Consider the following 59,019-nt stretch of genomic DNA (forward strand, 5'->3'; position numbering starts at 1 on the left):
ATCTCATGATAACAACAAAATTTATTTATCAACGAAAACTTCTCCTTGATGATTTTAACCTACACACTAGAGTCACAGGGTTACTTGAAAAAGTTGCTATGTTGCAGACTGTTGTTAGAATTGATAGGTTTATCAAAACAGTGATATGTGAATTTTATACAAACCTAGTGCCGGAATTGGTTCAACAAGGGAAAGTTTTTCTACAATGACGGTTTTATGATTTTAATCCGATTGTGATTAATTCCCTATTCAGTTCACCAAATATAAATGATGACTACAAAGAGGATTTAGACATTGTTGCATATGAATTGACTGGTGGGATCAAGAATTTATGGACAACAAAAGATACTGTGCAATCAGCCATTCTCACTCCAACATATGCATTGTTGCATAAAGTTGCCTTGCACCAACAAAGCACAAATGCTATGTCAAGGAGTCATTAGCTGTGTTTTTGCACGAAATTGCAAATGGCGTAAAGATTAACTTAGGGAAGCTATTGTTTGATCAAGTGCTTGAAGCTCGGGATGGCAAACAAAGGAGAAAGGAACTCATTCTTCCTAACATGATTTTTAATTTGCTAGTTATGCAGGGATTCCAAATCGAAAAAGGTGATTGTTTTGAGACGGAGGCAGTACCCATTAAAGTATACTCACGCTTACTAGTCCACGATCATGCTGAGGACATTGGAGTCACGAAGTTTACACCATCGTTTCCCCGAAGTCATCGAATTATTAGTTTCCTTCACGAAAAACTGAAATGGATTGCTGATCTACAAGAAATGCTACAAGCTAGGAAAAAATATTACAAATGCTTTCTTGTCCTCACTATTATGGGACTTTGCTGCACCTGTCGGGCCCTCGCAACATACTGTTGACTCATCTGCATCCAACCCAGGTTATACACCACTAGCACCGGGTGACACAACTAAATCTCGAGTTGCTTGACTCCCCAAATGGTAACAATTGATCTATTTTGTTTGAAAGTTCAAATCTAGTTGGTATGTCAATAATTTCCTCTAGTTTCAATAAACTCTTCCAATGTGACTAGATATAGATGTTGATATTGCTATGGCTCCTTACATTTGCTCCGTATATTGAATTTGTATGCAATTTATGCCAAGCTGTCAACAGACTCCCACTCACACTCTTGAAATGAATATTATTGGTTTCAAAATACTCGAAAAAATGTGCCATCTCTATTTACAGCCATATATACTCATGAGAATTTCCACATATTGCTCTCACATGATACATAGCTATTACCTTTCTCGTTGTGACTGAGGATTAGTCGGGTGGACTTGGACCGTTAAACAGACAGAGAAAGACCCAGACACCTCATGGATAAAAAAAAATCGAAAAAAAAAACAAAAGTACAAAAATTGTTCTTCTGGCACATTGTGCTTCCTGTATGGCAAATCAAATTTTCTTTGCATGTTAAACATGCTACATGCGAATCCCACATACACATAAAATTTCCACACATACAAATTCAATTTTTTGAATACATTCATAGCCTTGCTCTATATTGACAGTACATCTGTCACCATCTCACAAACACCTATTCTCCTCGTTGGATGCAAATTCATTACGGGTTTTTGTTTGGTCGCTTCCTAATGATACTCTATCTAGTTACATTCGATGAATTTATTGTTCGTGATAGAAATTTATGGCTTACTAATTGATTTTACTATCTTCGAAAGTGTATTCTTTGGCACCTGTTCATGAAAAGGGGGAGTACGTTCCACTCAGGGGGAGTACAATTAATTTTGATCAACATATGTCAAAGGGTGAGTTTGTGATACTGTAACTAGCATATTGGCTAAATGTTGATAAATTAATTCTGCAACACATAGCTTCACTAGTCCATTACATGAATTATATGAAGATTAGTTTAATGCATGCAAATGAAGATTAGTGTAATGCATGCAAATGAAGATGAGTCTAATGCAGCAAATTGGCCTACACGTATGAATTATGTAAATTGGACCTACACCTACTATATTCAAGATTATTCATGCACGACATGAATTGAAAGTTTGGGATGACATATTCAAAGCAGTTGTTGGCTATTTTGGTTCCGTTCGAAATACAGTACGTGGAATAAAGAAATGCAGCTACAGACGTGGAAGAAAACAATAGAGCTACAACCACACGTTCGTATAGTTATGCTCCTAATTCTCAGGATTATTTTCCTATAAATTGGCATCTTGTAATAGCAATCAAAATGAAGTTTTCAGACACAATTGAGAAATATTCTACTTAGAAGAAAACTTCAAGAAGCTAAACGGAGAAAATTCGAAGTGGTACAACTTCAATGATTAAAATTGAAAAATCAGGTTTGTTACAATTTGTGTAATTTATAGAATTATCTCTGACGGTAAAAATGTTACCGGAGTAATATTAGATAAGTGAGTAGAATCGTAAGTGAGTACAATGGTGTTTTGTGTTAGGAATCAGAGCCCTCCTTTCCTCCTACAACATAGTTCTTTTTATACTTGTGGTACGACGAGTGTTCTGTGCTTGTAACGGTCGCTTAATATCTACATTAAGTGCAGGTAATGACTCCAAGGAACCGTTGGAGTAAGTCCTCTTCAATGTATCCTTCTTGTGTAACGGATGGTTGTTTAACTTCCAGAGCTTGCATGTCTTCTTGTGGTTCGGGTCGGGTGTTGCATGCCCAATTATCCTATCACCAGCTCCCCTACTCCCTAGTTTGCGAGCGTAGCCAAGTCAACTAGGGAGTAATAATAGCGCAGAAGTGAGATGAATAAGTTTTTTTTTGAAAGGTAAGTCGAGGCAAGGCCTCGGTCGATTTTGGCCGGGTAAAGCTATGGCCGAGGCATGATCTCGGCCAATCTTGTCCGAGGCACGGGGCCTCGACCGATTATTGGCTGAGGCATGGTCTAGACATGGCCTCGGCCATTTTTTTTTTTTTTTTTTTGCGTTTCGTGTGCGAGCTCACTTTGACCGGCCGTAGGCTCGTTCAAAGGTTAGCTCTTCCGTAGGGTAGTGATCGAGGTTAGGCCCCGTACTTCCCCTTAGAGGATCGGATAGCATTTTCATAATCAAGCTTTAAGCTTGACTAAGAAAACACCCTTCCGTCAGGTAGCTAGCAAGATCGGATCTGTGCCCGCCCTTAAGGGAATAGAGTGTGGTGTTTTCGTAACCAAGCCTTAAGCTTGACCCAGAAAACACCCTCCCGTCAAGAAGCTAGCGAGATCGGATCCCATGCCGGCCCTAAGGGAATAGAGTGTAAAAAAATTTTTATCCTTTATTATTATTATTATTATTATTATTATTATTATTATTATTATTATTATTATTATTATTATTTTTAACAGAATTAATCACAGTGGACCATAACCAATAGGTACATTGATAATCGCTGATCAGAGCGGACCATGACCAATAGGTATACCGACAATCGTGGATGCCACTTGAGGAGGCGGACACACTGGATGAGGCGGATGTCACTTGAGGAGTCGGACGCACTTGATGAGGCGGACGCCACTTGAGGAGGCGGACATGCTTGATGAAGCGACGCCGAAGCCGAACGCACTTGATGAAGCGGACGCCACTTGATGAGGCGCACGCCACTTGATGAGGTTGACGCCACTTGAGGAGGCGGATGCACTTGATGAGGCGACGCCGGAGGTAGACGCGCCACCATGGAAGGCACCGATGCGACCTACTACACCGCCTCAAGATCCCCCTCGCAGCCATGGTTGCCGTTGCAGTACAGGTAACAGGATCCATAGGAGCTGCTACCCCTTGATTGAGCCATCTCCAATGATAAGCTGATATTTTGTAATATGTAGAGCTTGCCTAAGATTTGATCTTGCCGAGGTCGCGCCTCGGCACTATGCCGAGGTCGCGCCTCGGCACTATGCCGAGGTCGCGCCTCGGCACTATGCCGAGGCCATATATCGCCTCGGCTCTGTGTCGAGGCCATACATCGCTTAAGTACAGAACCGAGGCGCCGACAAAGAGCTAAGGTGAGGTGGAGATCCTCCACCATCCCTTTGTTTGCTAGGGTTTGGAGAAAAAAAAAAAAGAAGAAGATTAGAGATGAAAGCATTCTAGGAGAAGTAGGGAAGCATAATTGAAGGACGGTAAAAAATAAAAGAAGAGGGGAAAGAGTTTTTATACAAAAAACCACCAGGTGTTTGCAAAAGGAAAGAGAGTTATAGGAGTTATGGTGGGGATTGGAAATTATTCTCAAAATCAAAAGGATTTCCTAATAAAATCCTGCCAAAAATTTATTATTAAAGTCATTATTCCCAAAGCTATGCATATTACTACTCCGGGTAATTGGGAGATTGACATACGGTCTGTCCTAATTAGATTCAGTGTCCTGATTAGATTGAAAAAAAAAAAATTAATGAAAGATAATATTTTTATTCCCATGAAAAAATTTGTGAAGCATACAATTGATATCTTTATTTTTAACGAGAAGTACATTCAGGGGATTCAGACTTTTGCAAAAGGAGAAACTGTGATAGGATCTTCAGATGCTAGAGGAAGCTCTTCCTCAACAGAAGGGACCATAGCCAAATTCTGTCCGGATCCAGAGAACACAGTGACCCCTTCCTCTTTGGCAGAAACAACCTCTTGTTTTGGCTCATAGAGCACAACGACCACTTCCTCTTCGTTAGACACAATTTCTTGTTTTGGTTTGTAGAGCACAACGACCCCTTCCTCTTCAGACACAATTTCTTGTTTTGGTTCGTAGAGCACAATAATCCCTTCTTCTCCGTCAGGAAGAATTGCTAATGGATCTTCAGCGGTATCTCCAACTTCGTGACCACCTAGCAGAGCCTTCCTATTCCTCAACATTTCAAGTCGGGCTTGCTCCATCTGGCGTCTTGAGCGTTGTCTCTTCATCTCCGTGCCAGTTTTCTTTGGATCCATGAATCCTACAAAAAAAAAAATCACACCAAGCCTCGACACCAGCGCAAGGCCTCGACTCAATGCCGAGGCGGAAAAAAAAATAATACAAAAATGTACCAGGTAAAAGTGCTGAGGCAGGAGTGAAGGAGCAGTGAAAAATAAACAACCTAGTACGGGAAAATTTTATACATAAAAGAGAGGCATAAAAGGAAGGAGAATCATGGAAACTACTTTGAAGATTAGGAAATATTTCACAAATCAAGGGGATTTCCTTGTGAAATCCCATGTAAAAAGATTTTTGCCTAGTACCAAATTGTTACTCCCAAGCTATCTCGGTCACTCTCGCTAGCTAGGGAGTGGGGGGGCTGGTGACATGGTAATTGGGTAAGTACCCAACCCGGAACCACAAGCAGGACCCGAAGGCAGACAAGCGGGCACATGAGGAAGTCAAAACAGTCGGCGACACATTAAAGAAGAGGACTTACTCCAACGGCTCCTCAGCATTATTATCCACACTTAGTACAAATTGAAGAGGAGGAGTTAAGCATCCGTTACAAATACGAAGAGTCGTTGCAATTAGGAGTATAAGAGAAGGGTCGCGTTCTAGGAGGAGGACACACAAAAACTAATACACAGAATACTATTGTACTGCTCAATATACTCAGATTAATAATACAAAATTAATACCGGCAACAATACTTACCGTTAATGTTATTAGCTATTCCTTCCTTACTAGTGGCACCCGGTTGCACCCCCATGTGAAAGGGGGTGGGTTCGAGCCTCAATGGAGGCGCTGCTGTCTCATTGTGGTTCAGTAGGTTGAGAAAGTAGTTATGAACAGATAGTACATTGTAACAGAGTTAATAATACTCAAGAAAGAAATGGCTAAATTTTTTATAATGTCAAAAGTAACTTTATGTGTATTATTTATTTATATTTATTGAGATAAATACATACCCGTAATATTTATTTATAAAATATAAATAAATATATAGACACACAAATAATCATCTATACATATGCATATATTCTTGTGAGTAGATAATTATGTGTATGTATATATTCAAATAAATAAATATTATATGTATATATGTGTGTGTATTGGATCATATGAGAACAAGTCCTTAGGAGAAAACTTAGAACCAATCTCAACTTCACATCTCAAGAAATTGGATAGACCATATCTAATTAAAAAAAAACGCGATGAGTGGCATTTTCGTAATTATCACCAACTTTAATATGCAAACTTGAACACAAAAATCTGCAATTTTTAGAATTTTCCAAGTTTGTAAATTTAGTACTAACATTTTGGACATTTAGTATTAACATTTTGTACATTTAGTATTCAAAGATTGCACTTGCGAAAATGCGAAAGTACATTGCAATTAGGGATTCGATTTTAGAGTTTATTACTGCGTTTTTTGTTTTATTTGGTTTAGAGTTTCACTTTTTACTACTTAGCATCTAGCATTTACTGTTTCGATTTAAAATTTAGTTTTTTCATTGATTTTATAAAATTTACCAAGTTTGCATATTTAGTTGTTAAAGATTGCATATTTAAGTGTTCAAGTTTGTACAGTGAAGTTGATAATAATTACAAAAATGCCACTGCATTTTAAAAAAATCTAATCAGAACCATCGAATTTTTATAGATGTAAGGCTGAAATTTGTTCTTAGTTTTCTCCTAAGGGTGTGTTCTGATGAGATCCAAAGCTTATATATATATACACACACACACACACACACATAGAGTACACGCACACGCTCTCTCTCTCTCTCTCTCTCTCTCTCTCTCTCTCTCTCTCTCTCTCTCTCTCTCTCTCTCTCTCTCTCTATTTATTTATTATTTTGAGTATACATGCATGTATCATTTGATTATGGCCCTGTTTGGTAAATAATCAGCCTATCAGTCAATTTTGGCTTATTTGACCACTATTAGTTGTTTGGTTAATAAGCTTTTTGTAACTCCAAAATGCTAAAATTCAAAAGGCTACTCAAAGCAGCATTTTCAATTAGCTTTTTGAGAAAAGAAATTATACCAAACAGCTATCAGCTAACAGATAATCTATCAAACAACTTTCTACAATCAGCTAATGTTATCAACAAATCATACTTTCTAACCCAAACAGCCAACCCAATCAGCTAACAGTCATTTACCAAACATGGCCTATATATTTCTTTTCTATTTCTTAACCAATCAAACATTTGAAATTTTGAATACAATTATTTATTTAATTTCGTAATTCAACCAAACAATATAATAGAATAACATTCATATTCTATTCATTCTCTATTTCATATACTCCTTCTAAAATTTTACTTATATTTCGTTCCGGCCCTTTATTTTCGTTCAATTAATCAAACACTATCTAATAATAAAATTTATATTATATTTATTTCTTATAGAATATAATTTTTATTCTTTCAAAATTTATTTGATGAACCAATCATGTTATGTTGTTAGGAAGTATTATATTCTTATCATGATAATATTTATCTATCGATTCATTATGTAATCAACTAATTTATGAATAATCAATTAATATGAAGAATTTTTTTTTAAAAAATTTCATAAATATTACATGTTTACATGGCAATGCGCAGAAAGTGAAGATTAGAATTAGAATGTAATTAAAACAATATTTTATAAATATTTTATTTGAATTTGGTCAAACCATTATAGTCGTGCAGGCCTGTCTGAATACCACCCTCCAAACGTGCATGCTCCAAATAGTATAACGTTTTGAATTTAATTTGAACATAATTCTATGTACGATATGATTACTTTAATTTTTAATAGTCCTATTCCAACCGAGAAAATTTCTAATTAATTATTAAGAAAAAAGTGAAATTTTACTTTTCATTCTTAAGTTATAAAGTAATGGTAGAATTTGTTACTGAGTGTTGATCATGCTTATTTTTCGTCCCTAAGTTATTATTGATGTTGTACTTTTCGTTCTTCTCACTTTTTGTCTCTGAGTTATACTAAAATTCTTAGGGACGAATTCTACAATTACCTTACAGCTTAGGGACGAAAATTACAATTTTTCTTTAAGAAAATTTCTAGTAATTCATTGTTAAGAAGGCAAAAACTTGTGTGAGACGGTCTCACCATGAGACGGGTCGGGTCAAGATGCAAATGTAACACTTATATGCACAAATGTCATACTTATATACTCAAAAGTAATACTAATCAGAAATAAAATTTTTGTTACTTATAAGGTAAATGTAATACTTTTAAGGGAAAATACAATACTTTTACATTTCGATTTAAAAGTATTACATTTGTCCTCAAAAGTATTATATTTGCCCTTATAAGTAAGGGGCACTTGTCAACATTACTTATTATGAAAAATGTATTACTTTTTCTCTTATAAGTAACAAAAATTGTATTCTTGATTAGTGTTATAGTGTTTTGACCCGACCCGTCTCATGAACAACGATCCGTGAGACGGTCTCACACAAGTGTGACCCTGTTAAGAAAAGTGCAATTTCGTCCCTAAGTTATTATTGATGTTGTACTTTTCGTATCTGAGTTATACTAACATTCTTAGGAACGAAAATTATAATTTTTCCCTCCACTGAGGTTCGAATCCACAACCTCTCATATGAGAGTGCAACCTTAATGCCATTAGACCACAAGATCTTGGCTCACACCACTTAATTTAACATCTAAAATAATTATACTCTTTATATGAAAAATCGATATATAAATAGTGATTATCATTGAATTCATTGTGTTTGTTTTTTTAGAATTTTCTGAATAAGATTTTCCATATAAGTTTGGTTATGATGAGATCATAGCTAGGCTTTGCTCCTTTCTAATAATCCAAATTAATGCACATCCACTTATTGCACGTTTTCAAGCCCTTCACTTCTAATTTAATCAAATATCATTATTAATATATTCTCTTTATTCTTTTAAGAGTCAAATTAAATATATCATTACCTTAGTGAACTCAATCTTTGACCTCATAATTAATTTTTAAAATAAAAATGAAATTATTAGTGCAATGACATGCTTAATTAATCCAAAATTTGAAACTCACATCTTCCTAGTCCAAGATTTTTGTTCCCCTATCAATGGACAAATAATAAAATTAAAGTTGAGATTGGTGTTTTATAAGAGAAGACCTTGAACGTGAAGGCCACTAGTAATAAGGTCAACGGCATCGTTAATTAGCAAAATTTTGGTGATTTAATTAGCTTGTTTTCGTGTGCCAAAATGAAAAGAAAAATGTTTGGTAGATCTTTGTACTTTCTTCTAAGGAAAATATATTACATGTATTATTGAAATTTGGGGGTTTATACTTTTGTAACATAGTTCATGTTTGGTAAAATAATTAGCTTATCAGCCAATTTTAGTTTATTTGACACTATTAATTATTTAACTTGGTTAAAAAATCAATATAAGTGTTTGATTAATCAGTTTTTTTGTAACTTTAAAATACTAAAATTCAAAAAGCTGCTCAAAACAACTTTTTCAATTAACTTTTTGAGAAAAGAAATTATACCAAACAGCTATCAGCTAACAGCTAATTTACCAAATATCTTTCTACAATCAACTAATGTTATCAACTAGTCATACACTCTAACCCAATCAGCTAACATGCATTTACCAAACAGGGTCATAGTCCGTATTCAGTAGGTAAGAAAAAATAATGAAATATGTAAATATTTAGTTTACCCATGTAGTAAATCAATGAAATTTATGATCATTTTTGTTGTAATTAGTTTAATTCGATAGTAAAGTTATGGTTATTTTAGTTTTTTTTGTAGTAATGAGTAAAATTCTTTTTTTGAGGGCTGGTATGTAGTGTTGTGTGATTGCGATTATGATTGTGATTGGATGGAAGTGTCAAATAGTTGGTAATTAAGACCACTACAAATTTCATCTCCTTATAAAAGTTTTCAAATTAGTAAGTTTAACATTTCTGGTCAAATACCAAAAAATTGTCAAATTAGTAAGTTTACAATTTCTTTTCAAAAAAAGAAGAAGTAAGTTTACAATTTCTTGAAATAAAAGTTAGGTGATAGATTGGTAATTAGTGCTAATTTAATTGAAGATTAGGGTAAAATTGTGGGTGAAAATGCACTAAATGATACTCCGTATTATTTGATTATATTTTGTGAATTAAAAAAATGACGCAAATGTGAAAAAAAAAAATGAATTGAAGTAGTAGGTGATTTTTGAAGAATTTATTAAACTGCCTTTGAATGAGAGAATGCCTATAACTAGAAGAGTACATGCTGTACCGAGTGGACATGCAAGATTATTATTTATAGCAATTTAATATTTTAATTTCAATTAGAATGTCTATAACTAGAAGAGTACATGTTGTACCGAGTGGACATGCAAGATTATTATTTATAGCAATTTAATATTTTAATTTCAATTACATTAGTGACAAATACCAAGGGTCTTCTTCTTCTTCCTCCTCCTCCTCCTTCTTCCTCTTCTTCCTCTTCTTCCTCTTACATTTCTTCTTCTTCTTCCTCCTCTTCCTCCTTTTCCTCCTCCTCTCTATCCCCCTCTTCCTCTTACATTTCTTCTTCTTCTTCTTTCTCCTCCTCCTCCTTTTCCTCATCCTCTTCTTCCTCCTCTTCTCCCCCCCCTGCCCCCCCTCTTTTTATTCTTATTCTTATTCTTCTTCCTCCTCCTTTTCCTCCTCCTCCTCTTCCTCCTCCTCCTCTTTTTCTTCTTCTTCTTCTTCTTCTTCTTCTTCTTCTTCTTCTTCCTCCTCTTCTTCTTCTTCTTCATGCCATTTTGCTTCTAAAATGAACTCCAAAAATCAACTATTTAGACAGTTTGAATTTTCTTTTCTTTTTGCTTGAATAAATTCTTTTTCTTCCCTCTTGGTCTAATTTGTTTAAGCCACGTAACTTAAAAAACATTTCCTCCTATACACTTACAAAATAAAATAAAATCTTGAATTTAAATTTTTCAAAGTGCATTTTTTGCCTCATCAAAATCTTATACAATTATTCCCAACAATTATCATACAATATTCATAAAAATTTGTCAAATCATTTACTTTTTGGATTTCGTAAGTAGTTGAAAGTTCAATTTTCATCCACAAACCCCTGTTTAAATATTTTCCCTTCACTTTATCATACAATATTCAACTATCTCTAGTATCTCCTCCACATTAGACATGCATATTTGTGGGTCCACCATCATTTAAATCATCTTTTATTTTATTCATTAATTATATTTTGAATTAAATAATTTATAATTTAATTATAATTATTTATATATATATAAAAATCAAATTAAACCAAAAAAATCAAAAAAAAAAAAAAAGAAGAAGAAGAAGAAAAGATATTGTGCATTGACAACTTTTAATACACCCCAAGGGTGCTATACGTGCATGACACCTATTGGGCACATCTAATTTTCTCACTCACCTAGCTACCCGGCGCTATAAGATTATTTATTAGTTTATTTTTAAATTTTTGATAAAATGTGCATATAAGATAGTATATCTAAATATATTTTTGAGGTTATTACCGAAATGGTCCCTCGACTATTGCGAAATTACCAATTTGGTCCTCGAAAATTTTTTGTGCCCAATTAAGTCCCTCGACTTTGAAAATTTTAACCAATTTGGTCCTCCATTTATTTTGCCGTTAAAATCGGGACTAAATTGGTAATTTTTCTATAGTCAAGGGACCAAATTGATAATTTTGCTATAGTCAAGGGACTATTTCAGTTAAAAATTAACTACCAATTTGGTCCCTTGACTATGGAAAAATTACCAATTTGGTCCCTTGACTATAGAGAAATTATCAATTTGGTCCCAATTTTAACGGCAAAATAAACGGAGGACCAAATTGGTTAAAATTTTCAAAGTCGAGGGACTTAATTGGGTACGAAAAATTGTCGAGTATCAAATTGGTAATTTCGCAATAGTCGAGGGACCATTTCGGTAATAAACTCTATATTTTTTCTCTAACTAATGTGTAATACATACACTAGGACTTATATGACAACTCAATGTTCTCAAATGGAAGCGGCGTTAGCTTGTCGCGATGTTTTTGTGTTATTGTAACTCGTGAGGTCTGTTGAGAAACAGAAGGGAGAATAAAGGAATCAAAGATTAGTAATTAGTGATTTTTGTATTGGGCTAGGGGCAAAGCTAATCATTTTTGTGTTGGGCTAGAAATTGAATTGAGCTAAAAGTCTAAAATCAACTTTTCTTTATATTGTTATACATATATACATATCAGTTATTACACACACGTGTGCGCACATACACACACACACGTGTGTGTGTGTTTGTAATTTATAAACATATAGGTACAAACTAAACAAGACTATTAATTTGAAAAATCAATTGAATGTGTCGTTTTAGCTCAGTGGTAGAGCGCGTGGCTTTTAACCACGTGGTCGTGGGTTCGATACCCACAGACGGTGAATGAAAACAAAGTTTTGCCAAACTCTTTTTTTTTTTGGGTTCATAAGTGATCAAAATTGTGATTTACACTAATTTTGTCAATTATTTTTTTTTTAAAGATTTTGTAAGTGGTCAAAATTTTAATTTACACTCATAAACCCTTGTTTAACTACTTTTCCTTTACATTATCATACAATATTCATAAACATTTGTCAAATCATTTAATTTTTGGATTTCATTAGTAGTTGAAAATTCAATTTCCATCCACAAACTCATGTTTAAATATTTTCCCTTCACTTGTCATACAATATTCGTTTATCTCTAATATATCATCCTCATTATACATGCTTATTTGTGAGCCCATCATCATTTAAATATCTTTTATTTTATTTATTAATTATATTTGAATTAAATAATTTATAATTTAATTAAAATTATTTGTATTATATAAAAAATTCAAATTAATTTTTTTTTAAAAAAAGTGGTGTATCGACAACTTTTAATGCGCCCCGAGGGTGCTATACGTGAATGACACTTGTTTGGCACATCTAATTTTCTCACTCACCTAGCTACCAATCGCCATAAGATTATTTATTTGTTTATTTTTAAACTTTTGATCAAATGTACATATAAGATAGACTTTTCAAACAATTTAAAACTTAATAACACTTTAAACAAAATAATTCAAAGTGAATAAATTCAACTTGAAATGCACAACGGAATAAACGCACGCAAAGTGCTATAATTAAAACCATGTAAAAATGAGGAGTTATATCACATGCAATATGTTGGAAACTCTTAAAATAACTCAAATAATATATGTGTAAAGTTTGGTTCACATGTAGACTTGGGAGATAACAAACTCAAATAAGGAATTCTAAAGAGACGATGTGAACAATAAGTGGGTTTAGAAGACCCAGATGAAAATATCTAGAGAGAAGTCAATAGTAAGTGGGTTTTGCAAATATGAAGATTTTGTGAAATGTCCAGTACAAAAGGGTTTATTACCTGGTGTTGAGGAGATGTTTCCAGGGCTTTAGTAGAAGTTTTGTGCTAGGCATATGCATTCAAATTTTGTGAAGGATGGGTTTACAAGCCATTTACTAAAGATGCAGTTCTGGGCAATGTGTAAAGCTATTATTGAGTCAGAATATCAAGCTAAAATGGAGGAGCTAAAGTGCTTGAATGTTAAGGTTTTTCAATGGCTAAGTGAAGCTAAGGGATCCAAAACACTACTGTAGAGCATTTTTCAACACATTCCCAAAATCTGATTTGCTCTTAAATAACTTGTGTGAATCGTGGAACAATTGCATTTTAAAGTTCAGGGATAAGCCAATCCAAACCATGTGTGAAAAGATAAGAATATATTTGATGACTAGAATGCAGAAGAATAGGGACAAAATGTGTTTCATCCATTCAAGGTTTGTCCAAAAATTCTTGAGTGTCTAGAAGAAGAGAAAAAAAGTGTGCTAGCTAGATAGCCCCCTCACGTGTGCGGGCCGTGGTCTCTTTTTTTTTTTCTCTCTCTCTTTTTATTTTTTATTTTTTTTATTTTATCAAGTGACGTGGAGATTTGAACCCATGACCTTTGGCATGAGGTTGACTTTGATACCAAATTGAAGCATGTGTTTCATCTCAACTAAAAGCCTAAGCTGGTAGTTTGATTGCACATTTATGTTTATATGTTATATATGCTGAACAATGGGCAGTGTAGTTGCAGAAAATGGGACCTTGCAAGCATCCCTTGCACACATGCCATTGTAGCTATAAGAAAAAGGGCGAATTTCCAAAAGATTATGTGCATGCTTGTTATTGAGTGGACCACTATTTGAGAGTATATGGCCCTACAATCTTGCTTATCCGAGCTCCAAAATTATGGAACAAAACAAATCTACCACCTCCAATTCCCAAAAAATATAAGCCACAACCTGAGAGGCCTAAAAAGAAGAGAAAAATATATCCAATTGTTGAAAAGCCAATAGGTACTTAAAAATGTGAAGTTAATGTTGGAAAAATAGCACTAAAATGGCATTTTAAGTGGCCATTTTGTGGTATAAATATATGTAGGATTCACATTCGATTTGGGTCGGGTTAAAGTGGATTCGGATTCTTCGTAGTAAGACGAAGAGATCGATATATTATACGCTCAAAATGGATAATGGGTGAATGAGAAATTGGTTCTCAAAGTAGACCCATTGGAGATGCAATTTTAAGTGAGGAAAAGCATATTAGCTTTGTCCCACATTGGTTGGGAATGAAGATTTGCCCTACTATAAATACAAGAGCCTTTTTAAAGCTAATTGACTTGTATGGCATAGAGGCTCTCTCTTGCGCGCAGGGGGGTGCAAATCAAATCCCAAAATGAGTTCGAAAAGGCTTGAACTCGTGTGCGCCAGCACCTGCGGGCATGAATGTCGTTCGGAAAATAGGCTGGCCTTGCGGGCTAAGTTATGCGAAAATTCCAAACAAGTTTTCCATCTCAGACCACATAAGTTCGAGACATCAAGATGAACTGACCTATCGAGAGGTTGTTCGCGTGCGATGTCGCGCGGCCCGGGTTGGCACGCGCGTCCGATGTCTCGAAGCTTGCACTTCTCGACGTCTTGCGGCACGGGTATGTCTCGATGGTTCACAGACTGGACCATGACTCTTGGCATTACGGAATTAATTTGATTAATTCCAATCATTATTTTCAGATGGGACTTGGTAGTGGGTGTAAGTGTTGGTTAATGGCAGAATTAATTTTCTGCTAGTGGGAGGAGGTTACAAAATGGATTATCAATGCCATGATTAATGCTATGATCCACTTTCCTCTACTATATATTCGTTGTGAGCAGCAGGTTTGGGCAACACCAAGAACACACAGCAATACACTGTTTTCTCCTCAAAACTCTGCTCACATTTCCTTTTAGCCACCTACGTTGAACCCACGTTCCTAGTTCGCCGGATCCAAGTTTGTGTGCTCAAACGATTGGATCGTAGTACGTTTTATCCTGGGAAACCTAGACCGCAACGCTCTAGCACACCGGGAGGCGGTAAATAAGGTTTTAAGGAGATTGGCAACACGACTCGTGCTTCCAACCACCCGAGATCGTCCGGATTTCATCCTCAACCGTAGTTCAGGTTTTCAACCTTTTGTAGGTTGTAATATTTCCTGTAATATTATCCTTCGTGGATAATTTTCTGATTGTATTTCCATTTTTCCTTGTATTTTCGAGATCAACCTTGTAACAGTTAAAAGGTGTAAAGTTTGTGGCATGAGAAGCCATAATAGGACAACTTGCAAAGCAAAAGACGAACAGGTAATCTAAACTATTTTTATATACTCATGTTAATATAAGCCTTTCAACTGTTTATATATTACATGCTTATATATATTCATTCCATGAAGGTATAAGAACCAAAGTCCCAGGTTGAGTATGAGCAGGAGGGAGTTGAAGCAAATAATGAACTTCAATGGCAATTCCAGGATGTGGTAGTTGAGACACAAGTGCTTGAATTTCTGTTAAATGAAATAGTAGGTACACTTGGGCATTAATCCTTAAATATAATTCATAGGTTTATGAAATTGTTGTGCTCATATGGCAACTATTTTCAGGAAGGAATGCCACCCAACCATCACAGCTCATTGAAGGAAGCAATGTCATCCCAACCATCTCAAATTTTATTTCATCACACATCTCATCTACTAGTGTTGTTGATAATAGGACTAGAGCTAGAAGGAAGAAATATGTGTAACTGTTGGAGGCCTTAAAAAAATGAAGAAAAAGTTAGCTTAACTTCAAGTTGTTGTGACCATGAAAATGCAAATTGTTTTGTAGGCTAAAATGTAAAGTCTTTTGCAAACTATCTTGTAGGGTCAATATGTAAAGTCTTTTGCAAACTATTTTGTAGGATGGGGACCATGGTTGCTCCTGTAAACTATTGTAGGGTGAAAATGTAAAGTTGGCATGTAACCCTAAACTGTCACTACTACCATTTTGATTAAAATGAAGTTTGTGAATTTTAGGGATAAGCTATGGTTTTATACTGCCTTTCACTGTTGTGGTATGATTTTGTGTCAATGGTTTTGGTTATAAACCATTACACTATTATGGAGCAGTTTTAGTGTCAATATGTCAAGTCTTGATTTCGTGTCAATGGTCTTGGCTATGCTAAAATGGAGCAGTTTTACTGTTAATTGTTTTGCTTATAAACTGTGCATGCTTTACTGTCAAACTGTCAATACTACATTACTGAAAAAAAAATCATTCAACTACTAGACAAAAATAATACTTTAGTTATCATTCGACCATTAGCAAAAAAAACACATAACATTAGTTCATTACATCATTCATTACTGGAAAAAAAAATACTACACTTAACCTAACTTAAACTCATTACACTGCTACATACTTTAGCTGTAATAATAACCCTACACTTGGTAACCACTCCTCATTGATATACTCATAACAAAGACTGCAAATACAACACCAATTCCAAATCCATACAAAAACTTCAAATTGGACTCCCAAATATTCTGATTAATTTCATGATTTTTTTCTCAATTCTAAATTGCAACTTTTTATTTCCTTCTCATACTTATCTAACCTCTTTAACAAACCTCTAAGCACATTTGATACACGTTCGGAGACATCATAGTCCATCCATTCAAAATACCGGCAGCTTCCATTTCCCTGACTATACATCATTCACAAATTCGAATTACATAACATTTAATCTTTTACCACTTAAAAGGTTTTACAAATTTTACACTTACCCCGTATCGTGAACATACACTATATCTCTTCCCTAGGTTAGCATATATAATTCCAAGACATCTTCATTGGAGCCAAATGTTCGTACCTACATCGCGCCTCCGTCATGCATTCCAATGAAGAACTCTTGTTGCAAGACATTATCTTTCTTCTTCTTTGATTCTTCGTTGCTTGGAGTTTTCAATTTCTTCGAATCCTGTTACTCCAGAACTAGGGCTGCTGAGGAATTTCTTTGAATGTTGTCGTTGCTTGGAGTCTTCACTGGGGTTATAAGAAGAGGGATGAAGATCAGAAATAACGAAAATGTCCACGTTAAATCGGGATCATCACCGACTTCTCGACGGAACATTGTCGGAGGGTCTTGTTTGATAAACGTTAAATTAATTAGAGGACCAAATTAGTTGAAATTGTAATTGAATGACTACATTGACAGCTGAGCAACAATTGAGAGACCAAATTGTTCATTTCCCCTTTTTTCTATAAATAAGGTTGTAGTATGCTTGCCCAAATACCATAGCACAGTTGGCACGCATGGGTCTAACCTGTATTGTCATAGCTAATTGGCAAGGAAAAATTGACTAAAAGCATCCTTATCAGTTGGGGTTTATTCTCCAGTTTTTTGTGGGCCCCAGCTTCCACCTCATCATCTACTATCTCATTCAATCACAATAACTCTTCTCCACACTAGTTTGAGTTATTTCTCAGTTTTTTTGTGGACCCACTATTTTACCCAACTATATTTTAATTAATTACTTATTTAATATCATTATAAAAATTATAATTATAATTAATATTTTTTATTATATTTAAATTTAACATGTCAAAATTAAAATAAATTTAAATTTTCAATTCTAATAATCAAAATTATATACTACATTTATATTTTGTGTTCAAACTTTAAAAATTTAACAAAAAAAAGTTAAAAATTATATAAACTAAAAAGAAAGTAACAAAAAAGTTAAAAAAAAAAAATGAAAGGCTTGGCCATTGCCGTAGCAACAGCCAAAACAAATTAAGAAAAAGAAACAAAACTAAAGCAATCAGAAGCGCCTGCCACCTATTTTGCTTTTTCTTACAATATTCAAGCATTTGCAGGATGAAGCTTTTGTCCATTATCTCCTCTCCACATCAATTTTGGATCATCACTTTGCATCATCACTATTCCAATATCCACCTTTGATCCATTGATGTTGTTGCTCTAAGAAAAAGAAAAGAAAAGAAAAGTGAAGTAATGGTAATGATGAAGAAAACACAACAAAAAAGGATAAAATTAAAGTTAATAAATAATACAGGGGTAAAATTGATATTTTTCATAATTAAATACTCCGTACAAAATACGAACTTTCTTCCCTTGATATTTGTATTCGTAAAACCCAGCGTCGCCTCCGCTGCAGCCCGCTGGAGCTTCTGTAAAACCCCAAGAGAGTGAGAGAGAGAGAGAGAGAGAGAACTCCATCTACCCGCGTTGCAGCCTGCAAGAGAAACAGATAGATAGCTAGAATGAAGATAGAAGAAGTGCAATCGACGACAAAGAAGCAGAGAATAGCTACTCATACTCACATTAAAGGTCTTGGCCTTGAGGTAAACTCCCTGCTCTTCATTTTCACAATTTCTTCTTCCTTCATATTCTCAATGTTTTTTACGCTTTTATTCCAACCATTTAGAATACCTGCGGTGAATATAGGTTTTTGTTCCTCTCTCTCTCTGCGTTTAGGGTTTTGTCTGTTTGTATTATGCAACTTGTTTGTAAAGTTAAGCACTTCAATGCTGTATTCTTCTTCCCCCATTTTGCTTGCTGCAGTATTAAAAAAAAAAGGGAACAGTTTTTCATGTTACGTTTTCAGTTCTCTTCTACCCTGTAAATGGGTTTGCTGCAATTTAACTTTTTATGGCTAATTTGGACGATAATACATTGTGGTGTTTTACAGCCCACTGGAAAAGCAATACCTTTGGCAGCTGGCTTTGTGGGTCAGGCTTCGGCAAGAGAAGCTGCAGGCCTTATTGTTGATATGATTCGCCAGAAGAAGATGGCTGGTCGGGCTCTACTGCTTGCTGGACCTCCTGGTACCGGGAAAACAGCACTTGCCCTGGGTATTTCACAAGAACTTGGCAGCAAGGTACCTTCCTGGAGTGTTTCCAATCCTTTTGTGGCTTTTAGTTGGTTATGCTTGTGATTGTTTGATATTATGTAATCATATTCATAGCTCATTGATTGGGAAAAAACCTTCTTGTATCTTCAATCTTTATTGTGAAATTCTGTTGGATTTATTTATTGTATTTGGTTCATAATGTACCTTTTATTTTGATGATTATTGTTTTTTGTTGCTCTGTACCCTTCAGGTACCATTTTGCCCAATGGTTGGATCTGAAGTATACTCATCAGAAGTGAAGAAAACTGAGGTTTTGATGGAAAATTTTAGACGAGCTATTGGTCTAAGAATTAAGGAAAACAAGGAAGTTTATGAAGGAGAGGCAAGCTACCCATTTACAACCTACATTTTTTCCCTAGATTGTCTTGCTAAGCCCATGAGGTTTGACTGATGTTATCCAATTTGTCATCTTATATGAAGCTGCTTTTTTTAATAGGTTACTGAACTGTCTCCAGAGGAGACTGAGAGTGTCACAGGTGGATATGGTAAAAGCATTAGCCATGTCATTATTGGGTTAAAAACTGTCAAAGGGACCAAGCAATTGAAGCTTGACCCAACCATATATGATGCCCTAATTAAAGAAAAGGTTAGTGCTTCCAACAGCTTTGTGATTTGGATTAGTGGTTCTTGTCTTATTTTTTTATTTTTTCGTTTTTTCGCAATGTTCAATTGAGCTTCTATTTAAGTTTTGAAGCATGTTAATATGCAAATATTTATTCAGATCTGTTCATGTCGTAGTGTTGAGAGTTGGCACTTATAATGAAAATTCCTGTGCATTTTTATATCGCAGGTTGTACTTTTATGCCTAAAACCCTTTGGTATTTTGTAATACCTTTTACTAGTGAGCTTCATGTTTTGAATTGCAGGTAGCTGTTGGTGATGTCATATACATTGAAGCAAATAGTGGAGCTGTTAAAAGAGTTGGGAGAAGTGATGCCTTTAATACAGAATATGATCTTGAGGCAGAAGAGTACGTTCCACTTCCTAAAGGAGAAGTTCACAAGAAGAAGGAGATAGTGCAGGTTAGTCACCATCACATATGCTATTGTAAGACTACGAATTGGAGATTGGTAGATTAATGTCTCACTTCCAGTTCAGATGTTTTAATTCTATATTGTATGTACTATTATACTATGAACCCAATAGGATATTAAATATTTTGAGTGGTAACCCATATTTCCATTTTACAAATACATTTCTTTGGTACATAAGATGGGGAGTTGATCCATTGTACTAGTGACCAAGGGGCATTTCCTTAAATTTTCATGCACGCATCTGCTAGGAATTCAGTCCTTTGATCTTATTATGAATACAAGATGTTATTTTGAGTCTTCACATAGAAAGCAGTCCAGAGATCAAAGAAGTTGCCTTGTGATTCACACTGAAAACTACCTTTACATTGAACTTAATTTGTATTTTTTCTACATACTGATTCTTTGCATCTTTCCATTTACCTATTGATGGTATGTGGGATTAGTGGTCCAACACAACCATTCAATATTTAATGCTTTATTCAAAATTAGGGAAATTTAAGGGCTAGATGATTAAATACAAATGGAGATGGAAAATATGTGAGCAGCAAGGTGCTTTTTAATTGTATTTCCTTAAATGTAGGGAGTACCATGAGTCTTGGGCAAAAGGTTAGGAATATTGCTAGGATATTCTATTAATGTTCTGAACCCATTCCAAGGAGTTAGGAGGAACTATTTATTTAGATGGTCCCAAGTAGACTCCAAATGGATAGGCAAAGTATAAAAAATGTGTCCTGAAGTTGTTTAGTTGATACAGATCTTGGTGCCATGGGCAGAGACAATGGGGTTTATTCTCTCTAGCATGTACTAGACTATTTTGTCCTAGTGTGATTTTCTCAGTTGAAATCTCAACGGTTGGGATTTCACCGGGTTTATAATGGGCCTAACTTAGCAATGGGTCATTAGGCTGAGAGATGAACATCTAGTTTTTTTTGGTAACTACAATCTAACCTATTACCTATCTATAGTATCTGTTCAACATGATTATGCCAACATCCTTGATGGGACTCTGACTTGTGACATTCTGTTTGGAATGGTAATAGTGATGCCATCAGACGACTTGGCATGAACATCTAGTTAATTGTTGAATTATAGGAAACCCTAGTTCTAGTCCTAGTTTGTGTAGGCTTGATTTCTTATTACTTATTAGTAGGAGTGAGCTTAGCATAATGTAAATATTACAGAGTATTATAGAATCTTTGTATAGTACAAGTGTACAACATTCATAAACATGGAAAGACAACCTATTGTAGATATTATTATATATATTTCCTCAATTTTTTTCTATTCTCTCTTTGGCATCTCAAATATTTTTCTTTTGCCTAATTGGTGGGTGATTGCTGTTCACCACTCACCATGTCTTTCAATCCTCATTCAACATGGTATAAGAGCCTATGTATCATAAGCTAGTTTTTGGCAAAGGATCTTAACTACCCTCTCAATTCCAACCTTTCTGGTGATTTCCTTTACAAACTAACACCACCGTATTATTCAGGACTTCATAGCAATCCGTTGCTGAGAAGCCCATTGCCGAAGACCTCCACATGTGCACATCTACCAGCGATGACTCTTTCCATTGAAAATTTTTAGATCCTTGTTTTGCCATTCTTCAGTCTTTTTTGCGAGATTTGAAAACTTTTTGGGGTTCATTGTAGAGTTTCTTTCCTAAGGGTGTTCAAGTTTGGTGTTATTGTGCTTGTTTCCTTATTTTCAGTGTGCCATATTTATTCCCTGAGGGTGTTCAATTTCAGCACTACTATATTGTTATTTTCAAAGGTGTTTTATTATTTCTCAAGTGTCAAGGGAGTGAGTGACCATCAACAACCAATAAATATAGGATCTTTGTATAGTTCAACATATAGAATCACATAAAGACAATCTACTGCGAATTATTACTATTATTATTATTATTATTATTATTATTATTATTATTCTAGAATCATATATTTTCACTATTCTTTCTTTCTTTGGTTTCTCACATATTTTGCTTCTGCCTAGGTCTTTCAATCCCTCAAGTTGAACATTAATCATAACTTTAATCTTATTGGGCCTAGCCTTGTAGTCTTGGATCACTACCCCAAAACCTATCAATTCCCTTTCATCTTTATACGGTTGCTAGATTGTGAAGTTTTAATCTGGTTTTGATGTACATATGGTTTCGTGCTACAACAATACTTCTCTGAAGTGCAATGTACCTTAGCACCTCTCTTTGGTTATAGATAATGTGTTATGTATATGGTTTTTATCCCATTCTAATGTAGCTTTTGTATCTTATCAGGATGTTACATTGCATGATCTTGATGCTGCAAATGCACGGCCTCAAGGAGGACAAGATATATTGTCCTTAATGGGTCAGATGATGAAACCCAGGAAAACTGAAATTACTGATAAGTTGAGACAAGAAATAAACAAGGTAGTCATATGAATAATGAGAAGGATTCTTGGCATCAATGTTTTTACATTGTTTTTGTCCTTGGAAAATGAACTTGGTTGAGCTTAAAAATGATATACTGATTGAAATAGCAGTTGAAATTTTTTGTTAAACTTTACTTAAAGTGACTAGTCAGTATCTTCAAGTACTGTTTATTAGGTATGCTTCTAATTCATGGATTTCTAATCTCTAATTATTTGTACTCGTATGATCTTTTAATAACAGGTTGTAAATCGTTATATTGATGAGGGTGTGGCAGAACTTGTTCCTGGTGTCTTATTTATTGATGAGGTTGTCCTTACATCTATTCACTTTCTCGAGATACTATAAAGACTGCCATCATTGGCTTTAATTAGAAAAGTATCATTTGGACAGGTACATATGCTGGATATGGAGTGCTTTTCATATCTAAATCGTGCCTTGGAGAGTTCACTATCACCAATTGTGATTTTTGCCACTAATAGAGGAATTTGTAATGTTAGGTATGGAGATTTTTGTTCTTTTTCGTTTGTTTGTTATAATCTCATCATATTGAAATGCGTTCTTTTCAATTTAGTTACTCTGTTTTTGATTGATGCATCTGGAGATAACAAAATATAAGGTGGAATTTGTTCATTTCAGAAGGTTTCTTTACAGTTCAGTATATGCTATCCACAATTAAAGAGTGAATTAAAATCTTGTGTTGTTACTGTTTCCATTGTCGGTTATTAACAACTAATATATTAGGATAACTAGCTTTAATACAAGTTGTTACAAATCTTACTCTCAAAGATTAAAGTGGTGATCTGTTGTTAAGTATGCTAAACATCAGCTGGCATTTTTAGAGCATAGCTTTTCCTTTTTGAAGGGCTTGATTATATGGTGGCATCAAATTTTGTTGGGAATACTATCAGCACTTTCAACATTTAATTGTTCTGTAAAAATCTTAACTGTTGATAATGGATGGTTGTCATATTGAATCTAACAAATCATTTCTCTGTAGAGGAACTGATATGACGAGTCCACATGGTATACCCGTTGACTTGTTAGACCGGTTGGTGATTATTAGAACAGAAACTTATGGTCCAGCCGAGATGATACAGGTTTAGCCCCTGCTTTATTTGAATTTGATCCATTGCTTTATACTTCTGGAATACAAAATAATACTTGCTTCGTGGTATATTTTGCTTGATGCCACGACAGATTTTAGCTATCCGTGCTCAGGTTGAGGATCTAGGTATTGACGAAGAGAGTTTAGCTTTCCTAGGGGAGATCGGGCAGCAAGCATCCCTGAGGTTTGCTTTACATTTTCTGGTGACTTTTAGCGGGATCAATATTCAATACTCAATGAATCAATCTTTTAAAGAATTATTCCTTTTTTAGGCATGCTGTTCAGCTTTTATCCCCCGCCAGTATTGTGGCAAAAATGAATGGCCGGGACAAGATCTGCAAGGTATTTAATACAGTAATTCTTTTCAAAGTTCTCAACATCAACTTAAGTTCTTGATTATTCAACCTGTAACTTTGGGGAAGTTGAATTAGCCTTAATGCCAGAATGATAGGATTGCTCATGTAACTTTGTATGACTTTCAGGCGGACCTTGAAGAAGTGAACTCACTTTATCTCGACGCAAAATCTTCAGCAAGGCTTCTTCAGGAGCAGCAGGATCGATACATTTCATAATGAATGGCCTGTATTTTCACGTGTAAGCCAACCTGAATCCCGAAGCATTGTAACCTTGGTGCCTTGAGGAGCAGAATGTACTCTACGCATGTCTGCAGATGCTACCCCGGGCCAATCATATCTGGTGATGTAGCCTTGAGGTTGTTGGTTTTCATGGTTTCGTGCAACTTGTCTGTATTCATTGAGGTGGAATTTTATTTTTTTGAATCTGAGAGGATTGGTTCTGATTTTGTCTCTAAACCTGCAGAATTGGTACACCTAAGAATTCGGATTTAGGATATTTTAGGTTAGTTGACTTGGAATAGTCCCTGTCGGGTTCATTTATTTCATGCATATCTCTGTTTTTCAGTTTTTAGTTTTTCCATTTCCCTGAAAAAAAAATGGTTAGAAATATTGTTACAAAGGATTGAAGTGTGGATTACTGTTCATCCGTGTCTTTATTCATTTCTCAAAATTTAGAGAGTAGTTACTGGATTTTCTAAATTCTAGAAAAATGGAGAATAATTCTCCGAGTTCAATTTGAAAAAAATGGTACTCCGTTGAATTTTTCAATTTGGAAAAATACTTTTTAAGAGTTTTTCTTTTCATTTTTAGTTTTACGATTATTAGATTATTCATTTTGGCTCTGACTATTAATTTTTTCAATTTTGTTTCATGACTTTTAAAATCTTATCATATTTGGTTTCAAGATTTTAAAACTTTACCACATTTGGTATTATTGCCTAGTTTTTGGTTAACAATTACCAAATTTGTATCTTTATGTTATTGAATAAGTGCATAATAGTGAATTGACTTATCTTGAAAGGCAATGTTGTAATTTTATGATAATTTTTAACTACAAAATTTGATTTTTGATGACTGAAAGTTAGGTTGGAAGATTAAACATGACAAGATTTTAAAAGTTGTGAGGTCAAATGTGAAAATATTAATAATCAAAAAATAAATATAAAAAGAGTTTAATAATAGTTGTGGTACCAAAGAAAAACAACTCTAGTTTTAGACTTTTGGAGAAATAGAAAAATAAAAAATGGTACAAGTTTTACCATTTTTTTATTTTTCTATTTCTCCAATTTTCTATTTTTAAAAAAATATTTTTTTTTCAAACATTTTGGCCGTCAATATCAACATTTTTAAAAAGAAAACTTGATGAAATGATTTCTCATATATTATCCATATTGTTGTTATAAATATAAATATAATATTGATGCTCATTATCATAAAATTTTGGTAAAAACTTGTGTGAGACCGTCTCACCATGAGACGGGTCGGGTCGGGTCAAGATGCAAATGTAACACTTATATGCACAAATGTCATACTTATATGTTCAAATGTAATACTAATTAGAAAATAAAATTTTTGTTACTTATTAGGGTAAATGTAATACTTTTAAGGGAAAAATACAATACTTTTACATTTTGATTTAAAAGTATTACATTTTTTCTCAAAAGTATTATATTTGCCCTTATAAGTGAGAGGTTACTTGTCAACATTACTTATTATGAAAAATGTATTACTTTTTCTCTTATAAGTAACAAAAATTGTATTTTTGATTAGTGTTATGTGTGAGATTTGTACATATAAGTATGACATTTGCATGGTGCTTTGACCCGACCCGACCCGTCTCACGAATAAGGATCCGTGAGACGGTCTCACACAAGTGTGACCCTACAATTTTTCATTTACCTTCTATTTATTTCTTCAATTATTATGGTGTAGATATAAAGGATCACATGTCCTTTGGGTTAACAACGCAAATTATATCGTGGACCGTGGTCCACAATGCACTGTGGACCGCGCATCAAACGACATCGTTTTGATTAATGAAAACAGACGGATGAATTCGCGCCACTCACTTTCAGTTCATATACACTGCAGTTACATTTCAACACAACTGCAGTTACATTTCAACACAACTACAGTTACATTTCGATATAACTACAGTTTCATTCGATAATATAAAACACAAATGTAAAACTGTTATTCAATATCTGTTCATATACACTGCAGTTACATTTCAACACAACTGCAGTTACATTTCAACACAACTACAGTTTCATTCGATAATATAAAAACACAAATGTGAAACTGTTATTCAGTATCTGTTCATATACACTGCAGTTACATTTCAACACAACTACAGTTACATTTCGATATAACTACAGTTTCATTCGATAATATAAAACACAAATGTAAAACTGTTATTCAATATCTGTTCATATACACTGCAGTTACATTTCAACACAACTACAGTTACATTTCGATATAACTACAGTTTCATTCGATAATATCAAAACAAATGTAAGGCAGTATCTTTTGAGATGAACTGTAGTGTCAATTACGGGTTCCGTCTCCCACTTACTGAAACGACATCGTTTTGGGACCACGGTCCACGATATAAGAACTGGTTTAACGTCAAGTTTATTTCCTATATATAGAATCATATATTTCATTTGTAATAGATAACAAAATCTACATATTAAAATTATCAATAAAAAATTCCGTCCCTCCTCTCTATATTCTCTTTATTATTCTATTATTTCAGAACACACCAAATTTCTAAATTGATTTGGAAGAAATTAAAGCAGTTTCTTTTTGTAATAGTCGGTTGAAACCTTTGTACATTATTTTATCACTTCAATTGCATTTTGAGAAGTTTTTATTATTGTACGGTATCATCCAAAAGGACATGTACACTTTATGAAATATCCAAATACAATACAACCTATCTACAACCTTATTAATAATAATAATAATAATAATAATAATAATAATAATAATAATATTGTATTTAAAAAATCAAGGACGGGGAGGGAATGGGTATTCTCATCTTCATTTTCATCTTGATGAAAAATTGAAAACATTCTCTATCAATATTTCTTAAAATTTGCCAAAGACCTTGTGGTCTAGTGGACTCGGTGTCTCAGTTCACACTCCCACATGGATGATGGGAGTGGATTCGAGCCCTAGTGGAGGATACTACAATGTAACAGAGTCAGTAGTACTCAAAAAAAATATTTCTTAAATTTCTTTTTCTGTTCTCATCTCCATTGAGGTCTCCACCAGAATAGGAGAAATTGATATTTCTAGTTGAAAACTTGAAACATATATGTTTTTGAATATTATTAACTCTATTATAATTCAGTATTTGTTCATAATTACTTTCTAACTTATTGAAGCACAAAAGTCAATATCACTTTCACTGAATATATCTAAAAACATAATAAGTCTCAATCAAGGTTATATCCTTGATTTATGTCCATCTTTTTGGATGCTAATAAATGTGTACATTTTACTTTAAATGTTGTACACTTCAATGTTATTAGACAAAATTGTCCTTACTACATTATTGTTATACAAAACTACCCTTACACTGTTATAACACCGTTACTTTTAACTCCATCATTATTACCATACACCTATATCTATCATATCTTTTTCCTATTCTTTAATTGTCATTTTATTAAAATTATTATATAATTAATTTAATGGTTGATTATATTTTAATTAAATTTCTATGAATGGTAAATCGTATATGTGTGTATAAAATACATATATTATTTGTGTATATATAATTTGAATTATACATTTTAATTATTTGTATTTATTAATATTTTAATATTGGGCATAAGTTTTCGCGCATCGCGCGTAGAAAATACTAGTATATATATATATATATATATATATATATATATATATATATATATATACCACTTTAATTGCATTTTGAAAAGTTTTTATTACTGTACGGTCATGAACAGTTTAAGAAAACAAGAAGCCGCAGACATATGAATTAATGTGTGGACCCCATTCAAGGATCAAACCAAGTAATAGGCGACATACGATGCTACTTTCGTTACGCTTTTGCTTCCTCCTTTCTTATCTTATACAGTTTAACTACAATTATTTGTTCATTCCCGTTAAACTAGAGTTCAATGAAATATTGTTAAATTTATTAGATTATAGCTCAATTGACCACAAAGTCAATTGAGCTATTAAGTGTCAGTGGTTATACTGTAGACCATGGGTCATGGTTGATACTGTAATTGTACTGAACTGATACTGCAGTTGTGTTGAAATGATACTGCAGTTGTGTTGAAAGGGAATTGCAGTTGCGCGGAACAGAGGTCGTGTCATCCATTTGGAACTGTAGTTGTGTTGAACGGATACTGCAATTGTGTTGAAAAGATATTGCAGTTGTGTTGAACGGATACTACAGTTGTGTTGAACTGATGAATGACCTCTGTTCCGTACAACTGTAGTTTCCTTTCAACACAACTGCAGTATCTTTTCAACACAGCAATATCCGCTCAACACAACTGCAGTATCAGCTATGATCAGACCATAGTCCACAATATAATTTGCGATTAAATGTGGCATACTAGGATGGTTCGATCGACTTATCTTACTCAAAAATCCATTTTAATTTTTAAATGTTTTGAATTCAAACAATTTAAATTTAATTGTTTAAACTTTAACACACAAATATTTGAAAAATGTCTCACCGCAATAAATACTGACTTTTATTGAAATATAAAGAGTTAAAAAATAAATATTTTAACCCAACAGTTTAGGATAATTGGTAAGTAGTAATCATAAGATCGGAGGTTGTGTCATGATAAAGAGTTTTTGAGATCAATTTTTCGAGAAAAAGTAAAAGAAGTTAAACATTCAAGTTCTGATTTGGGTCAAATCTGATTAGTCTCATAGTACTAAGGATACCTAATGTCTGATGACATGTAAAAAATAATATTTAAAATATGTAGAGCTTAATCATAACCTTTTAGAGGTAATATAAAAAATAATAAATTTCTTTAAATTATTATGCAGAACGGTTGTTTCTTAATTCTTAAGCTAAGAGCCAAGGACCTTGTTGTCCAGTGGCATCAAACCCTTCCCTTTATATGGGAGGTGGTGGGTTCGAGTCTCAATGCAGTCAATATTGACTCTTGTGCTTCAATAGGTTGAGAAAGTAGTTATGAACAGATACTGCATTGTAATAGAGTCAGTAGTATTCAAAAAAAAAAAAAAGAAATTCTTAAGCTAAGAGACGTTTTTGTTTGCAAAATTGTAGTTTATAAAATGATCAAAATTCAAAAACAAAAATAATAAAATAAAAGAATGGCCATCATCTGTGAGGGCAAATATGTCTTTTCAACTAGAATGGAATGCCCCACCTATTCGGTGGAGTGGCGATAAAAATAAACACTTCTGGTCAGTTTAGATTGTTGAACCGACCAACGGAATACAAAAAAAGGCGATCAATCTCCGCCCCGCCGGCGAATTTTCCGGCACTCCTCCGATCAATTCAAGGTACTATTGCATACCGATCTGTTTTTGTTGTTAATGCTTAATCCAGAACATTTACTCCGGCAACGTCGTCTTGATAAACGTTAATCGTAATGTTTTGTCCGATCATCACAATTTTTTCTATTTCTTTTTCGTTTGATATTTATCAATTACATATTATTGTTATTATTATGATTTTTAATTGGTTTGGGAGGTAGATTTTGCGGAAGGGTTTCTAATTTTTGTGTATATTCTGATGGTGCGAAGGTAATAAGTGTAAACCTAGCGAACAGAATGAGTCAGGTGTTCGAAGGATACGAACGGCAATACTGTGAGCTTTCTGCTAATTTATCGAAGAAGTGCACCTCAGCTACTCTCCTGGATGGAGGTTGGGAATTTTTTTTTAAAATTTTTTTTATAGCTTTTCTTTATTGCAAAGGATTTTCCTTTTCATGGATCTTTTTGTGGAATGTGTTATTGGTTCAAGTGATGATGGATTAGATTGGAATTCTTTGATGAATTATAACAATTGAATTGATTTTAGCTGTATTCTATAATGTTTTTTTGAAAGGATATTCTATAATGTTTTAGAATCAAGAATGGTAGTACCATATTGGATATGGTGTGCATAGAATTTATGTTACTTGGTTTGACTGGCAACTTACATGTGTTTTTTTAATTTATTACAGAGTATTATTTTTAACTTTGCTAGCTCTATACTGCCTTCAAGATTTGAGAATTTATCAATTGTTTGTGTTAGCCCCTCATCAGGATGATTCTTACTAATGTATTAAAATGATTGCAGCTGGAATTTCTAACTTTATAAAGTGAATTAGTTTGTAACAAGATTAAAGGGGGAGACGATGCAAATAGATACATGTGGGAAGTGGAATTTTAACTGTTGTGCATAAATGGGGCATCAATTCCTATCCATATATACCTTCCTGTTTCAGACTCCATTACAATTGTCTTTATGAGATTCTACCTATTTAAAAATTCTCAATGTGATTCTGTTATTCAATATTTATTTATTGTCAGTTAACAGCAGCTATCTTGTTTCTTAAAAATTGCAGAGCAAAAGAAGCAGAAAATTTCCGAAGTAAAAAATGGAATGGAAGATGCGGAGGCATTGGTAATGTAGAAAATCTTTTTGGTGGGCAGTTTCTTTTTGCTTCCGATAGCAATGCTTTGTCAATGGTCTTTGTCTTGGTTTGTGCAGATCCGCAAAATGGATCTTGAGGCTAGGAGTTTACCACCAAATGCAAAAGCCATGCTTCTTGCAAAGTTAAGAGAATATAAAAGTGATTTGAACAATTTGAAAACTGAAGTGAAAAGAATTACATCAGATAATGCTAACCAAGCCTCAAGGGATGAGTTGTTGGAATCTGGGATGGCAGATGCTAAGATGGTATCACCTTGTTCTCCATTTATGATATGCTCTCATATGATTTTGTTCATGAAACAACAGCTCTTTTTTTTTTTTCTTTTTTTCTTTTTTTTTTTTTATTATTTTAAAATACATTTACATGATTTGATTTTTATTCTTTAAGGAGTCGTTTCAATTAAATCATTATCCCTGTTGAAGTTGAGGGATTGAAAGACCTGGCGGGTGGAGAATAACAACCACCCGCCAGTTAGGCGGAAGCAAAGTACGTGAGAAAACCAGAGAATAATAGAATGTATGAATATATTATAATGAAAGAGTACAATAGGTTGTTCTCTATGCCTCTATATATACTAAACTAGATACCAAATCTATCTTAATAGGAATAGGAAACTAAGTCTCCATAGCCTACCTACCTAAATCCCTAAAGACTGCCTAATCTATAGAGATTCCATATATTATATCTAAATTCCATAACAATCCCCATGTGATAGAGTATTCTGCTTGCCAATTGCCATTCCACCTAAGATAATCTTTATGCTCTATTTACCCTGACCTTGTTTCCAACATCAATTGATCAGCTTTGTTGTTAATTGTTATTCTGAGTTTTGATTCTTTTAAACAGCCATTTAATTGTCAAAGATAAGTCAGTTTCTCTATGAAAAGCTCACATTGGTTGTATTCTATCAGGCTGCTTTATTCTGGTTCCTGGATAAAATGTGACATGGATTGATGTGGTTATGGAGCAGCATGCATGCACTGATATACTGATTCTTGACTTCATACATATACTAATTTGAATATTTATGTGCAATGGTATAGGTATCTGCTGATCAAAGGCAAAGGTTGATGATGTCAACTGAGAGATTAAACCAGTCCAGTGATAGAATCAGAGAAGGCCGTAAAGTTATGCTGGAAACCGAAGAACTTGGAGTTTCAATTCTTCAGGATCTGCACCAACAACGTCAGTCTCTCCTGCATGCACATGATACGGTGTGTCTTAACAGTCAACCATCTCTCTTTAATTTGTAATTGTTCTTTTGACCAGCTAACATTAGTGAAGTTTTTAGCTCCTCCACCTTAAAATGCAAAGATAATATTTTAAAAGACGACTTGTCTCTGATTCACAGCTTCATGGGGTGGATGACAATATCAGCAGGAGCAAGAAGATACTGACCACAATGTCAAGAAGGATGAACAGGAACAAATGGATCATCGGTTCAATCATTGCTGTCCTAGTGGTTGCAATCATATTGATTATTTATTTCAAGCTTAGCCATTAGTTGAAGTGTCCCAGGCTTTGGATATGGCTGAAATATGTTGTTTTTTTTTTTTTTTTAATTTCTGGTTCTCTGGTGTTCTTGTGTGGAATTTGAAACTGCATTTCTATGTTTGCAATTCTTATATAATGGTAAAATGCCGCTTTTTGTGTTATACTTGAACATTGTGGTCAATATCTTTGAAAATTTCTTTATCAAATACTTCTCTTGGATTAGTCAGTGCCTTGCCTACAATGTCTGATTACTGCTTGAGTGGTAAAGCTATGCTGAGAATGAAAACAGGCTTGGAAATTTGAAAATGTTGAGTTGATTAGTGGCATAATGAGTCCTTGGCAAATTATACTATGGATTAATGTTCATTTTTCATTTTTTGTGTAGTGAAGATTTATTATTTGGTATTACACAAAAGTTAACATTCAATATATTAAAAATAAATTTTAATATGTTAAAAATAATTTTTACGGAGTAATATATTAAAAATGAATTTTATGTTAGTGATTCACTTTAGAAGGTGGGCCATAGTTCATGGTATAATGATTGATGAATTTTATGTTAATGATTAAGGAAAGTGTTACTTGAACCTGTTAGGAAAAGTGTTACTTGAACGTCTTCACACATATACCTAAAGTTTTGCTTTCCTTGTATGATAGAGTTTACCACTTTGTTAATTTTGCAGCGTTGTGTAATCTTGTATGATAGAGTTGAAAGATTACAATAATTGTAATTCTGACAATATAATTGCAAGTCAATTGCGGTTCTTTTTTGTCATTTTTTATTCCTTTTGTTGACTTTTTTTAACACTTTTGTACTTTTTTCCCTTTTAATAAACATTGGAGAAATTAAAGAAAATAATAGTGAATTGTAAATATGTTGATATGGAGGTAGGATTTATTTTTTGAAGTGAGATTTTAAAGGATAAAGATAGTCCAAGAGGGTGTACTCATCCTTTTAGCATGGATACTCCAAATTAGTCTTATGCAAGTTGTCTTTCACTTGGTAATTTTAAACTAGTTGAGGATGTCTCTTAAGTAAGTAAAGCTCCAACCAACGCGTTGGCGGCCTTGGAAGAGTGAAAGACGCAAGCCAAGGAGTAAATATGAAAGTCTAGAGCTAACTAGTCTAATTCCAGCATATGATCTTACGTCACTTTTACAAAAAATTATAAAAATTATAAAATGATACTCAAATGGAAGTTAAACATCCACTCTTGAATTAATTTTTGTAACAGAGTTAAGATCTTAACTTGAGCACTACGAAACCGGTGCTTATGTTATTTAAATAACATCATCTTACTGTATTTGAAGATATTTTAGACTAATAAAATATTTGAGAACAAAAAATAAAAATGCTACTATCAGAGGACCAAATGGGGAATAAGCTCTAATAAAAATATTTTAGTAAGGATGAAGTTTTGACCATTTGAACTTTAGTATGTGATATCAATCAACCTATAGTCAGACTTTCTTGTTTATTACATTGATAATCAAATAAAAATTAAAAAAAAAAATCATGGCTATAGTCAATCAATTACAACAACGAATCAACCCTATTTGAGTTCAGAAATTACAATAATCAAGTGAATTGGGCACCTAATATCTCAACTGGCATGCAGCAGGATCAACTTCTTGTGCACCTAATCTCTCAGTTGCAATGCAGGATCAACTTATTTGCCACTAATCGGATACCGGCATTTTGTTGATAGTCATATGCATCCAAGGAGATGTAGGCATCCACACAAGTTCCTGTAGTGATCAAGGCATCCAGTTCTTCAACATCAAATCTGCTAAATACAAGCTTTTGCGTGTCTGAAGCTTCTTTCTGATATATCTCTGTAGCCCAGTGCACGCTATCACCATTTACTACAGTGGGTATGCTGCATATATTATACATAAAATGTAAGAAAGGATTAGAAACATGTCTTTTTTTTTTTTCTTTTTTCTTTTTTTTTTTTTTGGGTCGAAAAAATAACAATGTATACTCAAAGCAAGGGGTGCGTGTATTCTAAGAAGCATTAAACTTGATGTGGCACACTGGTTAGTTTACTAAGGCAACAAAACAAAAACTTGAGAAGAGTGGGATCAGCAAAAATGCAACATTTTAAGTAGCTCAAACATGAGATTAGACTAAACTAATAACAATAAGGAAAGGGAGTCAATTAAGTTAACCATATGCCTTTGAATGCACGGATGCAGAGAAACAGGTTGGGTGAAAAATTAAGAGATTTATGCATCTTTACATGTAGGCACTGTTGCAAAAATCGGCCGCCTAGACGCTAGGCGCCCCTAGACCGAGGCGTATTGCTCCCTAGGCGTCCACCTAGCGCCTAACTCGGCTGAGTTAACTCGGGCGAATCGGCCTTATTAATTTTTTTTTATTATATTTATATATATTTAAATTTATTTATTTTATATAAATAAGAGAATTAAGAGATATATAATATAGTATATGACTACACCCACACACATGCATTATTTTTTTGTTTTTATAGATCGCCGCCTAGGTACCGCTTAGGCGCTAGGCTAGTCTACCGCCCGACTAGCGTCTACTGCAACCATGCATGTAGGTGAGTAGGTCTAGTTTGCATGAGCCTATTTTCAGCTTATCCACCACTTCTAAGAACTTACTCTAACATTTTACTGTGTTTGGAAAGGCTTGTGAAAAGAAGCATATGGCTTGTGAAAGCTTTATTTTACCATATCTTCATATGCTATTTCAAGTTGCTTATGAGAATCAGCTGAAAAGAGCTTTCTCAAAGGCCGGTTAAAATGAGAACCCTTGAAAACTGTTTTTAACTCATTAAGTAGCAGTAATTGATAAGTTCTATCTCAAAAGTTTAACTAGTTATAGAAAGAGGCTTGTAAACATTACTATTAGCATTATTCCCCACATATATAATGAAGGAATGAAAGAAAGGAGTAACTTACTTAAAGCGGATAGTAGGGAATTTCATGAAACCAGGCTTTCTGGTTACTAGAGGCCTCCACTCAGAGCTGCTACCAGATTCCACAGATAGACTATGAGCGTGTTTATCAATCGCATCCAGGATCCGACATAGGCTTTCTGATGCATTCACAACAAAGCTCAACCTTGGGCGGCCAGCAGGACCAAGAAATTTAGTGCTAATTCCAAAGCGCACTTTCATGCGTTTACAACAAATTTGTAACTCGGCATGATTATGCAATATTTTTATCTTTTGCATTCCAGGATAGGAGGATGGGGCAAGGGCTACAGATATAGAAGGCATTGAGATCTCATCTGGTTCTAAGAAGGTGCAACCACTGGAACCCACACTTTCAGTTGCTGTAGAAGACACATGTGAAGGTGAATCAGATTCTTCTTCATCCATGTCATCTGACTCTAGGAATTCTTTTTCCATTTCATCACTGAGTGGGCCCATATTGAAAGGGTCTGGCCTGGCAGCAACAGATTCAACATGATCTGAAAGGTCTTCAATCCTGCCTAAAGTCGTGAATGATAACATTCTACGGTTTTTGGTACTGCGAGTTTCCATTGGTGGGATCCCATTTTCTATCATCAGACTCGAAGAAGATGTGCTTGCATTCAAGTCTGCTCCCCCCAGAGAAGCTTTGCCATTGCTATGATTTCTTGTTGTAGTATTAGGTGAAACATTTCCTATCATCCGACTTGAAGAAGGTGTGTTTGGATTCAAGCCTGCTCCTTCCAGAGAAGCTTTGCCATTGCTACAACTTCTTGATGTACTATTAGGTGAAACCCAAGTATTTTCTGGAGAATTATCAAGGAGGCTGGATTCCTGCAGGTAAGCAACATTTCAGAGATCTCAGTCTAACAATCTACAGGACCATGTTTCAGAACTAATAATTGAAGTTTGAGGTAAGAAAAAAAATACCAAAAACAAGACAGTTGCACAGCACTTGAGTACTTCAAAATTCATCCGCACATCGTCTAAGCTCCTGAAATATAGCAACAGAAACTTTAGTGAAAGCATAGATCTACTAGTTATATAGAGCAGCATGTGATAACAAAGGAGAAGCAACAATCAGTCAATGTTATATGCGCTCAAACAGACCAGTTATTTCAATTTTCTTCATTGTGAAAGGTAAATGGCATTTGCAGATTTTCCATGTGCCAACAAAAAATTAACAAGATAGGAGGGTAATCTATTTAACAGATCGAGCTGAGGATATAAAGAAGTAAGTGAGGCAATATCAGAATGACTATTCTTCATCTACGTTGTACACTAATATGAACTGTGTCCCAAAGAATAAACCTTGGGCACCCTAATCACACTCCCATAGGTCAAATTAAAATGTAAATGAAAAAGATACAAATTCTTATAAATTTATGATGCATGTGTGTACACACTACATAAATATATAAACCAAACACAGATCATATTCAGGAGCAAGAATGCACTCTCACCTATGGGTTTGTTGTCCAAGACCAAAATACGTAGCAAGAGTGGCCATCTGCAATTAGGGTAAAGGTAAATCAGCATTTGAACAAGATGGAACTCTTGAGTTAGATTTGATTTAAGATCCAAAAATAAAAATACTTGAAGTTCATCCAAATGAAAATAAGGGGAAAGTAACTTATTTGAATCCTCTGTAAGGAATATGCATGGCAGTTTTTGGCAAATAATAAGTAATAACTAATCAAATTTGATGTTTTTTTGAAAAGATCAAATTTGATATTAAAAATAACTCTCAATTTAGTCGCTACCTGAGGTGTTTTCATGTGTATTAAAGCACATAAGTACAACTGTACAAGTGCTAAAATTTTTAAAATTTCTGGTCTTACCATTAACAAAGTATCTCAATATGAGAAATTCCAATTTCTATTAGGCCTTTGGTACCCACAAGGCCACTTTTCATATCCTAACCCAGATCAAGGAACTCGGGAGGTACAACTTCAATTAGACAAGGAGATGAATGCATTTTTAATAGCAACAACATGCAATTCAGCTTGTCAAAAACAAAGGATTTACAATAAGCTAATTTTGAGCTTTTGATAGACTGAATACATATCTATTCATCCCAAACATGGTGTAAGCCAAACAGTTTCCTTTAACCAAATCAAAATAAATTGCTTACAGTTTTGGTGTCAAGACGGAGAAATATTATTATACCTTCATGTTACCTGCTCTCCTGCCAAACCTCTGAGTCAACAACACAAGTGAGTCCATTGTTCCCTTAGGCTCTGGTGCTGGCCTATCTATAGCAGCAAATGCTTCCCGAATTCGTGGACAATCAAACTTCAGTATATTATGCCCAGCCCATATTCTCCCTATGCAAATAACCAACATAACCAACAGATTAAAATATAATACAAAAAGACTTGAATATCACAAACACATAAGCGCCAGAGAGACTTCCAAATCACAAAAGAAAAAACATCAAATGACAAGCTCAACCACTCATATCAACACGTTAAAGAGTATGGCCAAAGACTTGAACCACTCCACTTTCATCCAAATTCTAAAATCCACATCAATTAAAGACTTAAAAGTTGTTTTTTAGTATACTCTAACATATCTATAGTATCTATTCAACAAATCATGCCAACTCAGATTGGGATGAGACTTGAACCTGAGACCTTCCTTATGTAAAGGAATCAAACCACAAGGACTAGCTTAACTGATATCAGCAGCTTCACCAAACTCAAACATTCGGTTTGAGCCATTCAGCTTAAATTTAAAAACCTAATATAGGCACACGCTAGTAAAAACAGCGAAATTGGGCGGCGAGGGATTACCGTGGAGGAAATCGTAAACTTTGTCGGCGATATCGGCGAAAGCAGGGGCAGAAGCGACGGCGTCTTTGGTAATGCCATTGCAGCGAACAGAGAGCGTGGTGATGAGGGAGGGATCAGCGGGTCGGACCAAGGTGGAGTAGCTTTCCAGCTCGACGAGCTTCCTGGGGCAAACCAGTATCCCTCCGAACTCCAGGAGCGCGAAGCCCTGCCCGGGTCGGGTCGGGATCGTCGTCTCCACGTCGAAGAAGGCTATCTCCGTCGCGTCCTCCTCTACCGCCATCATTATTCGAAGCTCCAAAAAAACTTAAGAAAGTGAGAGAAGGAATGGAAAATGGCGCGAAATTGAAGGGGAAATATCCTGCAACAGTAATGAGTGTATGTATATATGTATGAATGTATGTATTAATAACGTATGAGTGTGAAATTGGGTTTTGGTTGCTTTAGAGGGGAGGAGAGGTTTTGGAATTAACCTACGGAAGAGAGAAACATGTGAATTGTCGCACACGGAACAACTATACCTTACCTGGAACTGCAAACTCGATGGACTCATTTTCAAGCTTATCCTAACAACAAGTTTTATTTTTGATTTGAGAAAATCTGTTTTCTATTCCTAATTCCCCAGTTTTTTAAAAAATTGAAACAATTATCCAATTTAACACAGAATAATTTGTTTACTTGAAAGTAGGTTGCCGTGGTGACTGGTGATTACCGATTCTAAAAATAATTTTAAATAAATAATTAGTTAAAATTTAAAAAAAAAAAAAAACTCAGTAATTGCCAACAGGAGACGATGACCTTCGTATCTATGGCTAGGGTGGCCATGGAGATGAAGTCGGCCGGATACGATTCGTCTCCGTAATTGTCTTCTACTGGTAGTTTTTTTTTTTTTTTAATTATTATTATAATTATTTTATTTAAAATTATTTTAAAAATTATTTATAAAATCGGTAACTGCCACGTCAGATAAACAGGTTATTCTGGGTTAAATTGCATAAGTTTGTGTTGTTTAGGGACCCAATTGCATTTTTTTGAGTTTGATGATCTAATTGCAATTTGGTTTGCAGTTGAAGGACCTATTTGACCCTTATTTCAAAAAGTAATATTCAACAGTAAAAAAAAATTTAAAAATTATTTAAAAAAATATTAAAGAAAATAAGTATGAAAGAAAAAATTGATTTGATCCAGGAATAATAAACACAATATGTATAATAGGATGGATAGTATTTTTGTGTTTTTTCTTTCCTTCTCTGTTTCATCTCTCCGGATGGAGTTTGAGATTTTGAATATTGAATTATTACTGATATTATTATTTGGAGTATATATTTATGTAATCATTAATCTCTTTTAAAAGTTAAAAAAAAACAAAAAATAATTATAAATTAACGGTTGAATGTTAATAATTGAATTCACATAATATTTGCATGTATTTGTGGCATTTACGTTATTAAAGGAAATAAATGTGATTCTGTGAATATAAAAGGGGTAAAACCGTAAAAAAAAAAAAAAAGTCATATGGGTCTTTCAACTATTTAGAAAAGTGAATTTTATTTATCAAGTTAAGCTAACTAGTAACTTGATGACATCCTTGTGACTCTTTTAAATGAAATGTTATGTTTGACTCTCTTAAATGGGATGTTATGTTTGAACCACTGTTGCAAAAATAACCGCCTAGGCGCTAGACGCTACTAGACCGAGGCGAATTTCTTTCTAGGTGTCCACCTAGGTGGTCGGCCGCCTAGCCTAACTCGGCCGAATTTGACCGAGTTAACTCGCCTAACTCGGCAGAGTTAGTAGAGTTAATTCGAGCAAGTCGGTATTGTTAATTTTATTGTTATATTTATATAAATTTAAATTTATTTATTTATGTAAGTAAGAAAAGTAAGATATATATATATATATATAGAGAGAGAGAGAGAGAGAGAGAGAGAGAGAGTCATGATCAGATGTGGTCTGGTCATTAGGTGTGGCCTATTTTCAGCCATTAGATCATATCAACTCATCAAATCAACGTGCAATATATATATGTTACAGAACACACCATTCTACGTACTAAAACGCACCAGATGACCGATAAAACACACCATTCCACACAAAATACCAAATTCGTCTATTCACTTAAAATTCATCAATATACTTAATAAACACATCATTCTACGTATTAAAATGTACCACAACGTGCCTCATGTCAGATTATAAGCATACACTATTTACACATATTAGAAAATATGTTCTAAAATATGCACCATTATACGTATTAAAATGCACCACACTTATTAGAAACACATGTGTTAAAATACACACCATTCAATGTATTAAAATGCACCAGACGACGTATTAAAACACACCATTCCACAACACAGTTACACATCATTCTACGTATGAAAATGCACCAACGGATAGATTAAAACACACCATTCTACAACACAATTAATGCACCAACATACGTAATAAAACGCACCACAGCATGTATTCAAACGCACCACACTATGTACTAAAATGCACCATTCCAATTCATGTAATATAAATACTAAAATTACCATAATAACCCCACTTAAACATACGCGAATTTCAGTAAGATTAATGAAATTGGACGGTGCTGATTAGGCCACATGACCGCACCGGAGCTCGCCGCCGCATTTGAACCAAAATCTATATATATATATATATATATATATATATATATATATATATATATATATATAATATAATATATGACCTACACCCACACACATGAATCATTTTTTTGTTTTTATAGGTCGCCGCCTAGACCGCTTAGGCGCTAGACACTAGTCTACCGTCCGACTAGCGCCTAGCGCCTACTGCAACCATGGTTTGAACCTTAGTGTTGGTGAGGGCATTGATCAACCTTCAATATGTAATTGAGATGTCTGATTAAATTTTTCGTACTAATCATGGTTGAAAAAATCGCAAAGCGTTCCTCGGGCGCTCCGACGCCTAGGTGGGGATTAATCAGCGCCTAGGCGCCAATGTATTTTTATTTTTATTTTTAAATTTGTTTCAGTATTTTTAATTTTTTAAAGACTAATAATTATAAATTATATAATAGTTAATACTAAAATATTAAATGTTAACCTAAAAAAGATGTAGAGTCGTTTCAATTTAGGGTTATTTCGCCCAAAATGATGTTGTTTTGGGTGAAATAACCCATTAAAAAATAATAGTTAATTGGTCGACTAGGCAGCCTAGTCGGTGCCTAGGTGGCCTAGGTGGTCAGCGCTTAAGTGGCCTAGGTAGTCGCCTAGCCGACTAGCTGCCTAGACCACCATTTAAGGTGATACGCTAGGCGGTCGACCTTAATCGGCGCCTAGACGAGATTTTTGCAACACTGCTACTAATTTAAACATGACCTCATCTATTTATTTCTACTTGGATACTGATTATATTATTATTATTATTATTATTAAGAATAAAGTGCAAATTGGTCACTGAACATAACCTGAAAATGCAATTAGGCCACTGAACAAAAAAGTGCAATTAAGCCACTGAACACTCCAAATGCATGCAATTTCAATTTTCACCTGATAGCATGTTACCATCCATTTCATCAGGTAACCTACTTACATGGACGGTGCATTGGCATTTTAAAGTAATTTTTAATAATAAAATTCAAAAAAAAAAAAAAAACAATGTCGGGGTGGCCCATCCCCTCCACCATCCTCCATCTCCCTATCGTCTCCGGCGGAGATGGAGGAGGGGGGGGGGGGAGGGGGGAGGCGTGAGACAACCTGTTTCACACCTCCCCCCTTCCCGCCCTCTTCCGTCTCTGCTAGAGATGATGAAATCTCTCTTTGTTTCCAGCCGGAGGCGAAGGAGGGGCATTTTTTTTTAAATTTAAATTTAATTTTTAAATTTTATTATTAAAAATTATTTAGAAATACCAACTTACCGTCCACGTAAGCAGGTTAACTGATGAAATGGATAGTAACCTGCTATCAGTTGAAATTGCATGCATTTAGAGTGTTTAGTGGCCTAATTGCATTTTTTTTTTGTTCAGTGACCTAATTACATATTCATGTTACGTTCAGTGACTAATTTGTACATTATTATTATTATTATTATTATTATTATTATTATTATTATTAGGGAAAATGGCACTTTTTCCCCTATGTTATGTGCTTATAGCACTTTTTCCCCCTGTGTTATTAAAGTGACAGTTTTTCCCCCTGAAATGTTAAATTGACATTGTTACCCTTAAAAATAATTATTTCATTTATTTTTCTTTTCCAACAAATTATTACTTATATGTATGGATGATCACGATTCGGTTCGAACCTAACCAAACACTGTAGCAATCATACCGAAATAGTATGGACGGTTCTAGTTACGATTCAGAACCGAAAAAATAAAATTAAATAATTGTTGAACCGTGAACCGAAACTTAACCACAATCATATATAGTAAAAATGATCAAACACTTATTTTGATAAATCGGTACTGTTCGATTCCAATTTCAATTTTGAACCGCCAATCAAAACTTATTTATTTATTTATTTATTTTTATAATTTTATTTCTAATTTAAAAATAGTCTGAATTCAACAATTATTTTATTTTATTTTTTCGGTTCTGAATCGTAACCGTAACCGTCTATACTATTTAAGTTCAATTGCTACAGTGTTCGATTAGGTTCGTATCGAACTGTGATCTTCCATACATATTAGTAATAATTGGTTGGAGAATAAAAATAAATGAAATAGTTATTTTTAAGGGCAAAATTGTCAGTTTAATATTACAAGGGAGAAAACCACCACTTTTAAAATAACTGAGGGGGAAAAACTATCACTTTAATAACACAGGGGGAAAAAGTGCTATAAGCACATAACATAGGTGGAGAAAGTGCCATTTTCTCTTATTATTATTATTATTATTAAAAGCCCCAATTTAGCCTTAGAGGGTCGAATTAAACTGTAAAGTTTTTGTGTTGATTTATCCTTAGAGTTTATATGTATTAATCATATTTGATGCAGTTATACGTGATTAAATAAATTCAACTGAGTTAATTCCAGCAATGGTCCTCTGACTATGTCAATTTTTCAAAATTAGTCCCCGACTTTTAATTTGGACAATTTAGGTCCCTTGACTTTCAAATTCTTTCCAATGTTGGTCCTTTCGTCAAATTTTGGTTAAGTTGAGATCAAATGAAGGGGTAAAAATGTCCGTTTACATGTTTAGTGTATTATTACTTGTATTTCTCATGTCCAATACGTTGTATACTTGTATATATGAATATAATCTTAGTCAAAGTCTCAATCAAAGCCATTAATCTCAGTTGAAGTCTCTTCGACTGAGATTATATTCATATATCTAGCGTATAGGGCAGGAGAAATACGAGTAATAATACACTATATAGGTTAACGGACGCTGTTACCCCTTCATTTGACCTCAACTTAACCAAAATTTGACTAAAGGACCAACATTGGAAAGAATTTGAAAGTCAAGGGACTTAAATTGTCCAAATTAAAAGTCGGGGGTTAATTTTGGAAAATCAACATAGTCGAAGTACCATTGCTGGAATTAACTCAATTCAACTATAATACGAGTAACAATCATGTAAGAGCACCCCTATCAGGGGTTATTAGATGAGTTATTGCAGAAAAAGTGCCACATGGGAAGAGAGAGGGGTGGAGAGAGGAGAGGAGAGAGAAGTGGAGGGATCATCTACAAGTTATTGGGTTTTTTCAAAAAATGGGACCCACATCTCATTCAATACAGCCGCACAAATGTGTGTGGAACGCACTAAATGCGACTGCACGCGCCTGACATTTACTTTATTTTTATTTTATTTTTAAAAAATTAGATTTATTTTTTTTTTTCATCCCCTCCCATTTTATCTTTCCTAATCACACTTACAAAAATTCCTAAAAAAACCGCGAAAAAACTCCATTGTAAGGATGCTCTAAGAGTAATTGATAAACACTCAAATTTACATGTAAACAAGTCAAATAACATGATGGGAGGTATTAATGTTATGACTACCACCTATGGAAATTCAACTAGTGCATGATAGGTGTTATTAATGTTATGACTACCACCTGTTGAATTTATCAATGATAAAAATATATCAAGTTATTTCACAATCTAGCATCTATGTTCAGTTGAGTTACTATGATTTAAATCCTCCCAGATGTTTTGTCGGGTCAGGGCGGCGGGGGCCCTTGGAGTTGGGAATTCAACCTTTTGCGATTCCTGGAACAGATCCAGTGAAAGTCTGAGCGTAGTGCTCGTTAATCCTCTGTGCGTCACTATTTTAGTTAATATGACGACGTCGGAAAATGGAAAAGGTAGTATCGCCAAGATGTGGAGCAGATCCATGAAGAAGAGTTGGAGTATGTGGAGCAGATCCATATCCCTATCTGGGCATACAATTGTTCAAGCTGAAGAAGCATATTATCTCTATCCCTCACTTTCACTCTAAGCTGGGCATACAAAACTTGCATGCTCCAGCTTACGGGGGGTGTTGGAGGATGAAGCTACTAGGAAGAAAATAGCCAAGGGTAGTAGTGTACATTTACACTTGTTTTGTCAATATGTCCATCTGTTCCTTCCTCCCCTGCTTGTATATATACTGCACTACTTGTTCTTCTTCTTAGTTAAGTAATCTGTAAGCTTCTGTTCTCACTCATCAATATACAACATGCTTTTCCCTTTCTTTTTCCCTTGCTTTTCCCTTTCTTGTTACCACTGTTGTGCATAATTCCAACATGGTATTAGAGCGCCGGTGAAGGAGCTATGCCGCCGCAGCTTCCGCCATCGGCGAGTCTCGCTGAGCTGCGCATTCGTCTCCGACGACAGATCCGCAGAGGATCGTTACTCCGCAGAGGAATAACAAAATTGAAGTAGGATTCTCTCCGTGCAATTGCCTTGTTCAATTTGCTGTTTCTACAAATCAACGAATTGAAGATCGGATCACAGTGCTCTTCTTCCAATCAAGCGTTTCATGGAGCAGATTCGTGAAGATTTTGAGCAAAGTGCTCATCAGTCATTCTTTTGCAGTCTTTAATCGGAGTAGATCCGTGAAGATTTTGAGCAGAGTGCTCCTTAATGCTGTGTTTTTGGTCTTCGATTGCGATTCCTGGAACAGATCCAATGAAAGTCTGAGCGTAGTGCTCGTTAATCCTCTGTGCGTCACTATTTTAGTTAATATGACGACGTCGGAAAATGGAAAAGGTAGTATCGCCAAGATGTGGAGCAGATCCATGAAAAAGAGTTGGAGTATGTGGAGCAGATCCATATCCCTATCTGGGCATACAATTGTTCAAGCTGAAGAAGCATATTATCTCTATCCCTCACTTTCACTCTAAGCTGGGCATACAAAACTTGCATGCTCCAGCTTACGGGGAGGGTGTTGGAGGATGAAGCTACTAGGAAAAAAATAGCCAAGGGTAGTAGTGTACATTTACACTTGTTTTGTCAATATGTCCATCTGTTCCTTCCTCCCCTGCTTGTATATATACTGCACTACTTGTTCTTCTTCTTAGTTAAGTAATCTGTAAGCTTTTGTTCTCACTCATCAATATACAACATGCTTTTCCCTTTCTTGTTACCATTGTTGTGCATAATTCAAACACAAAGTAACTATATATAATTGAATATGCTTTGAATGTAAAGAAAAAGGAAAGTACACCAAATTTAGAGTGGTTTGGCTAGAGTTAATTCCAATGGAGATCTCATATCTTTCATGACAATTCCACGTTAAGTCTCAAACCATCATTTTTGCCTTTAGTCATCATAGAAGTTTTGGACACATTTGGTTCTTCTTGGATCTTTTATGGCCAAAGTTCATTTTAGGGAAGGATAAACCTGTCCAATTAGCTTATTTTCTTTTCCAAAAGGCATTTATACAATATTAATGAGATAAAAACCTTAATTTCTTCAACCTAAAGCTTTGTTCTTATTTTCTTTTTTCTCAACCCAATAATGAAGCACAAAATGGAAATCTCATCTCAACTATGTCGAGAAGACGAGAATGTGTGTACCTCAAAATTTAAAAATCTCTTATGTCTTGTAATAACAACATACAAAGTAAAATCTGAGAATAACATCTGAAGTCTAAACACATCATGCTTAGGTCCTTTTGCTTATGAGAAATCACCTAAAGTTTTTTTTTAAATCTTTTTTGAGCCTCGATTTTTGATGGCCTAGCTAACCCTTTGTTCACCTTGTCTTCATTCTTGTGAGATTTTTTAAAAATTTGAAACTTTTGAAATGGATGGTATAGTTGAGAGGAACAAGAAAAGAGATGTGCAATGTCCGTGCGAGCCGCTCAGTAAATCTAGCTGATGAAGGAGATGGTGCTTTGAAGAAGTTGTACTTGAAATTTTAATGTTTTTATTGTCAGTTTAATTTTGAAATGTCATGAAAATAATTACATATAATTTTATGTAATATATGATTTTATTTCGACCAAGGTCCATTTTAGGCATTGTAATCTATTCATTGTAATGATAAATCATCCACGACGTAGTAGTTGATGATGATGGGCTTCGAAGCTTTGGGTTGAAGAATTTAGGGGTTTTTCACAAAGAATCAATATCGCCTCCACTGAGGCTCGGGGTGGATCCACCCCCTTTCATATGGGAGTACAATCGGGTGCCACTAGACCACAAGGTCTTGGTGAATTTAAGAGTTTTATCTCATCAATATGGTATAAATGTCTTTTGTAGAAGAAAAAAAATTGATACAACAATTTTACCCTTACTATAAAAAAAAACTACTTGTATAGCCACATCATCTTGTAAAATGCTTTGCTTATCTTTGGTTAGCAAATATGAGGGTGCTGGGTAAAGAACTATTAGCTATTAATTGATTGAATTATTAAGTTTGATTAGTTGATAGCATTAACTGATTGTAGAAAAGTAAATTACCTATTGGCTAATAACTAATTACATGCAAAATTACCTTAAAAAGCTAATTTGAACTGTTTTTAAAATTTTAACATTTTGAAACAATAAATTGTTACAAAAAACTAATTAATCAAACACTTGTATTAAATATTTAACTAACTCAAACAACTAATAGTCAAATAAGTCAAAATTGATGATAAACTATCTATGTTACCAAACATGGCCATAATCTTAATTTTGCTTTGCCACTTGCCAAATGGGAAAGTGAATCAACACCACCATCAGAAATGAAAGGATTTTTCTCAGTATTAGCAATGAAATTGGTGAAAACTGCAAACTATACTCCATCGTCTAAACTAGTTTAAAGAGACAGAAATTCTTGCAAGAAAACAGAAACTCATCAGAGAATGTAACAACGTTGAATAGATCCCAAAATTAAAACATATACAAATTGCTATGCACGAGAGGAAATGTCTCATAATAGATCTGAATATGATTCTTATTCATTTCCCTTCACCTTAAAACTCTGTTTCAAGTTTCAACATACAAGTTCTTCTGTCACCTTCAGGCTTTATCTGCCTTTCTATTAACACTTTATGCAGAATCAAATCCACAATTTTGGTAGTCCCATCACACAGCGACCGCTTCGGGCCTTTTGCTCGTTTTGATTCCTTTAATAGCTGCACATAGTACCCCGTTCCACAGCATAAATCAAAGTTGCAATGCGACTAAGAATCATTCAAAATAGAGAAGAAATTAAAGATAAATTCATGCATCCTCTACCTGCTGCGTAATCCGGGGCTCCAAACACTGCTGACCCAGCAACTAAAGCATTGGCTCCGGCCTCGATCACCTGCACACCAGGATCGCCATAAAATGTCATTTGCGGGGATAAGAGTTCAAATTCGTTATAACTTACACACAAGAAAATATTAGATTCTCGACATGATCAAAATACAATTCCACCTTCAGAGCTTTTTTAACCGAAATACTTCTGTTTGGGTAATGGTTAAAGATTTTATAGAATTTCGGTTAACAGTTAATTCAGTTCGAAAATATCGGTTAACCAAATTAACTGATTGGTTAACCGAAATTCTATAACTGAATAAATCAAGCTAGTTGTAACGAGTTACACACAAGGAGACAAGGATATAGTGTCAATATAGGTGGGTTACCTTGTAAGCATTGTTGGGACCGACCCCTCCGTCTACTTCGATCCAAGGGTTCACTCCCTGCAAAACAAGGGTTGGCAGCGTAAGTGCTTTCTAAGGTACAGTAAGCGGTGTAGATATCGTAACATTAAAAATACCCTCTCGGCACACATCCTTCTCAAGTCAGAGATTTTCTTGACTTGGCTCTCGATAAAGCTCTGCCCACCGAATCCAGGGTTTACTGACATGATCAATACCAGATCGACAACTGTTGTGGCAACCAAAGAATTTCAGACGATTAAATTTCATCCCTTTCGATCACGCTATCCGAAATGTTAATTGAGTTAAATAATTGGCAATCTAGATACAGAATATGGTTTCATTGCACTGATCAAATTCGAACTAGCAGTTTCCATATGACTTATTGCCAACTCAAATTCTAAATGCTCCCTTACATTAGAACCAGACCATCTGTCCATGAAAAGAACAAATAAGCTTACCGTCAAGAACATAATCTATTGCAGTTAAGGGGGTTGCAGGGTTGAGAACCACTCCAGCTTTAGCTCCCAAACTCTTAATCTGAATCACAGCCAATCATGTATCACTGTCAGAAAAGATGGCCAAGAGAATATATATAGGGAAGGGTTCAGCCGTTTAGGTGAGAACACCTCCCCTGTAAAAAGTGTGGACACATCCACACCTTCCATCATGAGAAATCAAAGGCTAGGATCTTATCATTACAAAACTTTCAAGTTTGCAATAATTATAAAATGAACCCCGCTCTTAAAAGTTGTCAATAATTATAAAATTGACCCTGCGTTTTTTTTTCTTCTTAAAACCGTCAACCATTGATGAATCTTGATGGACGACTGGCTGAGATCAACCCTCACTTTTTACGGGAGGACCCTGTTCTCATTTGATCTTGCCCCTATATATGTGTGTGTGTGTGTGTATTCAGGAACTAAGTGAAGCAGAGAGGCTAAATTTGTCAACGCTGACCAGGGTAACTACAGGGTTCATGCAAGGACCTGTGGCATTTTGCCCTATTAAGTAGGTTTAATTATAATTAGTTACTAGAACATTCTCAAAGACAGGGTATTTAGTAATTAGTCTTTTATGAATGGTTTCAAGAGTAACATTACTTGCAATTATTTATATACACCAAATAAAATCTATTTCTCAGTTAAAAGTTTTTAATCTACATATATTAAATTAAATCCTACTTCTTGATTAAGCTATGGAATAAATTGGAACTCCATAAAATATAACTGATTAAGTATCTCTATTAAAAATTTAAAATTAAAAGAATAAAGAACACCAAAAAAGTTTCGCTGAAGAAGACTGGCAGGGAAGAGGAGTCGTTGTTTTCCTTAATGTACAAAGTGAGGGATTATGTCTCCTTAAAGGAACAACGAATGGGATTGATTAGGTCTCCCAACCATCCAGCCCTCTTGAATTTGAGAAATAAGAGTAGTTTCCATAGAAATCTATTGCTTGAGATTATTTGATATTACAAGCTTCGATGCAAGCCATCATTTCCAGAAATTATACTCGATGAATAAATCCACTAGGCAAAGTAAACTAAGGAAACTTCAGTAGTCTTTATAAATATTATATGGCACGTATTTTCTTTTTCTTTCTAGCTTTATGAGGTGCAAATTGCAAAAAAAACATCATGTAGAAGGTATTGATCAATCCTCTGAAGGGAACAAAAAATCTCACTTGGTTTAGTGTACGGTGCAGATGAATTGTTGAAGATTGCTCGCAATGGACACTAACAATATCAGCACCAGCTTTTATAAAATCGGGTACTCTCTGTTCGGGCTCTACAATCATCTGCCACACTTGATTGTTAACAAAAGCATTTTTATGAAGGGAAGGTATCAAATAATTGGTAAGAAATGACCGATAAGACATACCAGATGCACATCCAATGGAAGGTCGGTAACGGGGCGCAAGGAGTCGACTATAAGAGGTCCAATGGTTATGTTCGGGACAAATCGTCCATCCATCACATCAACATGGATCCAATCACAACCAGCTTGCTCAACCGCTTTCACCTACATGCATAGCAGCATAAGAGTCAAATCTATAATTATACCAAGTAACCATCTACCTATTATTGCTTAGATAAATGTCAATCACGGAATACTAGAATACAGGAACCTAGTATGAACAATGCAAAATGGACAAGGTAAAAACAGCTTCAAGGAAAACAGTTGAAACTACTATTGAAATTAACTAGCCATAATCAGGCCAACTACTATGTAGTGTGATGGCATCTCTGTTACCATTCTAGAATCAAAAGATTTATAAATATCGAATGAAATCAGACCTGCTCTCCTAGCTTTGAAAAATTTGCAGAAAGGATGGATGGAGAAACTATGATGTCACTTTTCGAGAACTTATCAACTCGAGAGCTAGCCTTCACCACAGTTCGAAATCCTTTCCTGTATTTACGACACAAAAGAGAACAACCATATCTCAAAAGGATTCCAGACCAACTGGAAAGCACAATGGAAGATTGGAGAAAACTGCCAGTCTTTCTTCCATGTAGAATGGAGTTAGTGATTAAATTTCACCTTTAGGATGATGAAGTACAATGCTAGGCTTCTATATTTGGATGCAAAAACAAATGTCGAGGATGGCATGAAGATGATCACTAATACTTTGATTGGGAGCAATAAATTGAGACATCATTTAAATAGAAAATCAACACAATGTTTTCATTCACTAAGATACACAAAAAGTGACGTAAATAGCTACTTGGTAGAAATCGAAAAGAAAGCCCACACAACTACAAGTCTACGCTTCATTATCAACAAATTGTATGGTCACACTAAAGGTTTGAACTTCTAGTTTAGAGGTTCAATCAAGAATATTATCAACAACCTAAACCAATTATATATGATATATATATACAAACATAACAAGGCTTCCAATTCTCTAAAAAGTTTAGTCCCCAAAGCTCCAATATTTCTAGCTCCCAAACTAATCTGCACTATGCATACATTTAACAAGAAACAATCAAGCCAAAACATATTAACTCAACACACTTGGTTTACTACCAAGTACCAATCTTATGATCACATATTACATTGGAACAACACAAACCCTAATACCCAATGATAACCATATCAACCCAGAACTGATAACACCCCAACTTGCATCACTGAACATCAAAGTTCAAGATTTTGAACTGAAAATTTTAAACCACTTCACTTTGTCATCGCTCAATTCTAACTTCAACAAGTCCCAATAATATTAAAACAAGAAAACAATTACTGATGAAAAACAACAATTATCAACGAAAAACTTAATTACAAGAAATTAAAAAGAAAAAGAATACCTAGATAGATTGAGAGAATTGGAATTGGGAATCTGACGCTTAAGATTCCCGCCAAACCCATTAACTTGGGACTGTAAGAGAGTTGATGAGCCCAAAGAAGAAGCTGTTGCCATGAATTTTTCTTTCTTGTTTTACTTCAAAAATATTTTGTTCAAAAGAGATAAAGGTGGGTGCTTTATTAGCTGGCCTCCCTCCCTCTCTCTCTCTCTCTTTCTTGAAACACCACAGGCCACAAGCCCACAATTCACAAGCCTTTGAATTTCTGGGAATCCCAGAATAGAAAGAGAGAGAGATGTGTGGATGACACGTGTCAGGTTGGTCTCCCCAGACTGGATTTTGCTTATCTGCAATGTTTGGCGCTCATTTGTCGCGAGTAGGGACCAAACGGAAAACGGCTGCATATCAAATCCCCAAAACGCTGTGGTGACGACGGAAAGGGCGAAAGGGAACGGGGAGACGGAACCTCTTTTTTATTTTATTTATTTTTTGAAGGTTATTTTATTTATTTATTTATTGTTGAAGAAATTTGACATTTTGCCTAATGCCAACCTAACAGGCTAACAATATTATGCAATAATAATAATATCAATATTTAAATACACATTTTTAAAATATCAATTCATAACGAATATTACAATATTTTAAAATGATTTTTAATTTTATTAAATTATAAATATTTTTTTTAGTACTATTGACTCTGTGTGCACAACAAGTCAACAGCAACAGTTGTTGCCACTAAGGCTCAAACCCACTCCCATCATTCATGTGGGAGTGTTAATTAAGACACTGAATGCCACTTGACCACAAGGTCTTTGGCTATCATGTATCTTATTAGTATAATAGATTTGGTATGACGGTAAGAATGTTATCGGAGTATATTTGGAAAGAAATAATTTTTAAAAGTTGTATTGCATAGAGTCTGTATCTCTCCTGTTTTACAAATGCTTGACTTTTATATTACATATATAACATAACGATCACATAATAAGTACAATGACTTCTGAATAATTGTGACGCTCTCCTTTGTAAGTGTCCTGACCCACTATAACTGTTGCTTCTTTATGGGTCGATGCTCCAATAAGTGCGATGAGCTCTACTTAACCATTCTTTTTTTTTTTTTACTTGATTCCTAATCGTTACTAATTGATTGTCTTTGACCATTTATGTTAGACCAAAATTATCAGGTCAGGTCCAGTACCTTGTCCATTTGTCCAGTCATGTTATTATTATCAATCAAGTTGATTAGATGATTAATTTGATTGATAATCACATGTTTCAAGTTCAACTCCTTGTAAAAGTTATTATTTTTTAATTTTATTTTTTTACGTGTTAATATTTAATTGGTTCCAAATTTCCAATGAACATTAAATAATAAAATCAATGCTATAAAAGCGAGAGCGTATTACATGATGAATTTAGTCTTATTTTTTCATTTTTTTAGATTAGCAATCATTCTCAGGATCCACTGTAGCCCACGTTGTAAGAAGCTAAAATTTAGTTGGCTTTCCAATCAGGTCAAGAGTCAACCTTTGCTTCTAGATGGAGCTTTGTGATAATTGATAAACAAGAATAATAAGGGTCAAACTTGTCAGTCTAACACAGTAGTTATTATTATAACTTAAAGCAAAAGCTTATAATGTGAAATTGATATTAAATGTAAAAATATGGTCAGAATTAAAAATAAAGTAATTCATTTGTAAATCATAATGGTTGTCTTTAACGCCGTGCCAATGGATGGCAGAAAGAAAATTTATTTTTACAACCCGTTCGGTTCGCTGAAAAATATTTGAAAGAAATGGAATTCATATTCCATGAAAAACAAATTCTTCAGAAAATATATTTCATTGTTTGGTTGGGGGAAAAGAAATTAGTAGGAATATGAATTCCATTGTTTGGTTGGGTTTGAAATGGTAAGGAATTATGAATATAAAGACCAATATGCCCTTAACAAGAATAGTGATAATAAATTATATATATGTGTAATTAATAAATTTTGATGAGGATAATTATAAAATAGCTCAATCGTTTAATACTTTCTTCCCAAATCCTTTCAAAAACAAAATACCAATCTCTAGCTAAGAATTTGTTTTCCTTCACTTTTGAGAAGTCAAGTTCCAATAGAAAACATTTTCCATCCAACCAAACAACATAAAAACAATTTTCCTCCACTTTTAAGAAAAACTTTTCCATGGAAAACGTTTTCCATCAACCAAAGACCCCCTTACAATTGTTTAACTAGTACTTTATATTATTGTTGTTTCAAAAATAATAGTAATAACAATGCTAGTCCTATGCCACTAGCCCAATATATGGAAAAGAAATAGTTACACATGAACTTGCCGCAAATTTTATTGTGGACCGCGGTCCACAATGCATGGTAGTTTATACATCAAAACGACGTCGTTTTGATTAATAAAAAGAAACGGTAAAAACGACTACCTGTTCCGCAAAAAGTAACTTTGTGTATATAACATATTCAATTTCATTTTATATACACTGCAGTTTCATTTCAACACAACTACATTTTCTTTTCGATATAACTACAGTTTCATTCAACATTATACACTCAAATATGTGAAACTATTATTCAGTTCCATTTTATACACACTATAGTTTCATTACAAAACAACTACAGTATCATTTCGATATAACTACAATTTCATTGGACAATATATACTCAAATATGTGAAACTGTTATTCAGTTTCATTTTACATACACTGCAATTTTTTTTCAACACTACAGTTTCATTCAACATTATACACTCAAATATGTGAAACTGTTATTCAGTTTCAGTTTATATACACTGTAGTTTCCTTTCAACACAACTACAGTATTATTTCGATATAACTACAGCTTCATTGGACAATATACACTTATGTGAAACTGTTATTCAGTTTCATTTTATATACATTGCGGTTTCCTTTCAAAAAAACTACAGTTTCATTTGATAATATAAAAACAAATGTGAGCCAGTATCATTTGAGATGAACTGTAATTTCATTTACGGAGCTCCGTTAAGATGTGATGGCATATGTTTCTTTACTTAAAGAAACATTACTGTTTTTGGACCATGGTTCACAAAGCACGATATAGCAGCTGCCACCTTGCAAGGTGGATTCGTAAGTAAAATACACAATTTATATACTGAATGTTCACAATTCAAAATTGTGAACATTTTGTATATAAATTGTGAACATTTAATATGTAAATCGTGTATTTTAGACTTGGGTTCATTTTGCAAGGTGGATCGGGTCAATTTGTATATAAATTTGTGAACATTTTGTATATAAGTTGTGAACATTTATTGTGGATGATTTTAATTTGTTACATTCCATGTGTTTATAGTTGTTTTCATGTGGTAATGGACTCTCACTGGTGTTGAATTTGTGTATTATTACCACATTTCTAAGCCTTCCTTAGTTCATTCGCACAGTCATATAAGTGAGGAATGTTCTCACTGTTATTACTTATACTCTAACAATGCAATTTGCTTTCATTTTGTTTATCTCGTGTGGAGTTTCAATTTGTTGTTCTTTTATGTTCATGCTGGGATAAAGGGTTGTGGTCGTACAAGGAGTGTTATGCTATTTGGGAATATTTTTCATATTTGCAGAAGGGTTATCAGGTTCGGGTTGCTATTATTGACGCTTGGTTTAGCGTTTTGTATGACAGAGAAAAAGAAAGAAATCCAGAGGACCCTATCTGGTTCTTTGTTTCCACGTGGACCACAATACACATTTTTATAGCCATCTCTACTGTGGTTACTACTTATATTCACTTTGCATACTATTTTGTGCATTTCAACATAGACGCAGACAGTGGTGGAGACATATAATAGCAAGGAAGAAAGATGTCGGTGGCTATTTGGGAATATTTTTCATATTTGCAGAAGGGTTATCAGGTTCGGGTTGTTATTGTTGACGCTTGGTTTAGCGTTTTGTATGACAGAGAAAAAGAAAGAAAACCAGAGGACCCTATATGGTTCTTTGTTTCCACGTGGACCACGATACACATTTTTATAGCCATCTCTACTGTGGTTACTACTTATATTCACTTTGCATACTATTTTGTGCATTTCAACATAGACGCAGACAGTGGTGGAGACATATAATAGCAAGGAAGAAAGATGTCGGTGGCTATTTGGGAATATTTTTCATATTTGCAGAAGGGTTATCAGGTTCGGGTTGTTATTGTTGACGCTTGGTTTAGCGTTTTGTATGACAGAGAAAAAGAAAGAAAACCAGAGGACCCTATATGGTTCTTTGTTTCCACGTGGACCACGATACACATTTTTATAGCCATCTCTACTGTGGTTACTACTTATATTCACTTTGCATACTATTTTGTGCATTTCAACATAGACGCAGACAGTGGTGGGGACTATTTTGTGCATTTCAACATAGACGCAGACAGTGGTGGGGACATCTAATAGCAAGGAAGAAAGGTGTTGGTGGTTTGGTGATCGCCTGCGTAAAGACTATCATATAACTCCACACAAGTCTTGGGAAACGATTATCATGGTAACCTTTGCTGTTGTTGCCATTTTAGTGTTGCTTTATATGGTTTTTTATTTGCCATTTATGACTTAATTTTGCTGATGTAGTTCCTTTCCCACTGATCATGGACACTATTACATCATAAGTGTTGACTTGAAGAAGATTAAGATGGATATCATAGAAAATTATCCTACTCGCACTACTAACAAGTCCAAATATGGTAAACAGTCCCACTGACTTGGTTAGGACACAAATATCTTGTAATATTGATTCATATTTTACCACCGTGCTTCCGGTGCTTCTTTTTTTCTTTTTTTTTTCTTTTTTTCTTTTTCCTTTTTTTTTGGTGTGTTTTAGAGTTCATGATGGGTGTTGTGCATTGTTGTGCGTGAGTAATGATTTAGCGATGCATTACAGTGTATTTAATCGTGCATTAACATCTGGCACATGTGTTTCTCTAACCCGAATTCCTACTCTTTAAAGTGGGTTCAGATGTCTAACCAGTGTATTCTTTGTGGACATTGCATCGAGCCTTCCTTGCCTAATTTTTTGTGGCTCTTAAGCTCCTTGAGCGAGCAGATGCCGTGCGACGCCTGAAATTGAAGTGCATGTAAATGTCTTGGACAGACGCAACAATCTTAGAGGATAGTGTCATTTATACTATGCGCCACATGGAATCGTATTTGGGCCAGGGTGTTTCAAACTAAGAGTGTGGTATAGTTAAAGGTGATAGGACATGCTTAATGATTTGCGTATGAAGTTCATACACGATATCTTGGTGTCCAACATCAACACTCGCAAGCATTCTATAATTCAATGTGCGTTGGAGTATGATTGCAAGTTGTTTGGTGGTGAAAGTTAATGTACATTAAATGGTAGTCCTTTTTTTTTTTTTTTGTGTTTTATGAATTTTAAGGTAGTTGATGGTTTTTTACTTGTATAGGGAACCGTTTATTTTTTGGGCGAACGTAGTTCTATTGTTGTGTTTTTTTTTTTTGTATTGGAAGGGCAACACTTATGCTGGTACAATTAGTAATATTGGTTGGTGGTCACTTAATTTGTACATTCACAAATAGAGGTTGCAGGTTGCAAAGTTTTATGTGTTTATTTCTTTCATCTTGTATAAACCATTGCTTATTTGGTTTTTCTAGAATGCACAACAATGTAGGTAAATTCATTTTCAAAATGCACAATCCGTTCAACATCATTGCACACCAATGTATTGGGTGTTTGCACTAAATCTTGACATGTGCTACACAGTTATAGAATATTGTGTTTATGTTGATTCATTGGAAAGACAACACTTACGCTGATGCAATTAGTAATATTGGATGGTGGTCACTTAATTTGTACATTCACAAATATAGGTTGCTGGTTGCAAAGCTTTCTATGTTTATTTCCTTTCTCCTTGTATAAACCATTACTTATTTGGTTTTTCTATAATGCACAACAATGTTGGTAAATTCATTTTCAAAATGCACAACCCGTTCTACTCCATTGCACACCAATGTAGGGGTGTTGCACTAAACCTTAACCTGCGCTGCACAGTTATAGTATATTGTGTTCGTGTTCATGTTCATGTGTCAGATATTTTTGGACGACTAACATTAAATTGTTTAAATATGCTTTGTCATAACCACTGCAAAAGCAACTATTACAAAAGAATTCAAATTAAATAATAGATGTAATCAACCATTCTAAAAGCATGAGTTCCAATGTTTTGAAATAATTGAGACTAACCAATACCATTACAGAAGCAAGCATTCCGAAGTTTTACACCCTACCTTATTTGTTATCCTATGTTTTTTTTATTGGTTGTATACTATCTCCATCGTCCACCAGGTTTGTCACATGTTTGTCAACATTCTTATACCCTTTGCGTCTGCATACCAAATATTTTAGTGTAATTTCAGTATATCACCCTCCATACTTTTCCTCACTGTGATCTACCTCACATCAAAACCCACCACCCCTGCGTAATGCTTGTAGAAATGCATTCCCTCTTCTATTGTGCCAAAATTATGTCCTTCAAAGGGATTGAGTTTGCTTTCACATTCCGGAGTCCAATACTCTGTAGAATATGGTGAAATCTCCAAACGGCACCCAATGCCACTGTTGCTGTTCAATTCGTCCTCACCTGCATTTTCAAACATCTATATCAAAATAGTCTTCACAAATAATTTAACTTTTTGTTCTTACCACCTAACGGGATCATAACAAATACTCCAGTTAATCGTTAATCATATTTGAAAGGGCATAATCGCTATATTTTCAACTAGTTTTAGAATTTGTATTCTGCTGCCCTACTCCATAGGTCTTAGGTATAGTTGCACATTATTCAGTACTATGTTGCACATTATGGTCTATAACTCCATAGGTCTCAGGTATAGTTGCACATTATTCAGTACTTTGTTGCAAATTATGGTCTATAGCATTGCTAATTAACATAAAAAGTATTGCACACTCAAAGGTAGATGATAGCCAAAACACTACACACTGAATCTCTTTTTGATTACACACAACTTTGAAAGCAGTAGCTATCACAGTCGCCTTATTCCGTTGTTGCATTTTAGGAATTCAAACATTGCACATCAGCTCCTACAACACTGCATTATTTTAAAAGCTCCACAAACCAAACCTTAGAGACTGTACGTAATTATGAATGCAAGACATTAGAATTGACATACATAGGATTAAGCCCACTATGTATGATTATCTCAGGTATGCAATGTACAAAAATAGTAGCCGTCCAATCCTCTTTACGAGTAACTTTGTGGAATTTACGATCCAATAAACCAACATGATATTGTATTCGTTCGAACCACGCTTAATCACGGAAGAATACATACTTAATTGCATCATCTAGGCAGTCGTTGCACGTCGCCGAATCGCAGAATCCAAAACAGGGTAGCCTTGCGTAGTTGTCCGTGAATTACGTAATAGTACTGGATGTGTCTCTGTAAAATAAATAATTACGTAATAGTAGATCATTTATGCATAGATCTTTTGAAGCAGCTATTGATTAGCGAGTGAATGATCATTAATGATATATTTCTTTTATTACTCCAACTTAGGTGGCCCAAGCTGAAAATCAAGCTCAACTACTCGAGCCTGAAGAGGAGTTTGAAGAGTTTAACTTAGCCTTTGAGTATGGTTGCAT

General features: G+C 34.5%; 5 protein-coding genes and 1 non-coding gene across 6 annotated transcripts in view; 4 read left to right on the forward strand and 2 right to left on the reverse strand.

Moving 5' to 3' along the window:
* LOC115995913 overlaps positions 1–443 on the forward strand; it is a 6,182-nt gene extending 5,739 nt beyond the window's left edge. Inside the window, exon 11 of the mRNA XM_031235061.1 lies at positions 254–443. Within this exon, the coding sequence (XP_031090921.1) occupies positions 254–443 (190 nt within the window). The remainder of the gene's footprint in view (positions 1–253) is intronic.
* Positions 444–12,234: 11,791 nt separating this feature from the next.
* TRNAK-UUU lies at positions 12,235–12,306 on the forward strand. Its single transcript has one exon. It is a non-coding gene; the product is annotated as a tRNA-Lys (tRNA).
* Positions 12,307–18,430: 6,124 nt separating this feature from the next.
* On the forward strand, positions 18,431–24,745 carry LOC115995635 (ruvB-like protein 1). The gene is made up of 12 exons (XM_031234735.1): positions 18,431–18,624; positions 18,972–19,160; positions 19,384–19,515; positions 19,630–19,779; positions 20,060–20,215; positions 22,503–22,637; positions 22,881–22,946; positions 23,031–23,137; positions 23,638–23,737; positions 23,838–23,929; positions 24,018–24,087; positions 24,228–24,745. Exons 1-12 carry the CDS (start codon positions 18,544–18,546, stop codon positions 24,315–24,317), a joined length of 1,368 nt encoding a protein of 455 aa, XP_031090595.1. The 5' UTR covers positions 18,431–18,543; the 3' UTR covers positions 24,318–24,745.
* Positions 24,746–29,492: 4,747 nt separating this feature from the next.
* LOC115995806 (vesicle transport v-SNARE 13-like) lies at positions 29,493–32,429 on the forward strand. Its single transcript, XM_031234955.1, has 6 exons — positions 29,493–29,627; positions 29,871–29,991; positions 30,677–30,735; positions 30,823–31,011; positions 31,810–31,980; positions 32,118–32,429. The coding sequence occupies exons 2-6, from the start codon at positions 29,898–29,900 to the stop codon at positions 32,268–32,270; spliced, it is 666 nt and encodes a 221-aa protein (XP_031090815.1). The 5' UTR covers positions 29,493–29,627; positions 29,871–29,897; the 3' UTR covers positions 32,271–32,429.
* Positions 32,430–33,634: 1,205 nt separating this feature from the next.
* Positions 33,635–38,456, reverse strand: LOC115996851 (protein NEN1-like). Its single transcript, XM_031236285.1, has 6 exons — positions 38,001–38,456; positions 37,375–37,532; positions 36,669–36,715; positions 36,136–36,199; positions 35,192–36,039; positions 33,635–34,140 (listed from the first exon to the last, which is right to left on the reverse strand). The coding sequence occupies exons 1-6, from the start codon at positions 38,281–38,283 to the stop codon at positions 33,909–33,911; spliced, it is 1,632 nt and encodes a 543-aa protein (XP_031092145.1). The 5' UTR covers positions 38,284–38,456; the 3' UTR covers positions 33,635–33,908.
* Positions 38,457–47,238: 8,782 nt separating this feature from the next.
* Positions 47,239–51,606, reverse strand: LOC115996747 (ribulose-phosphate 3-epimerase, chloroplastic). Its single transcript, XM_031236138.1, has 9 exons — positions 51,363–51,606; positions 50,349–50,463; positions 49,933–50,073; positions 49,736–49,849; positions 48,514–48,592; positions 48,172–48,281; positions 48,038–48,094; positions 47,646–47,715; positions 47,239–47,542 (listed from the first exon to the last, which is right to left on the reverse strand). The coding sequence occupies exons 1-9, from the start codon at positions 51,473–51,475 to the stop codon at positions 47,493–47,495; spliced, it is 849 nt and encodes a 282-aa protein (XP_031091998.1). The 5' UTR covers positions 51,476–51,606; the 3' UTR covers positions 47,239–47,492.
* Between the last annotated feature and the right edge of the window lie 7,413 nt (positions 51,607–59,019).

The sequence above is a fragment of the Ipomoea triloba genome, chromosome 11 (genome assembly GCF_003576645.1).
Source record: "Ipomoea triloba cultivar NCNSP0323 chromosome 11, ASM357664v1".
Taxonomy (NCBI): Eukaryota; Viridiplantae; Streptophyta; class Magnoliopsida; order Solanales; family Convolvulaceae; genus Ipomoea; species Ipomoea triloba.

What these genes read in the sequence shown, in the direction of transcription:
- LOC115995635 (XM_031234735.1), top strand. Translation starts at nt 18,544, where the DNA reads ATGAAGATAGAAGAAGTGCAATCGACGACAAAGAAGCAGAGAATAGCT. An exon ending in GTCCAGCCGAGATGATACAG is followed by an intron (nt 23,738 to 23,837) that starts GTTTAGCCCCTG and finishes ATGCCACGACAG; the next exon opens with ATTTTAGCTATCCGTGCTCA. An exon ending in GGGCAGCAAGCATCCCTGAG is followed by an intron (nt 23,930 to 24,017) that starts GTTTGCTTTACA and finishes TTCCTTTTTTAG; the next exon opens with GCATGCTGTTCAGCTTTTAT.
- LOC115995806 (XM_031234955.1), top strand. Translation starts at nt 29,898, where the DNA reads ATGAGTCAGGTGTTCGAAGGATACGAACGGCAATACTGTGAGCTTTCT. An exon ending in AGCTACTCTCCTGGATGGAG is followed by an intron (nt 29,992 to 30,676) that starts GTTGGGAATTTT and finishes TAAAAATTGCAG; the next exon opens with AGCAAAAGAAGCAGAAAATT. An exon ending in TCCTGCATGCACATGATACG is followed by an intron (nt 31,981 to 32,117) that starts GTGTGTCTTAAC and finishes TCTGATTCACAG; the next exon opens with CTTCATGGGGTGGATGACAA.
- LOC115996851 (XM_031236285.1), bottom strand. Translation starts at nt 38,283, where the DNA reads ATGATGGCGGTAGAGGAGGACGCGACGGAGATAGCCTTCTTCGACGTG. An exon ending in GTGCAACTGTCTTGTTTTTG is followed by an intron (nt 36,040 to 36,135) that starts GTATTTTTTTTC and finishes GCTTACCTGCAG; the next exon opens with GAATCCAGCCTCCTTGATAA. An exon ending in TTCCCTACTATCCGCTTTAA is followed by an intron (nt 34,141 to 35,191) that starts GTAAGTTACTCC and finishes TAATATATGCAG; the next exon opens with CATACCCACTGTAGTAAATG.
- LOC115996747 (XM_031236138.1), bottom strand. Translation starts at nt 51,475, where the DNA reads ATGGCAACAGCTTCTTCTTTGGGCTCATCAACTCTCTTACAGTCCCAA. An exon ending in TTTCAAAGCTAGGAGAGCAG is followed by an intron (nt 50,074 to 50,348) that starts GTCTGATTTCAT and finishes CTATGCATGTAG; the next exon opens with GTGAAAGCGGTTGAGCAAGC. An exon ending in GAAGGATGTGTGCCGAGAGG is followed by an intron (nt 48,095 to 48,171) that starts GTATTTTTAATG and finishes CTTGTTTTGCAG; the next exon opens with GGAGTGAACCCTTGGATCGA.